Source organism: Carettochelys insculpta, chromosome 7, assembly GCF_033958435.1.
Source record: "Carettochelys insculpta isolate YL-2023 chromosome 7, ASM3395843v1, whole genome shotgun sequence".
Taxonomy (NCBI): domain Eukaryota; kingdom Metazoa; phylum Chordata; order Testudines; family Carettochelyidae; genus Carettochelys; species Carettochelys insculpta.
In genome coordinates, this window is record NC_134143.1 from 7,156,515 (window position 1) to 7,210,912 (window position 54,398).

The 54,398-nt window shown below is 48.8% G+C and overlaps 2 protein-coding genes across 5 annotated transcripts; both read right to left on the reverse strand.

Annotated features, from left to right (window-relative positions):
* Positions 1-6,223: 6,223 nt before the first annotated feature.
* LOC142015904 (cytochrome P450 2H1-like) lies at positions 6,224-33,173 on the reverse strand. 4 transcript variants are annotated; one of them, XM_074999848.1, is made up of 10 exons: positions 32,994-33,173; positions 31,595-31,757; positions 27,366-27,515; positions 23,778-23,912; positions 21,337-21,362; positions 15,881-16,057; positions 15,375-15,516; positions 13,241-13,428; positions 11,240-11,381; positions 6,224-7,325 (listed from the first exon to the last, which is right to left on the reverse strand). In XM_074999848.1, the coding sequence occupies exons 1-10, from the start codon at positions 33,171-33,173 to the stop codon at positions 7,135-7,137; spliced, it is 1,494 nt and encodes a 497-aa protein (XP_074855949.1). In that variant the 3' UTR covers positions 6,224-7,134. The 4 variants fall into 4 exon arrangements, with proteins under 4 accessions (XP_074855949.1, XP_074855948.1, XP_074855947.1 ...); XM_074999847.1 differs by lacking the exon at positions 21,337-21,362 and having other exon boundaries at positions 23,755-23,912; XM_074999846.1 differs by lacking the exon at positions 21,337-21,362 and having other exon boundaries at positions 23,743-23,912.
* A 2,372-nt stretch (positions 33,174-35,545) lies between these two features.
* On the reverse strand, positions 35,546-36,840 carry LOC142015760 (uncharacterized). Its single transcript, XM_074999560.1, has 2 exons — positions 36,375-36,840; positions 35,546-36,034 (listed from the first exon to the last, which is right to left on the reverse strand). The coding sequence occupies exons 1-2, from the start codon at positions 36,838-36,840 to the stop codon at positions 35,820-35,822; spliced, it is 681 nt and encodes a 226-aa protein (XP_074855661.1). The 3' UTR covers positions 35,546-35,819.
* Between the last annotated feature and the right edge of the window lie 17,558 nt (positions 36,841-54,398).

The window sequence follows — 54,398 nt, forward strand, 5'->3', positions numbered from 1 at the left end:
AATGTGTGTAAACCGAATAACACAGAATGAAGTTACCTTCCACCCAGTCTTAGCTCTGACTCCCTGGTGCTGGTGCTTGGGGCTGGGAAGCATCTGTACTCATGCCAGTTGCGCTTCCTGAGGTAGGACTAACTGTGGGGATTGCTGGGAGGATTAGTGTAAGTAGCTGGGCAGAGTGCTGATGTGAAAAGGGTGGGGGAGGATGCTGCGTAAGTCCCAGGGGGATGAGGTGGAAGCAAAGGAGTGCTTCATAGCAGCATTGCGCTGTGGTTGTGTCTACACTATGAAGTTACATTGGCATGCTGCTGTCCGAGTTCATATGCCGATTGGGTGTGCGTATGCTTGGCTGCCCTTGGCAGCACTGCACACGCTGGCTGCGGTGCTTGTGTAAATACACAAGGAGATGTACTAGGAGGAAGGTAGTGCACGAGGCAACTCATCACCTTCCAGCTCATGGTCATTCAAGTAGTTTTGGCGGTACATGGCAGTGCCGAAACAGGTCACGACTGGGAGCAAGGAGACAACACCCTATTCGTAACACCCTTTTCCTCATCCTGTCGCATCTCTATCTCCACCACTTTCATAACCTAAGCAACCAGTAGGGCTACTGGAGGATTGAGACGCTAAAGGAACACCTAGAGATGATAAGGCCATCTCGGAGAAACTAATTATGTTCTTTGCTTCGACCTTCACAGCTGACAATGTGAGGGAGATTCCCAAACCTGAGCTATTCTTTTTAGGTGACAAATCTCAGGAATTGTCCCAGATTGAGGTGTCAGTTGAGGAGTTTTTGGAAAAAATGATAAACTAAACAACAAGTCACTGAAACCAGATGTCATTCACCAAAGAATTCTGAAAGAACTTAGTTGTGAAATTGTGGAACTATTAACTGTAGTTTGTAACCTACCTTTCAAATAATCTTCTGTACTTAATGACTGGAGGGTAGCTAATGTGACTCATATTTAAAAAGGGCTCCAGAGGTGATCCTGGCAATTACAGACCAATAAGCCTAACATCAGTTTCAGGCAAATTAGTTGAAACTATAGTAAAGTGTAGAATTGTCAAACCCGAAATGAACATAATTTGTTGAAGACAAGCCAACATGGTTTCTGTAAAGGGTAATCATACCTTACTAATCTATAAGAGTTGGGTGTTTTTTTAGGTGGGGGGTGTTGTTGTTGACAAGCACGTGAACAAAGGGAATCCTTGGATATAGTGTACTTCGATTTCCAGAAAGCCTGTGATAGGGTCCCTCATGAAAGGCTCTTAGGTAAATTGAGTTTTAATGGGATAACAGGAGAGGTCCTCTCACGGATTGGTAACCAGTTAAAAGACAGGAACCAAGTGGTAGGAATAAATTATCAATTTTCAGAATGAAGAGTGGTGACTGGTGGTGTCCCTCACCAGACTATACTGGGACCAGTCCAAGTCAACCTATATATAAATGATCAGGAGAAAGGGGTAAACAGAGAAGTGGCAAATTTTGAAGATGATGCTAAACTGCCCCAGACAGTAACAGAGAAGTAGCTGTGTTAGTCCATATTCTAACAAAACAAACCAGCAGTCCTGTAGCACTTTAAAGACTAACAAAATGATTTATTAGGTGATGAGCTTTCGTGGGGCAGACCCACCTTCAGATCTGGAGATATAACATTTCCAGTACAGTACTGATGGTTTTATAATAGTACTTCACACCTCTCGTCCCCCCTTCAGTCCTAGGTATCTTATTTGTCAGTTTTTAATTTCAAAGTTTTTTGGATCTCTGTATTATAAAACTGTCAGTGCTGTACTGGAAATGTTATATTTCCAGATCTGAGGAAGTGGGTCTGCCCCACAAAAGCTCATGACCTAATAAATTATTTTGTTAGTCTTTGAAGTGCTAAATGACTGCTGATTTGTTTTACGCCATATAAATAAGACCAAAGAAGACTGTGAAGGCCTTCAAAGGATCTCACAAAACTAGGCAACTGGTCAACAAAGTGGCAAATGAATTTTAATTTTGATAAATGCAAAGTAATGTACATTGGAAAAAATAATCCCAGCTATACACACAAAATGATGGGGGTAATTCAGCTATCATAACCCAAAGGCAGAGAACTTGGAGCTATAATGGATAGTTCTCTGAAAACATCCACCTAATGTGCAGCAACAGTCAGAAAAGCAAACGGAATGTGAGGAATCATTTAAAAAGTGATAGCGAATAAGACAGAGAATATCTCATTGACACTATATAAATTCATGGGATGCCTGCGTCTTGACTCTGTATACAGACGTTGTCGCCTCGTCTCAAAAAGCTATCTTGGCTTTGGAAAAGGTTAAAAAATGGGCAAGAAAAATGATTAGAGGGGTTTGGAACAGGTGCCAGAGGAGTAGAGATTAAAAAGATTGGGACTTTTCAGCTTAGCAAGGAGGCGATGAAGGGGGAATCTGATAGAGGTTTATAAAATCATCATCACCTGACGAAGCGGGTCTTTGCCCACGAAAGCTTATGCTCCAAAATATCAGTCAGTCTATAAGGTGCCACAGGACTTCTTGTTGTCTTTGAAGATACAGACTAACAAGGCTCTCTCTCTGATACAAAATCATTGCAGGTTTGGAGAAAGTGAATAAGGAAAAGTTGCATATTTGTTCCCATAACATAAAAACTAGGGTCACTCAATTAAATGCATAGATAGCAGGTTTAAAACAAATAACGGGATGGATTTCTTCATGCAGCAACAGTCAATCTGTGGAACTCCTTGCCAGAGGAGGTTGTGAAGAATGGGACTTTAACAGGGTTCAGAAAAGAGCTACATAAATTCATGGAGGGCAGGTCCATCAATACTTATTAGCCAGGATGGGTAGGAATGGTGTCCCTGGCCTCTGTTTGTCAGAGGCTGGAAATGGATGACAGGAGAAGGATCACTTGATGATCGCCTGTTCTTTTCACTCCCTCTGGGACATCCGGCATTGGCCACTCTCAGAAGACAGGACGTTGGGGTACATGGACCTTTGTTCTGACCCAGTGTGGTGTTTCTTAAGTTCTTATGTGCCATTTCTCCGCTCCCCCTGTGGGACTGGTCATTGGCTGCTGTCACTGACAGAAGCAGGAAGCCTGCACATCTGGGTATGCTTCTCCTGAGTGCTGCCAGCACAGGACACGCCATTCTCCTGTGCGTGCAGAGCCGGATGAAGAACTGCAAGCAACAGGGCCATTTCCTGGCAGGCCCTTGTCAGGGAGACTGCGTGAGAAACAATTCAAGGGACTTGGTCGCATTTTCAGAGCAGCCACTTCTGGCCTGACTGCTGGGACGGTCTCAGAACACGGCTGCCGGGTGATGAGCAGTGGCTGTTGGAGTATGGGCGGTGCCAGGTCACATTTCTGGATCTGTGCGCCAACTCTTCCTGGCCAGTCAATACCGGGACCTCAAACTGCAAGCTATAGACAGTGGAGAAGTGAATGCTGAGCATGCTGTGGAAACTGGCAATGCTGAGCTGCTGCCAGTCAATGGCAGGCCATTTTGAAGTGTGAAAATCGATGGTGGGGAACAAGTTGTCATACAAGCGAGCAGGGCCATTATTTGTCTCTTGCTAGGCAGGATTGTGGCTCTCAGCAATGGGTGGGCCATAATGGATGGCTTATATAGATACCGTTACCGCCAACCCCCGCCCAGTTTGGCACACTTGCTATCTGGTCACCCTACTCCAGCCCGACATTTTGCTTTTCAGTCTGACCCTTTCTAGTCTTCTTTGTAACCAGTTCCTTGGCCACCTTTCCCATCTCCTATCAATCCCCATCTTCTCCAATAATTCCCAGGAGGCGACATACCAGATGTCTCACTGGAATCCAGGTTGATGAAAGCTACAACATTTCCTTTGTCTCTGAATCAATTGTCCTCTCACAAAAGGGGGTTGCATGGCACCCACCATCTTTGGTAAAACAATATTGCCATTTATCCCACTTACCTCCGTGTTCTGGAAAACTTTCCCTTTCAAAATGTGTTCCAAGATCTTGTGCAGAATTCAGAACAAAGTCATAGGCCTGTAGTTTCCCAAATCACAAGTTTTTCCCCTAGTTGTTTAACAATAGGTACCCTTGGTGTCTGATGCTTCTCTCACTATTTCCTTCCATCTTTCCCTGTCCAGTGTGGAGTGGCTTAGTTTCTGTAGGCTGGCTCCACACCAATCTGCTATATCACCTACTCATTCTCTGTGGGGTCTGCCTCTCTTATTCAAACCATTCATTATGCCGAATGCCAGGGTCTTGATTTTTCATTCATCGTTCATTCTGCAAATACGCCCGAACAGCTGTAAATTCCATTGTATAACCTGCAGTAGGTTCTCTTTCAGCTGTATTTTCCTATCTATTTCCTCGTTGGTGACCTTCTGCATCCATCCTGTTCTCAGGATCTTTCTATAACAACTCCTCTCGAATGCCCATATCCTTCTCTTCAAATCTTTTGTTGTCGCCCGTGTCTTACAACCGTATAACATGCTGTTGAATGCACGCATTTTCAAGGCGCTCAGCTTCGTTTTTAAGCTAATCACTTTGCTTTTCCAGATCTTATCCATCACCTTCAAACTCGCTCTTGCTTTTGCTATTCTAGTCACTATTTCCTTCTTATAGTGTAGGTCATACATGTTACTCCCCAGATACGTGAACTTCTCTACGTTCTCTAGTTCAATCCCATCTACACTGATCTTCCTTCCTATCTCCTGATCTCCAAATACCATTGTTTTTGTTTTATCGATGTTCATAATCGGTCCCTCCCACTTCCCTTCCTTGTTTAGCACCTGCACAGTTTTTGCTAGCTTCTCCTCATTTTCCTCAATGATAACTAGATCATCCACAAACTTCAAATTGTTAATTCTTATCCCATGCACAAATATCCCTTCTACCTCTTCCTTCATCTTGTCCATCTCTTATTGACCCAACCCCGATCACAACATATGAATGAAATCAGATGCCAGTACAAGTAAATGATAAGAGATGCTGGCTCAGACATCGCCCAGAAAAACAAGGTCCGCGACACCAATCTTCCTCCTTTATCCAGGTTTGGGACTGACATGGAGCCCCCAGAGGCTTCATGGCAGAGTTATGACCCCACCCCCTGAAGTTATTTCTGATGAGAGTTCCTTTAATATTCTTGGATTGAAATTATCTATGCCCACACTCTCCCAGTTAGTCCCATTAAGCTGTTTGACTCTGACACTCGCCTCAGGTGTGGTAATGTCTACTTCCTTAGCCTCCTGCCCTTTCACTCCCCTGCCACTGCTCACTTAGCTTTTCATTACCCTGATGAAAAATGGAGGCAAAGTAATTGTATAAGTGCTGGGCTCCACCCAGATTATCTTCATTCTCCATCTGCTCCTTTATACTGAGCAGTCCCACTAATTTTGCCTTGTTTGCGAAAGAGCCTTTTAAAAAGGCCTTTGTTAAGTTTTTAAAGTTAGCTCTTTTGAACTCAGGGCCCCCCAGTTGCAGATCTATTTTTGGTTTTTTGGTCCATTTAATTTAAACTGACTTAGCTCATGACCACTAGAATGAAGGTTGTCCCCTAAAACCAGTTGTTTCATGAGACCTTTGCTACCTCCCACCCCAGATACCAAAGCTAAAATAGCATCACATCTGGTTGCTTCAGTGAGTGTTCGGTGAAGAAACTTGCACCTTTTGGCTCAGTACCAGTCCTGGAATCTGTATGGTGAACTCTCCCAGGGCATCCAGCGTATAGGTCATCCACGGAAATGCTACAAGGATACCATCAAAGCCAATCTGCAGTACAGCAGTATCAAACCTAGGGACCTTGAGGGCGCCGCCAGTGACAGAACATGGTGGTGTGCAACAGTCAGAAATACCTGCATTGCCTTTGAGGAAGACTGCTGCCGCCATCTACAAGAGGCATGCGAACGACATCACAGAACATCAGCAATGCACAACCCACAGATTGCAAACTTCCCATGCACCATCTGCGGCAAAACGTGCACCTCTAGAATTGGCTTATACAGTCAACAGAGGGCACACCATGAGACCAATAACAGATGATCTGCACAGATTTGTCATCATCGGATCGATGGGCTACCATTAATAATGAATTAATTAATAGTCCTGGAATATGTATCACAAAAACTACATAAATATGTATACACACACACACACACACACACACACACAAGTGTTGGGGTGAGTTGGAAATTTAATGGGGACCAACTTTAAAGTAGATTATCAAGCCAAAAGCTTTGCAGTGTCACAATTTATTCTCATTGGCTGTTCAGAGCTCACAGGCGGGACACTGTTACCAACTCCTTGCCAATAAAGACCTTTCCAGCTGGTCCAACTGCAGTGGAATTTATAATTAATTGATCACAGTCAGTTACAGATTTATTTCTTCCTTCTCCACGCTTACTGCTTCACTTGACATACCTCACTTTCATTCACACCAAAGCCTGCCTGCGAACAGTATGCAATTACAGTCCATGGCTTTTCGATCCCAGTCTATGATTCGATTTTGATCGTGGGCATAATTTCGTTAAATTCAAGTTATGTGCAAAACTAGTAATTGATCTGTCTGAAGAGAATGAGTTCATTGCTCCCGCTGTGTTCATGAGTCCAGAATTAAAGACAATCAGGCCAGTACATGGGCTCATGGGTGTCAACTTCATGGGTATTCCATGGCTGGAGCACACTTGGGGAAAACAGTGGGTGGGTGCACCCCCATTGGTACCAAGCTCCCTCCCATTCTCCATATCTCCCATTGCTTCCCATGTGTTAGTGTTCCCTCTGACCTACTCCTCTCCTGCCCTTGCAGTGCTTCTTGAACACTGGAAACAGCTGATTCGTGGCATTCAGAAAGCTCTAGGTGGGAGGAGAGGAGTGGGTATGGGGCACAAGGTTGGGTGAGGATGGGAAGAGGCAGGGTGGGATGCTTCGGGGAAAGGGTTGAAGGGAGGCAGGGTGGAGCTGGAGTAGGAAGAAGTGGGGTGGAAGCGGAGTCTTGGAGAAAGAGGTGCAGTGGGTATGGGATGTGGTGGAGCAAGGGCAGGGCTAGAGGAAGGGATGGAGGGAGGGTCAAACAAAGGCAGAGCGTGGGGGTCAAGCACCCCCTGGCTATAGGGGAAGTTGGCACCTATGCACAGGCATAAGCTACTCAGGTGACTTCAGTCCCTTTCTCGAGGCAGAACACAGAGCTGGTATGATTTCGGTGCAATTGTTATAAAACTTGTCACTGGCATTAGATCAATGTCTTTGGGGTCCAGGACAGGTTTCAAGGTGAAGTTCTGCAGAAGCGCTGTCAGTAGCAAAAAGATCTCCATCCGAGCCAGACTCTCTCCCACACAAATCCGTTTCCCTGCAGTGGAAAAGGAATTTCGAATTCATGCTGGGTGTCTTTTTTTGGCAGCACATTTTAAACACAGTTATTACAGAAGCAAACTCTCAGGGTTAAAGTTTGGGGTTTAAACTCTCAGGGTTAAAGTTTGGGGTTGATCCTGCTTGAAGCAGGGGGCTGGAGTAGATGACCTCCTGAGGTCCCTTCCAGCCCTAGGATTCTATGATTAGATGCACGCAGTAACTGAGGGTAAGTGCATGGATGGCAATGGCTATCTCCTCAGAGTTCAGGATGGCATGAAAGCATATGGAGGCTTTAAGGAGCCACTGATCATTTAAAGATTTGAGTTCCTTAAATGCACATTTTAAAGGCAGTTTGGGGGAAGGATAGAAGTGGGTGGATGGTGGGAAGATGTAGGGTTTGAAGAGAAGGTTATCCAATTTCCAAACAAGCTGACCAGTTTTGGGGGGGGGGGGTTTACAAGGGGGTGACTGAATAGAAGGGGAAGAGTAACAAGTAGTGAGGGGTTGGTGTCCTGAGTAGCAGGCTGGAGGAAGAAAGCTAAAAGGCGGGAGTAACAAAGCGGCAGGGAAGCTCAATGGTGGGGAGAGAAGTAGAGACATTAAGTTCCCCTCACAGATGACATCAGGGAGGCTGAGGTAGTTGATGCCCCTCTTACTCCAGCCTTCCGGGAAAGCTGAATGGTGACCACGCAGCACAGTTACTGTTAACAGCAGGAAGGAACACACTTCCTTACAGGAGCAGAACAATATCATGGGGCACAACTGGAATGTGCTTTATGCAAAGTGCCTCATGTAAAGTATCACTGGAAAGCTTGTAATCTACTGAATATGACCATTCCTTCCTCTATTTGAAGTTAGAAATAGGGAATATAAACCTGTGTTGTTAATGTAGGCATGCTGAGTGAGGGCCGTTAATTGTACTTCTGGATCATGATGGTCCTTTGGGAAGAAAGCAACGAACTGTGAATGGACTTGTTTTTCCCATAAGCCTCAGAGGATGAGCTATGGTTGGTTCTACATGTTACCTGATGCTGGGACCCCGCATGGAGGCTGCACTTTTCCATGAAAGGGAGAAAAAGTTTGAATTGAACACAAAGGATTCCCACCTTGGGCAAAATCTATATGAAGGTGGGAAGCCAAACAAAAGTGGTGGCTGCCTGTGGTCAGGACACCCCAGCGTACAACCCAAGATGTCTACTGGAAACGAGTGAAACTGGATGGATGGAATGATCTGAGCCTGGACTGGAATGAATGTAATTTGTGAGGGTGATTAGTACAACAACTGCTAAGCCGAAACATTTTGGCTATGTCTACACTAGCCCTCACCTTTAGAAAGGGGGATGCTAATGAGACACTTCGACAGATGCTAACGAGGCACTGTCATGAATATGTAGCACATCATTAGCATAATATCAGCCATGGCAGTTTGAAAGTGACGCTTTTGAATCACGCGCCACCTGTGTAGACGGGGGTCCTTTGAAGAGACCCCCCAGTCTTTGAAAGTTTTAGGAATAAGGGGGGGTCCTTTCAAAAGGCCCCCATCTACATGGGCGGTGCGTGATTCAAAAGCGGCACTTTCAAATCGCCGTGGCTGGCATTATGCTAATGAGGCACTGCATATTCTTGGTAGCGCCTCATTAGCATCTGCCGAAGTGTCTCATTAGCACACCCCTTTTGAAAGGCGGGGGCTAGTGTAGACAGCCTTCATGTGACAAAGTTCTTAGTGTATCTGCTTTATTTTGCATAGTAACCTACATTGTTGTGTCTGATGTCTCCTATGACCACTCAGCTCCTACCTTTTACCTATTACATATAGACTTAGAAACTTTGTGTGTGTGTCTGTCCATCTGTCTGTGAGTCTGCTCAAGAACTCCTCCTAATTGGTAAGAACCAGGAGCTCCAGATTTGGTACACAGCTTTCTTTTATCATAGCTTATATTAAGGTCAGGGTTTAGTTGTTCTGGGACAATGGGATGTGCTTAGAATGTGATTGTTTCTCATAAAATGGAAAGGGAGGGATCTGGTAGGAAGGACAGTATACTGCAGAATGACCACAGGGGGCCAGAGTTGAGGACTAGGACAGCTATAACCCCATTGGGCCAGCAGGAGGCAGGATGGAGAAAGGGGCAGGTATCTGCTACATACTGAAGAGAATTTGTCTGTGTGCCCATCCGTCCCACAGCTGGGGCCAGAGGAGGGTATGTGTCTTACCTGGCCCCAAACTGCTATGGTGTGACAGGGCTAGGGTTGTCCTCTTTTGCTGGGACAGCCTGCCTACTGAACACCCTCCACCCCCAACCAATTATTTAAGTGAAGAAGAACAAAACTTATTTGAGTGAAGGACCCATGCAACGCTGGGAAAATCTCCTAATACTTAATAAAATCACCAGTGGTAAGTACTTGTTTCCTGGGGCAGTGAGGTGGAGAGAAGGAGCTTATAGGTTTACCTTATATAAAACTTTGTACAGAGTAAGACAAATTTATCTGGGGTTCAGGTCCCACTGAGGCTGTCCATTTGGGTGCTGAGGTGAGTCCCTTTGTCTGAGCCTTCCCAGAGCTGAGCTGATTTAATGCCTGTTTTATTCTGCAAAGTGCTGAATATAGGTGTGGTCAATACCGGAAGAAAGAAGCCTGAGGGCCTGGCTCAGCATGACAGAATTCAGGGGTGCCCAGGAAGGCAGGAAAGTAGCTCCAGTGATATTTCAGCACATCAAGTGACAGTCACAAGGTAGTATCTGTGACCAGACCCATCACAAACTGGTTACAGAATAGTAGCAGAGAGAGAGCCACGCTAGTCTGTATACTACCAAAACAAAAAAGCAGTAAAGGAGCACTTCAAAGACTAACAAAATAATTTATTTTGTTAGTCTTTAAAGTGCTACTAGACTGCTTTTTTGTTTTGGTTACAGAACATTTTGATAAGTTAGATGCATTCAAGTCTGCAGGGCCTGAGGAACTTAAATAATTAGGTCAAACAATCTCTGAACTGTTAGCAATTATCTTCAAGAGCTCATGAAGCATGGGTGAGGTCCCAGAAGACTGGTGATTGAAAAATATCCTTCCTATCTTCAACAAGGGGAACAAACAGGACCTTGGGAATGGTAAATCAGTTGGCCTGGAAGGCTACAGGAATAAATTATGAAACCAGACAATTTATAAGTACCTAGAAGAGAATAGCATTAGGAGGAATTTGTCAAGAGCAAATCATGCCAAACCAACCTTACTTTCCTCCTTAACAGGGCTACTGACCCAGGGAACAAAGGGGAAGCAGTAGATGTGATGTATCTTGGTTTTAATAAGGCTTTGGACACTGAAACACATGACATTCTCGTAAGTGAATTAGGAAAAATGTTATTTAGATAACATGAGAAACGTTATTTAGATAACATTACTGTAAGGCAGGTTTTGAAACTGGTTGAAAACACATACTCAAAGAGTAGCTATCAATGATCTTCTTTCAGATTGCAAGGGTGTATTTAACAGGGTTCTTCTTGTCTCTACTTCTATTCAGTAATTCCATAAATGACATGGATAGTAGAGGGGAGATCATGCTTTTAATATATGGACAATTACTATGTACACCTTTAAAATGGGGAATAACTGGCAAAACAGTAGCACTGGTAAAAGTGCTTAGGGAGGCTGTAGCAGATCAGAAATTGAATTCTGGGCTGTATTAACAGGAATGTTATATGAAGACATGGTAGATAATTATCCAACTCTGCTCAGCACTTGTTGGGTCTCAGCTAGATTACCCCGTTCTATTCTGGGATCTATGCTTTAGGCAAGATATACTCAAACAGTAGCTATAAGAGTAGCACAGCCCATTCCAGCCCACTTTTACCTCTGTGAGCCACCTGAAAACACAATGCACAAAACAGTCTGAGATCTGTAATAAAAACCAGCTTCTTTTACCTGTAGAAAAAGGCATGAAGAAGTCACTCTTCTTGAAGGCACCATTCTCATCCAAGAAATGACCTGGGTTAAATTGCTCTGGGTTTGGAAATTCTGTCCTGTCATATAGAACTGACTTCAGCCTAGGAAATATCGTGGTGCCCTATATTAGCAAATGCAGAAGGAAGTGTTGATGTGGATACTGTCCAACAGAGAGAAGTCTCCAAAATTCACCAAGGTGGACTCTGAGATGTATCATTGTTTCATCTCCCTGAACTTTACAGTTTCAACCAGAAGCACAGCTAGTCCCTCTGAGCTGCAGTTCACCCTTGAATCTACTTGCTAGCAGAGCTAGAATACATGGCGTGACTTTGGGCAAGTCACTGTTGCTCTCAGAGCCCTTCTTACCACATCTGTAAATTGGACGTAGTGGTACTACCTCCTCTTTGTAAAGTGCTATGAAATCCAAGAGTTAAGTATTATTCAGCATATCAGACCAAGAAAAACACCACTGCCAGAGAGAGAGAAGCTACATCAAAGAAATTATTCTGGGGAAGTTCAATGGCCTGTGATATAGAGGGGGTCAGAGCAGATAGTCATCATCCCTTCTGGCCTTGTATATCTGACCACTAGCACCTTTGGAGGATGTTAAGCAGAAGCTACTGAAGTTAGATATTTTGAAATCAGGAGGTCCAAATAATTTGGATCATCGTTTTAAAGAGCTTGTTGGACCATTATTGTTGATTCTCAATAAGCCTGGAAGCAGCAAGAAAGTTCCAGAAGACTGGAAGGAAAACTAACATGGCCAATTTTTAAAAAAGGTTATTGGGATGAGCTGATGGCTTCACAACCTGACTTCTTGGCCAGGCAAGATAATGGAGTAGATTTTATGGGACAAGGTTAATAGAGAACTAAATGAGGATAAAGTAACTAATGCAAATCAACATGGGGTTATGGAAAATAGGTTCTGTGACTCTAACTTGATGTCCTTTTTTGAGATTGCAAGGATATTTGAAGGGCTGCTAGTACTGACGTAATATATTTAGACCTTTGTAAGGCATAATTTGGTGCCACATGAGATATTGATTATAAACAGAAAAATATGTATTGAGTATGACACGTACAAAATGGACTAAAATTGGACTGATAGGGTTCAAAATTTAATTGTCAATAGGATACTGTCATTGACTAGGTCTGCTCTCAGCAGGGTCCCACAGGGGTTGGTTCTTCGACCTATTTAATCTTTTAATCAGTGACCTGAATAAAAACATAAAATCATCGTTGATGGAGTTTGCAAATGATACAAAATTAAGAGTGTGGTAAATAATGAATGGGACAGGTCACTGATTCAGAGCTATCTAGATTACTTGGTAAAAGGGACACAAGGAAACCATATGTGTACAATACAGCTAAATGTAAATGTGTGTTTGGGAAGAAAGGCTGTAGGACTTTCTTAAAGGATGGACCCCTAGCATAGGAAGTAGTGACCCTTAAAAACGATATGGGGGTTGTGGTGGGTAAACAGTTGGACATGAAGTCCTAGTGTAAAGCTATTAGGAAAAAACTATTTCACTAAGAAGCTGCTGAAGCTCTGGAGTAGGTTACTCAGGAAGTAAGAGGATCTCCTCCCCTAGAGGTTGTTAAGCCCTGGTTTGACAAAGCCCTGGCTGATATGACTTAGTTAGGGTTGGTCCTGCCTTGATCAGACGGTGGATTTGATGACCTCCTGAGGTCTCCTCCAACCCTATTGTTCTATGATCCTGGGCTGAAGACACAAGGGAACCTAAGGAAGGAGTAGCCAGGTTATTTTATCTCTGCATCTGGCACTGGTGAGAGTGCTGCCAGAAGAACTGCGTGTAGTTTTGTTGCCCACAATTCAAACAACAAGAGGATTGGAAAACATACCTCATGGTGAGAGGCCCAGATCTAGCGGAAGCATTTCTACTGTGAATAATTCAACATTAAAAAGAGAAAAAGGTGAATGAGCTCGACCTTTCACTCACACACACAATCGGAACAGACCTTGGGAATCACATACTGCTTGAGGTGAACATCGGTAGTCACAGCACGTGGGACGCCTAATGGGACAATGGCAATGAACCTCTGGATTTCATGGACCACAGCATTCGTATAGGGCATCTGGCTTCGATCTGCCATACAGGGGCTTCGGCTTTGGCCAATCACACGATTAATCTCTTCGTGAACTTTCTCTGTCATCAGATGAAGGAGATTTAACAATAATGGTAAAGAACAGGATTCCCACAGATTCGTCCACCCTTCTGTCCCATTGTCTGCAACATGGGATTATAACAAACCCAGTCAATTAGTCTCAGAGGAGTAGTCATGTTGCTCTGTAGCTTCACAAACAACAAGCTGTCCTGTACCACTTCAGAGATTAACACATTCATTAGGTCATGAGCTTTCGTGGGTAAGACCCACTTCTTCAAATGAAAATGGAGTAGAAAAATAGAACCCGGGGTTCATATAGCAGAGAGGGAGGGGGCCCAACAAAGAAAACAACAGAGCACCAGTTGTCACCACCTACAGGCCCCAGTTTAACTTCTTCAGTGCATCATTGACAACACACAACTAATACTGAACATGATCTCTTCCTCTCACAGGCCTTGCATGACAGGCCAGTCCACTCCTACAGGCAGCTGGCCAACCTCAAGACAATACTCACCACTATCCACAGAAACACTAACCCAGGAACCTATCCCAACAGCACCTTGTTGCCAGTTCTGCTCACGTCTATACAAGTGACACCAGCACAGAACCTAACCATATCCACCACATTATCAAGGGCTCATACACCCACATATCACGTGCCAGCAATGCCCCTCTGTCATGTACATTGGAAAAACTGGACAGTCTCTTTAACAAAGGACCAACAGACATCAATCTGACATCAGGAATTGGAATACATATAACCCTATACGGGAACACTTTAATCTCCCTGGATAATCAATAATGGATTTAAAAGTAGCCATTCTTCTACAAAAGAATTTTGCCACAAGATTACCAATGGAGACATCTGAATTGGAATTCATTTGAAAAATTTTACACGTTTAAAATAGGCCTGAACAAAGATCTCAACTATCTTATGCATTACAAGGGAAATTTCCCCACCTCTGATATTCACAGGAATGGGACAAATCCTACTTAATTTGATTCATCAACTGATCCTACTAATGACAAGTAACAGGGTTTTTCCTTCCCCTGGCCTCCTATCTAAAGCCTGGATTCTATTTGTCTACTCCATTTTCATCTGAAGAAGTGGGTCTTATCAACAAAAGGTCACAAGATAATAAAGGAGTTAATCTCTAAGGTGCTGTAGGACTGTTTGCTTGGTGGGTTAGTTGTTACAAAAGCTGCTTACCCTAGCAGCTGTGAGAAAATGTAATCCCAAGACAGTGATTTTACTCACATTTAGTTATGATACACATTAGATAGAAGGGGTGTTGCCACCAGTTCATATACCAAACTACTCATCATGAGATGGTAACTAAAGCTTTCCCCCCGATATCACTTGTGCCAGCAAAGGAAACCCATGAAGTGTGAATTTCCCTGCACCTGTCTGCTCTGTGCATAATCTCTAGCACTGTCAGAGCTCTTATTTAGAACCTTACACAATCTGGCCATGAACAAACTGATTAAATCTCAAGACGTAATGACTTTGCCACTTTATATGCCCGGAGTGGGAAGGTATCTGTTACTCTCAGGACAGCACAGCGAGGGCAGTAACAATGGAGGTTCCAAGGTGTCAAACCCCCTGCCTCTCCCTGGGACCCTCAACAATGATCTAGACTGAGAGGGGAAATCAATCACAAGGGCCCATTCAGCCTTTGGACCCTTTGCTCACACTGTTGACACAGGGACAAATAATGCCCATTGTAACGGGCTTTTGGGATGAGGGACCTCAGCCTGCAGGAAACTGGGGTAGGAAATCCCTCCAACATCTCTTCTACTCACTTCACATAAGCCAGTGAACTACCACCACATGGCAGCAACATGAGTCACTGCCCCACCAGGCCAGATTTGATCTAGTGACTGACGGGCATGTGCTCTGTAGCCATTTACTGGTCCATGCAGTCCTCACGGCTCTAGAGAACTACCATTTTATGAAAGAATGAGAGAGAGCACACAGGTCTCTTACCTTCTATTTCTGGGTATTTCAGAAGAATCAGGAGTCCAAAGACTAGGGTGGTGCTGGTTGTCCCTGTTCCAGCAAAAAAGAGCTCTACAGAGCTTTGTAACAAGCTTCCCATATGGAAGTTTGAGTGGCCATTCTTTTGCTCCTGCAAAATGATTGGGAGAAATTCCTTAGCCCTTGACAATACAACTGTAGGATATATTCAGATATTCACAGACATATTCTTCTATCCAACAGGTGATCCACCTCTCATCATCATTAAAATCCTGCACATGTGGCCCAGAGCACCTAAGATTTAAGCAATGTCGCTGTGATGCATTGCGTCTTTTCAATGAAATAAGGAAGAGAACAGAGCTTGACCACGATCATGCACATTCCTTGGGCACAGACCATGTCTCCCCTTTGTGTCTCTTGAAAGCCATGTCCTACGTTGTTCCTGAACAAAGTAATCCTGAGGAGATGTGTAGTCCCCGCCACAATAGTGGGGAAAAGCTGATGCCCTCACATACCTCGTTGATTTTGATAAGGAAAGCATCGATGAAATCTTGAGGGCTGTTGGGGTCCAGGGATTCTTTATGCATATTCACTCTCTCCAGAACAAATTGTCTGAACATCTGACTATTTCTATACAGCTCGTGGTGAGGCCCAGGAATGTAATCCATAAGTGTTGGTAAAAAATTGTACAGCTATAAAGGTTGAAAGAAAAACACAGATGGATTATCTGAGCACAACACAGAATCAAAGTGTTCCCACAAATGACTCTGCTCCAGCAGACCAATACAGTTCTTCTCTGTCACCTTCTTATCAAAATAGAGTGAACAGAACATTGCAAGCTATCACCTTATTTTCATCCAGATGTTTGCAGAGGAATTCCTTAATTATTTGCTCCATCACCTTTCCTGGCACAGAAGTTAAACTGACTGGTCTGTAGTTTTCTGGGTTGTTCTTTTCTCCCTTTTTTATAGATGCGCTCTATATTTGCACTTCCATCCTTACCGTGGTGGGCATGGGGAGGCTGGCTTCTGGCCATCCGGCTGCTGGCCGTCGACTCTGGGGTGGCAGTAAGCTTGGTGCTGCAGTCTCCCATGTGCTGCCAACCTCACAGCCCCTGCTTTCTGCTCCGTGGTTTCTCAGGTCCTTACCTGCTTCCAGCAGCAGTTAAAGCAGCACCATAGAGCCACCAGGAGCTTGCTAGATTGTCTGCCATCTCTGAGGGGGAAGCCACCATGGCAGACCGCTTCTTCTAGAAAAAGCAGTCTGTGAGCGTCCACACGTGCTTTCTTCCAGAAGAATCTTCCAGAAGAAGGAACTATTCCCCTTACGCAAGTGGCATTAGGGATCTGGAAGAAATGGTGTTTTCTTCCAGATTTCTTCTGGAAGAGCACCTTCCACATGTGGACTCTCCCCCGATCTTCCAGAAGAAGCCTGTGTTCTTCCAGAAGATCTTACATGTGTAGACACAGCCTCTGAGTTTACCAGAATTTGCTTTCCTGAAACCTTTGTCTCTATTTTGCTGCTGTCCCTTTCATTGTTTCTTAGATTCATGAACTCTGTGATTTCATGGTCCCTTTCTCTCATGCTACCTTCCACTTTCACATTCTCAGCAAGTTCTTCCCTATTTGTTAAAAATCAAATCTAGAACTGCTTCCCCCCCAGTAGCTTTTTCCACTTTCTGAAAGAAAAAATTGTCATCCATGCAGTGCAAGAACTTTCTGGATATTCTGTGCCTCGCTGTGTTAGTTTCCCAACATAAGTCTGGATAGCTGATGTCCCTCCTCTAATGACATCTTCATCTGGGACAGTTCCTCAGCCATGGTGGCACTTTTTGGTTCTCTGACTGTGTTTTAAAATTTGGGGTATACATTTTAATTGGGCCTCTAGTAGTGGAGTCTCCATCCCTGGAGGTGTTTAAGTCTTGGCTTGACAAAGCCCTGGTGGGGCTGATCTGATGGGTTTGGTCCTGCTTAGAGCAGGGGGCTGGACTTGATGGCTTTTTTGGGTCTTTTCCAGCTCTATTGTTCTATGATTCTAAGTTTCCATGCAGCTTGCAGGCATTTTACTTTTGGCGCTCTACCTTTTAATTTCTGTTTAACTAACCTCATTTTTGTGTGGTTTCCCTTTTTGAAATTAAATGCCACACAGTTGGCTGCTGAGGGCTACGTCTACACATGAAGCCTACATCGAAGTAGCTTATTTCGATGTAGCGACATCGAAATAGGCTATTTCGATGAATAACATCTACACGTCCTCCAGGGCTGGCAACGTCGACGTTCAACATCGACGTTGCGCAGCACCACATCGAAATAGGCGCTGTGAGGGAACGTCTACACGCCAAAGTAGCACACATCAAAATAAGGGTGCCAGGCACAGCTGCAGACAGGGTTACAGGGCGGACTCAACAGCAAGCCGCTCCCTTAAAGGGCCCCTCCCAGACACAGTTGCACTAAACCGCACAAGATCCACAGAGCCGACAACTGATTGCAGACCCTGTGCATGCAGCATGGATCCCCAGCTGCAGCAGCAGCAGCCAGAAGCCCTGGGCTAAGGGCTGCTGCACACGGTGACCATAGAGCCCCACAGGGGCTGGAGAGAGTGTCTCTCAACCCCTCAGCTGATGGCCGCCATGGCGGACCCTGCTATTTCGATGTTGCGGGACGCGGATCGGCTACATGTGCCCTACTTTGATGTTCAACTTCGAAGTAGGGCACTATTCCCATCCCCTCATGGGGTTAGCAGCTTCGACATCTCGCCGCCTAACGTCGATGTTAACATCGAAATAGCGCCCAACACGTGTAGCCGTGACGGGCGCTATTTCGAAGTTAGTGCCGCTACTTCGAAGTAGCGTGCACGTGTAGACATGACTTAGGTGTTTTCTCCACGGCAGGGATGTTATTTTATTACATTATGGTTACTACTGCTAAGCGGTCCAGTTATATTTACCTCTTTGACCAGATCCTGTGCTCTACTTAGGACTAAATCAAGAATTACCTCTATCCTTGTGGGTTCCAGAACCAGCTGCTTCAAGAAGCAGTCATTTAAGGTATCAATAAATTTTAGCTCCGCATACTGTCTGGAGCTGGCGTGTAACCTGTCAATACGGGGATGGTTGAAATCCTGCATTATTACTGAGTTTTTTATATCGATAGCCTCTCTAGTCTCCCTTAGCATGTCATAGTCACTTAGGGTGACCATCCATCCCATCATGTGTATGGCTATTAGAAGGTATGCTGAGCTGTATTGAATACACTGAAGTATTGAAAGGTATTAAGTATGGAATAATAGCTTAGCTTGAAAGCTAAGGGTTCATCTGCTGTAAATCCACTGACACCAGTGAAATTAGATGGAAAGTTGCAACAATATCAGATGGTTTATATGGTTCCAGAACCCGCCCCAGAGCTCCTCCCCACTTCCAGCCTCCTATCCTGACTCCTGCTCTCCTGCACACACACCCAGTCCTGATTTCCAGCAGCTCACTCACCTAACCCTACCCTGCCCTCCCCCCATACCCTCAGCCTCCCGCATCTCCATCTCATACTACCAGCCCACACTCTGAAGGACAGCAAGATTAGGCCAAGCCAGGCACTTTTATAGAGCAATAACCACTCAATTGTAGATCTACATTTTTAATTTTTACCCATTTTGTTATAATAACGCAGTATATGGGAACTCACTCAACTTAACGTTATTTTGAACGTTCATACTGCATCATTCTCATGAATTGCCACTGAACTTGCTTAACTCCAAGCAATTTAGCAGGTGTTCCCTATTTCACATAGGGAAATGTGGTCACCCTGTTGTCACTATCCCTATCCTGGTTAGGTGGTCGGTAATAAATCCCTCGTGCTATATTCTTATTATTAGAGCCTGGAATTACTATCCACAGAGATTCTGTCAAACCTTTGGGTTCATTTAAGATTATTGCTTCATTTGAGTCTATATTTTCTTTCGTGTATAGGGCCACACCCCCACCAGCATGACCTGTTCTGTCCTTCCAATGTATTTTGTAACCTAATATGACTGTACCCTATTTATTGTCCTCATTTCACCAAGAGTCTACGATGCCTATAATATCACTATTCTTCTTTAAGACGAGACACTCTAGTTCACCCATTTTATTATTTAGACTTCTAGCATTTGCGTACCAGCACTTTAAAATCTGTCACTATTTATCCGTCTGCCATTTCCTCTGATGCATTAGACTCTTTTTCATTTGATTGTTTCTCATCTGACCTTCCCCATAGTTTATCATCTTCGACCCTCTCCTCCTTACTAGGACACAGAGAATTTCTGTTAACAGGCCTTTCCCTAAGAGGTGTCTCCAACAGATCCATGTGCTCCTCTGCACCTACTGGGTTTCCCCCACCCCTTAGTTTAACTACTCTACAGGCTTTTTAGTGGTAACAGAGAGGTAGTGGTGTTAGTCTGTAGTCCAACAAAACAAACCAGCAGAAATGTAGCACTCTAACGACTACCAAAATTATTTATTTGCTGATGAGCTTTCGTGGGACAGACCCACCTCATCAGATCAAGCTCACTTCTAATACAGACTGATAAGTACAGAGAACCAAAAAAAAAATTGCAACAAAAACTGAGGGGAGGAGGCGGGGGGGATAAGGGGTGGGGGATGTTAATTGTCCCACCTGTGATAATTACAAGCATCAAAGGAAGGGAAGCAGTCCTGTAATGCATGAGGTCATTGATGTCTCTGTTCATACCATGTGTTAATGTGTCAAATTTGAATATGTATTCCAACTCACAAAGTTCTCGCTCTGATCTGTTTTTAAATGCTTTTTACTCCAGAACACAAATTCTCTTGATGTCTGCTTTGTGTCCCTTTATTCTTTGGCGAAGGTTTTGCCCAGTCTGTCCAATTTACATAGTGGCAGGGCATGGTTGGCACATAATGGCATATATAATATTGTTGGAAGTGCACAAGAATGTGCCTTTGATCTTGTAACTAACATGGTTAGGTCCACTGATGGTATCCCCAGAATAAATTTGTGGACACAGTTGGCAGTGGGGATACCATCACTGGACCTAACCATGGTGAATAGTCATCATCATCATCATCATCAATAACCATGGGCTCAGCACCCGTTGGTGTCTGATGTCTCTCTCACTGGCTACGTCTACACGTGAAGCCTACATCGAAGTAGCTTATTTCGATGTAGCAACATCGAAATAGGCTATTTCGATGAATAACGTCTACACGTCCTCCAGGGCTGGCAACGTCGATGTTCAACTTCGACGTTGTGCAGCACCACATCAAAATAGGCGCTGTGAGGGAACGTCTACACGCCAAAGTAGCACACATCGAAATAAGGGTGCCAGGCACAGCTGCAGACAGGGTCACAGGGCAGACTCAACAACAAACCGCTCCCTTAAAGGGCCCCTCCCAGACACAGTTGCACTAAACAACACAAGATCCACAGAGCCGACAACTGGTTGCTGACCCTGTGCCTGCAGCATGGATCCCCAGCTGCCGCAGCAGCAGCCAAAAGCCCTGGGCTAAGGGCTGCTGCCCACGGTGACCATAGCAGGGGCTGGAGAGAGAGCGTCTCTCAACCCCTCAGCTGATGGCCGCCATGGCGGACCCCGCTATTTCGATGTTGCGGGATGCGCAACGACTACACGGTCCCTACTTCGACGTTGAACGTCGAAGTAGGGCGCTATCCCCATCTCCTGATGAGGATAGCGACTTCGACATCTCGCCGCCTAACGTCGAAGTTAACTTCGAAATAGCACCTGACGCATGTAGCCGTGACGGGCGCTATTTCGAAGTTAGTGCCGCTACTTCGAAGTAGCGTGCACGTGTAGACACAGCTACTATTTCCTTCCATCTTTCCCTATCCAGTGCAGAGTGGCTTAGTTTCTGTACACTAGCTCCGCACCAATCTACTAAATCATCTATCCATTCTCTGTGAGGTCTGCCTGTCCTAGTCGAACCATCCATTATGCCGAATACTAGGGTCTTGATTTTTTGTGAATAGTAGCAGAGATAAAGCTGTCCTAGTCTATATACTATCAAAACAGAAAAGCAGTCCAGTAGCACTTTAAAGAGAAACAAAATAATTTATTAGGTGATGAGCTTTCATGGCACAGACCCACTTCTTCAGACCATAGCTATATCAGAACAGACTTAATATTTAAGGCATAGAGAACCAAAAATAGTAATCAAGGTTGACATATCAGAGATGAAGTAATTTAGAAAATTTATTCTCTTCTTTTTTTGTATGGCTATGGCCTGAAGAAGTGGGTCTGTCCCACAAAAGCTCACCTAATAAATTATTTGGCTAGTCTTTAAAGTGCTACTTTACTGCTTTTTTGTTCTGGACCTAACCACGTTAGTTACAAGATCAAAGGCACATTCTCGTGCTTCCCTTCCTTTGATGGTCGTAATTATCTCAGGCAGGACAATTAACATCCTCCTGCCCCTCATCCCCCTTGTTAGTTTTTATTGAAAAATTCTATTTCTTTGGTCCTCTGTACTTATCAATGTCAGTTTGTATTGATCTGATGAAGTGGGCCTGTCCCATGAAAGCTCATCACCAAATAAATCATTTTGTTAAAGAGCTACATTTCTGCTGTAACCTTTTTAATGGTAAGTGCCAGTAGGCTGTTCCCATTTTCGTTTAGGTGGACCCCATCCTTCCCTCTCTCCCAGAAGTTCCCACCATTCCTAATGAATCTAAACCTTTCCTCCCTACATCATCATCTCAGCTATGCATTGAGACTCTGAAGTTCTGCCTGCCTACCTGGCCCTGCATGCGAAACTGGAAGCATTTCAGAGAACACCACCATGGACGTCTTGAATTTCCATCTCTTTCCTAGCAACCTAAATTTGGCCTCCAGAACCTCTCTCCTATCCTTTCCTATGTCATTGGTACCTACGTGTACCATGACCAGCAGCTCCTCCCCAGTATTCACATAGATCTATCTTGATGTCTCAAGAGATCTTCAACCTTCGCACCAGGCAGTCAAGTCACCATCCAGTTCTCCTGCTCATCACAAATCCAGCTGTCTATGTTTCTACTGATCCAATTCCCCATTACTATTCCTTTTCCTAATGATTGGGATACCCTCCCCCAGGAGAGGTATCCTTAACATGAAAGGATACCACAATGTCATCGGGAAGGAGAGTCACAACTATGGAATCTTTTCCCTCTGTTCCAGTTAGATGTTCTCCTTCCCTGGTTTTTTTATCCTCCTCAACAACACAGGGGCTGTCTGAATGGAGGTGAGAGAGTTCTACAGTGCTTCAGCTATGTACCTCTCTGCCTCCCTTAACTCCTCCAATTCAGCCACCCTAACCTCCAAAGGCCATGCACAGTCTCTCAGGGCCAGGAGCTCCTTCCATCGAATGCACACATCAGACACCCATCCATAGGGGAGTTAATCATACATGTTACACTGGGTGCAATAAAGAGGATAACCCCCAGTCTGTTGCTGGGCTTCTGCCTCCATTTCCTCCTAGAGAGGATTGCAGTCTGAACTGGCTTATTATTTAAATCAGGTAGCTTTGGTTTTAGTTTAGCTTAAAAGAGGTTTTAAAGAATGCCAGGTGTATCTGGCCTGCTTCAAACTCCCCCTATAAACTCCCCCATGAAACCTTTTAGCTGCTCCTGTTTGCTAAGCTAAACCATTATAACCTTTCAAAGAAAAATGTTCTCTAGACTTCCTGAAGTGGCAAGTAAAGGGTTACAGTCTCCCTTCTGGTGTAACTCCATTTATTTTGATTAAGCTGTGCCAGGAGAGTGTATGACCCCTCCTTGTAGCATGGGTGAGATTCTCAGGAGTACCGCGTGGGGTGAGTTGGCTGGCTGTGAGGTGAGGAAGACATTTGCTTATTGCACTGCTCAAGTACAAGGGCATGCGAACTGAATTTATGGAGATACACATTTCATAGAGCTGGAAGGGACCTTAGGAGGTCACTAAGTCCCCTTTTAGCAGGACCAAGCACCATCCCTGGCCGATTTTATTTTTACTGTATTTGCCTTAGCCCCCTAAACAGCCCCCTCAAGGATTGAGCTCACAACACTGGGTTTAGCAGACCAATGCTCAAACCACTGAGCTAGCCCTCCCCCACCACTGTGATTGGTATCGGTATCAGTATTTTTATCGATGATTTTGATAATTTTCTCCAATTGTGTTGATAAACAATGCCCTCGAGCAAACTAAATTCTGAGCTAGTGAAATGTTTTATGAGAGTGTTTAAACCACCCTTAGAAGGAAGTTTAATAGTAGCTGCAGCTGAATGAGGAGAGTAAGACCATTATGGGAATCTGAAATAACACTTATTTAAGAAAAATGAAGAGTTTAAGAAAGAACTCTCCATCCTCTCCCCCAGTAGAATAAATAGGAGCCGAATAACCCCAGAACATACCGCTACCCAGGGAGAGCTCTGGATGTTATGTTTTTTTATGAGACTCATTAAAGTAACAAACTTCTTATCCTCATAGTCAAAACGATTGCCAAAGACAATGGAGCAGATGATGTTGGAGACTGCATGGGTGATGAAGAGGGTGGGGTCAAATGGCTGCCCTGGAGCAAAACAAAATGAAAGAGAGTCAGTGTTAATTCCCTGTGTTCACCTTCCATATCAAGGCCCCGGAAACATGGGGAAGTTGTGTCTCTCTCCCCACAGGACAAGAGTCAAGGTGAGACTGACAGCAATAGTCCCTAAGAAGATCAACAATAGATCACCACTTGTCATCATCTATAGCTCCCATCTCAAGCCCCTGCAATGCATCATTAAAAATCTACAGCCTATTCTGAATCAGGATGCTACACTTCAAAAGGCCCTACGTGACAGGCCTGTCCTTTCCTATAAGCAACCTCCTGACCTGGCATTTCACCAGCAATCACAGGCTACACCACAGTAATACAAATCCTGGAACTTTTCCTTGCAACAAACCCCACTGCCAAATTTGTCTGCATATTTATTCTGGGGATACCATCGCTGGACCTAACCATGTTAGTTATAAGATCAAAGGCACATTCTCGTGCACTTCCAGCAACATTATATATGCTATTATATGCCAACATGACACTATGTCCATTGGACAGACTGGGCAAAACCTTTGCCAAAGAACAAAGGGACACAAAGCAGACATCAAGACACTCAATACACATAAGCCGGTCAATAAACAGTGAAAGCCAGGGTGGTGCTGCCTCAACAGAAGCCACAGAAGGAAGGTGTCAAACTGCACCAAGCTGGAACAGTGAAAGCTGACGGCACTGCAGAGGACAGCAGGAAAGTAAAGGAGAGCGAGACCAGCGTGGAGAACAAGCATCAAGAATGGGGCCAGCGTCAAGAACAAGATCACTGCTGGGAATGAGAAGAGTGAGATTGGTGAGCTGAAAGAAACCGGTGCTTGGATTGGGACCAATGCATTCAGCAAGACTGACACCAAGACAGGGGTTTGTGCAATGCAGGAGATGGGTGCCGGAATCAGGACTGATGCAGAGAACGTGACTGGCACCAAGACCACAAGCGATGTGCTGAACAGGACCTGCACGTCAAAGCTGCGTCTACACGTGCACGCTACTTCGAAGTAGCGGCACCAACTTCGAAATAGCGCCCGTCGCGTCTACACGTGTCGGGCGCTATTTCGAAGTTAACTTCGACGTTAGGCGGCGAGACGTCGAAGTCGCTAACCTCATGAGGAGATAGGAATAGCGCCCTACTTCGACGTTCAATGTCGAAGTAGGGACCGTGTAGACGATCCGCGTCCCGCAACGTCGAAATTGCTGGGTCCTCCATGGCGGCCATCAGCTGGGGGGTTGAGAGATTCTCTCTCTCTAGCCCCTGCGGGGCTCTATGGTCACCGTGGGCAGCAGCCCTTAGCCCAGGGCTTCTGGCTGCTTCTGCGGCAGCTGGGGATCTATGCTGCAGGCACAGGGTCTGCAACCAGTTCTCAGCTCTGTGTATCTTGTGTTGTTTAGTGCAACTGTGTCTGGGAGGGGCCCTTTAAGGGAGCGGCTTGCTGTTGAGTCCGCCCTGTGACCCTGTCTGCAGCTGTGCCTGGCATCCCTATTTCGATGTGTGCTACTTTGACATGTAGACGTTCCCTCGCTGCGCCTATTTCGATGTTGGGCTGAGCAACGTCGAAGTTGAACATCGACGTTGCTGGCCCTGGAGGACGTGTAGACGTTATTCATCGAAATAGACTATTTCGATGTCGCAACATCGAAATAAGCTATTTCGATGTTGGCTGCACGTGTAGACGTAGCCCAAGTGAGCCCGGCCAGGGGACTGGCATGGCGAGTGGGACCTGTGGACCAAGTGGGAAGGGTGCTGAGGAGTGCCCACATGTTCCAAGGAACGGGGCCAAGACTGCTTACCACTGGGACCAGGACAATGGACGGAGCACTGCCAGGAAGGACAGTGCTGAGCTTTGGTGTGGAGGACAGTGTGTGTCACAATCCACAGCGGCCCTCAAATGGGACTGGCTATGAGTGGAGCAGGAGGGAGAGCAATGCTGCAAATGGCCAAGCCAGGACTCTGAGCCATGCTGAGCTTGTACTGTGATGGGTGGACCCATTAAGGCAGGCTTGCTCCAGGAGACATGACAAAGGACCTAGTCCTCAGTCTGCACTGCCTGGTATGTGTCGGGCATGAACGAAGGGCCAACCAGCACTGATTCTCCTCTGGGTGAGTTGAGGAGAATCCGGCTTGGTGTGTGGGATGCTGAGGCATCAGGGTCGTGGGCGCTGGAGCTTTCAGGTGCTGCCTGCATTGAGGGCATCAGCGCCAACAGAACTGGGTGCCAGAAACATGTAAGTCTTCAAGGCCTGTGCCAGAGAGTGAGAGTGGTGCCCTGCCGGAGGCTTTGGTGCCACAAACCATCTTTCTTTAGCTCTGAGCTTGAGGTCAAAGATGGCGCACCAGGCACCAAAGAACCTGCTGCAGACTTCTGCCACAGAGGTCGAAGGGCTGATTCCAGGAGGAGATGATGGAGCTGAAAGTCACATTCCTCCTGAGTCTGGGGCTGAAAAGCCTTGAAAATTTGTGACTTAGTCTGACGTGCTTCCCCCAGCTAACAAAAGCAGAAGTCATGGAAGCTACTCATCAGCTTAGACTTCAAGCAGGAGCTACAATGCTTGACACCCTGGGACTTTTTCATGCCTCAATCGCCAGAGGCGACACAGGGGTAGTCAGTCCACCTGCTGAGTGCCTATCACTACCTAGTTAAAGAACAGACTACGCTAGGAGAACTATTTACAATTATTTACACACAAAGATCTAGGGAGATGCAGCATATGCAACAGGTACTCAGCCACAGAACTAAAAGCCTACACAGGTGGGAAGAAGGAACTGAGGGACGGTTGGACTGACTTAAGTTACCTTAAATGTTTGTGGAGGGTAGGTTATCTACAACTATCCTCCATCTCAGTCTGTTTCAGGACAAAACATCTAGCTGACTCCAGGAGTTACCCCAGTTGTCGTCCTTCAGTCTCAGTAGACCTTCTCCACATTGTCCAAGGTCTTCCTCTTTGGCATTTCCTTGCAGGTTCCATTTGAGAGCTTGATGGACTGTGCTGCATGATGGTTTTCTGAGAATGTGGCCCAGCTACCTCTACTTTCTTTTGGCCTTTGAGTTGGCAGGGTCATATATAGGACTGCACACCAGCACCACTTAGGGGACCCCACAGCTGACCTGACAGCTGTGCAAACGGTGCATGGACACCTAACTTGAATAGATATGAGCAAACGCTCGAAGAAGAACCATTTGCTCCAACAGTGAGAGAAGGGCAAGATCAATTGGGACAGATACATGTTACTGGATGCTCAAAAATAATTCAGCGCGGTCCCTGACATGACCCTGAAGGCCCATGACCCGTGGCTCTTCCTTTTCCATTACATTAATACAGGTTGTTCTATGTGCAGCTAATGGCTTGAGTTAAGACATTTGAACCAATGAACATCATGAAAAACACTGAGGTAAGAGTGTTTGACTTCCCTTTTCCCAGCAGACATGACGCCATCCCTACCATGTGTGTTTCTGAGTCTTTCCATCAGAAAATGGGATTCCTCCTGGATCCGCTTCTCAATGCTTTTCTTCCCCATCCCAAAATTTCGCAGAGTAGCGAGGGCAAATCGCCGGAGCTGCTTCCACTGCTCCCCATTGCTGAAAATGATACCTGGAAATGGGAGGAGAACAGAGATGAAAGGTGAGAGGGCCAAATTCAGTCTGCCTATTTGAAAACACCCAAACGTTGCTGAGACAAAGGTTCCTCATCAACTTAACGGTCACAGTTTGTGTTCTCCCAGGCAGGAGACAACATTACAGCTAGAACAACAAGAAGTCCTGTGGCACCTTATAGACTACCAGATATTTTGGAACATAAGCTTTTGTGGGCAAAGACCCGCTTGGTCAGATGCATGAGTGGGTCTTTGCCCACAAAAGTTATGTTCCAAAATATCTGTTAGTTTATAAGGTGCCACAGGACTTCTTGTTGTTCTCGAAGATACAGACTAACACGGCTACCTCTCCACTACAGCTAGGTGGCAACTATTGTCTGCAATATACCTCTCATCATGCTGGACCCCAGATAATACAGAGACAAGATAGGGGTGTTTGCATCTTGTATTGGACCAACTTGGGCTGCCAGAAGGGACAAGATTTCAAGCTGTACCAAGCTCTTCCTCAGAGCTGCAGCTTGTCCAGGCTAACATCAAGGTGGGACAGATTGCAAAAGAGGTTCACACCTAAAGAAACACTCTTCTTTTATGGCTTGTTAGAAGACAACCTGCTGATTACCTGTCCACCTCCATTATCCAATTACCCCAAGGCTATTAATATCATTTTCATAATTATAGCCCACTGCATTTACAGCGCTTTTCCAAAATGCGCCCAAGGTATGATTCAAAAAACATCACATTTCATACAATACAGAATTCTTGGCGTTTACCAGCTAAAATGTCCAATGGTTCTATCCTCACTAGTGATGCACCAGCACCACCTCAGGGTCCCTAGTCCCCGTTAGGCACACATGAGGTGAACACCTACCATTACTCCCTTGCCTCAGATGTCTGCTCAGTTACACAGGCAGCCTTACTTGAAGAATTTCCTAACTTCTCACTGCTTGCTTTTACAACCCCAAAAATATTCCTTTCAAGTGTTTTTTTTTTTTCTGTGTAATTAAGGAACAATGCTGAAAACTGTCTCCCCCCCCCCACACGCTTGGATTCTCTTATAACTAGATTCCAACTTAATGCCTGAATCAGATCAAGATTTCCTGTAATGGATGTCTCGGGACTTCCATATTTTTTATGCTCACCATCATTTTTCATTACGACAGGATAAAAAAAAAATCGTTCTCCACTCCTTGGATATTCCTAGATAGGGGGCACAGAGGAGGAAGAGTTATAGAAATTCATGGTTTGGTCTGTGACAAGTATCAGAGGGGTGGCTGAGTTAGTCTGTATCTTCAAAAACAGCAAGAACTCCCGTAGCACCTTATAGCTCATGGTTTCCCAAACGGGGGGGCATGACCCCCTGGGGGGATGTGTAGAAATTCTAGGGGGGAGGTTAGCGAGCCTCTGTGGCCTTCCCCAGACTCAGAGGTGGAGGAGGCTGTTCAGAGGCCCTGGTGGGCAGGCCCTGAGCTGGAACACCGGTGCCCCGCCCTTCAGAGGGCGGGGCCTAAAGCCAGAAGGGCCGAGGCGGGTCTCGGGGCCCATTAACTGCTGGGCCGCCGTGCTGGGAGGAGGCTCCTGGGTGCCGGGGCAGGGAGTCTGCCACCGCCCGGCCCGTTGGCGAGAGCTACCCCCCAGCTGCCCAGACCAGCCTGGGCAGCTACAGATATGGATGCCCCAGGGAACCTACCCGGACTTCCCGGATCTACCAGGACCCTCACACAGGTGGAGGGACCCCTCCCTGGAGGGCCTGCCAGGCCCAAACAGATGGCCTGGGCCTAGCCACCCAGAGGCCCCGGAAGCAGCCGACTCCGGAGTTTGGCCGGACCCCTGCAGTGCTGAGGCCCCCAATTGCCCTGGACCCACCGTGCTGCCACTGCCAGACTACCCCAACGACGGGGAGATGTCGGACTGGCCGGAGCCCCCGAAGGCAAACAACTTCGAGGGGACCTACCCACCAACCAGGCTGACTGGGACCTGACCCAGATGGAGGTGGAGGTAGGAAGTGACCCGGGGAACGCTTCACCGGAACCCTTGGCAGTGTGTTGTGGCCTTGATCCCCACTGCCACGGTCTGGTGTAAGCGGTCCACAGGGCCCCGGGCCAGGTCGCAGTGGAGTGGAAGGGCCTGCGACCCCCTACCCGGCTCCTTGGCGGGGTAAACCCTCGCCGTGCTAAAGCCAACCCCGCGTAGGGGAGAGCCGCCTCTGTGTAACTGCTGCCCTACCCCAAACTGAGAGCTGGGCTTCCGCAAACTTTGTGTAGCTGCTGCCCCGCCCTGAACTCAGGGCTGGGCTTCCCCAAACTTTGTGTAACTGCTGCCCTGCCCTGAACTCAGGGCTGGGCTTCCGCAAACTTTGTGTAACTGCTGCCCCGCCCTGAACTCAGGGCTGGGCTTCCCCAAACTTTGTGTAACTGCTGCCCCGCCCTGAACTCAGGGCTGGGCTTCCCCAAACTTTGTGTAACTGCTGCCCCGCCCTGAACTCAGGGCTGGGCTTCCCCAAACTTTGTGTAACTGCTGCCCTGCCCTGAACTAAGGGCTGGGCTTCCCCAACTGCAGACTTACCTGTCGTCCTGCCCTGCCCCAAGGCCTGGGGCCATCCAAACTACTTGCGGGCTGACTGCTGCCTTCTCCTGAGGGTAGGGCAAGCCTCCAGTGCCGCCCCACCCGGGGCCAGGGTCAGCCTCCCCAGCTGGGGCCGACCGCCAGCCGGTTCCTTAACGGAGACTGAGCCTGGGTTCCGCTGGGACCGTGGGCAAGCTGTGGTAGCCCGTGCTGCCCAGCGGGGGGCACTGTTGTAGCACGGGCTTCGATGGGGGGCACAAGACGACCCAGCCCCCCCATCATTCCCCCCACCTGAAGAAAGATCCGGCCTTTGCTTCTGGCTCTCAGCCCCTGCTATTTTATGTGAGTGACCTGGTGCAGCCGCCATAAAAAGAAAGCAGCTGGCAAAGACCCATGTGGAGCTAGCTGCCTTCTGCAAAGAAGAAGGAGTGTGGGTTGTTGGGGGGAGGAGGAGAATGGGGTTAGATGGGGGGCTTGGGGGTGCCTGGCTCAGGTGAGGGGGATGGGAACAGGGGGCTGGTGGTGCCTGGCTTGGTGGGATGGGAGGGGCTCGGGTAGCTGGACGGCTTGTGCAAGGCTCGGGAGGCTTGGGCTGGCAAGCAGGTGGCTGGCCCCAGCAATGTGGGGCTTGAGTGGCTAGCCCCGGCAGTGTGTGTGGCTTGGGTGGGCAGCTCTGGCAGCTGGCCCATGGCCTACCAGCCGGCAGCTGGTTCCAGCAGCACAGGGCTCAGGCACCCAGCAGGCGGGCAGGCAGCTGGCCCCAGGGGTGCAGGGCTCAGGCAGGTGACTCCGGCAGCGCAGGTCTCAGGCAGGCTGGTGGCTGTCGCAGTCAGTTCTGGCGGCTGGCACGAGGCTGAGGCAGCTAGCCAGCTGGGGCTGCACCAGGCACCTTGAAGGGGCCCAGAAAAAGCTACTTATGCTTATTTTTAATTTTAAATAACATTTTTATATCAAGTTTTTGTGTTTTATTTTAAATTATGATTGAGTTTTTGTTAAAAGAGGGGTTAGATGATGGTAAAGAAGAGGCCGGGGATGTGAGGGTTTCTCACGAAGCAAAAAGGAGGCCTGATGCCGAAAAGTTTGGGAACCCCCGTTATAGACTAACAGATATTTTGGAGCATAAGCTTTTGTGGGCAAGGACCCACTTCATCAGATGCCCATGAAAGCTTATGCTCCAAAATATTCTGAGAGTCTGTAAGGTGCCAGAGGACTTCTTATGGTTTGTTCTAAACCTCTTTGCCTCTCCAACCCTGCCTCCTGGCTGTATTCCAGGCCTTGTAAAGTACATTAGTGCAGCTGTTACCTCTCAGAAACCTGTAATGAAATGCTAGGAGCGAGTCATGTCAGTGAAGCAGTGGTGCAAAGCAGAATGAGATCTTTCCTGCAACCAAGAGGATCTGTCCAGTTTTTTCTCCAGTATTACTGAAACTCCAGCTCGATCCCTCTTCCCTTCTCAGCCAGGTTCTCCCTGGGCAGAGAACACCAGCTTCACATGCTGAAGTTATCTGAAATGTACCTGGTTGCGTGGTGTTTTTTTTGAATATTGGCATACTTCCCCTTCCGCTGAACTCTTCCCCGAGATTGATCAGAGTTTCCTTCAGAATCTCATATCCACTCAGCACCACAACCGGTTCTGAGCCCAAGTATATCGTGAAAATCGGGCCGTACGTTCCACTGAGCTGTGAAAATTGAACACAAGGGCCAAAATGTTTCCAGTTAGATCCACTTTAATTAAGGATCAGAATAGGCTGAGTGGATGAAATTACAACTTGGTGATGGAAACGTTCTCCTGCCATGCAGCTAATCCTAGGCAATTTTTACCACTGATCTCAGCCCAGGCTTGGCCTTTTCAGCCCAGATCCTCCAATGTATTTAGGAGCTTTACTCCACTGATTTCACAGAGTCAGGCACCTACCTTGTAGGTCTGGGACTCCCTGACTTTCAGGGCAACACGTTGTTATAGGCAAGTATTTTTAACATTTTCCCCTAGAGATGTGTCTGTCCGTGTGGTTCCAGGGTAATCCTGTCTGTGTTATACAATACCTCATTATAAGAGCAGACTGCATTAATAGGGGGACTTTCAATGGTGATTTGGAGTTCTATGTTAAAATGACACTAATTCCACAGAAATACCACCTGCATTTATTCAGTCATGTCAGCTGATTTTACAAGGACGAGAGAGAATTTCCTTTCATTTATTCCTGCCAGCCCTCCAGTGCCAAAGAGAGAGAAAACTGAGCTTCAGTTTTCTCTTTTACACCACCAGCATACGTCCAATTTGCAACTGCTTGCACCTGTGCGAATCAATTGACAAACACATCCGTATCACAGGGCATGATGGGCAGAGAAGGAAGGGGACCAGCTGCAACAGGAGACAGCATTTGTCCTGCCCACCTGTCGTTATTTGTGATGATCATGAGAAGGAAAGAATCTAACCTCTCTCTCCAGTCCCAGTACTGTTTGCAGAGGTAGCTAAAGTGCCAGAGCATGATGTACTGCTACAGTATTTCTGCTGTGCAGAGCTGGAGGTTTTGCCTTACCATTGTTTTGTGATGGGGGCAAATGTCATAAGAGCTATTCTACAGCTGGTAAAGTAAGGGAAAGAGGTTATGTGACGTGCTCCAGAGCACAGCTGGAGGCTGTAGCAAAGGTAGGAACTGCACCCAAAGCTTGCTACTGCCAGTTCCTTAAGTAACCCACTAGACCACGTTCCCCAGCCTGCAACACCTTGTACCCTCCCTCACACACACACATGGATGAGCAGTGTATTATTCAGATTCCAAGATTTATAGCTTTGTGAAATAGTAAGCCAGAAATCTGAGCCAAAGCATCATTGCCACTAGGCGAGGTTTCAGCCGGGCTGTGCTAAATGATGGCTTACCCTCCCGCAATGAATACCAAGATAATGTCCTTACCTCCTCTATATGCTTGGGCAAGTTCTTCCTGCTCAGCTGCAGCATGTTCCCTATGAGGGGAAAAGCAAAAGGACCAGGTGGCAACTTCCCTTTTCCTGACCTCTTCCTCCAGGTGGAAAAGAAAAGAAGGAAAGAGACACACATCGCCAGCAGAATCGTGGCTGTTCCCAGAGGCTCCATTGCCCAGTGTAGCGATAGTCCTGGATTCTGGCAGGACCAAACAAATGGAAAGTGGATCCTGGCTTTTTATACTGTACACAGCAAAAGTGGGAGGAACAAATTAACCAACAGGAGCTCTTGGTTCCTCTGAACTACTAAGTTTAGCAAAATTAACATCAGCTGTGGCACTAGGAGTGAAGGCCCTGGAGTTTTATGACCCTCTGATCTGTTTGCCCTTAAGTACTCACTTAGTGAACTCAGCAATCCTAAACTTAACCCCGTAAAACAAAAAAGGGGTCATGTAGCACTTTAAAGACTAACAGAATAATTTATTAAGTGATGAGCTTTGGTGGGGCAGACCCACTTCTTCAGATCTGGAAACAGTGCTGAAGATGAACTGGCATAATGAATATGTAACACAGAAGCTACGTCTACACTGGGATGCTACATCGAAATAGCTTATGTAGCGAAATCGAAATAAGCTATTTCGACGAGTAGCGTCCACACATCCTCCAGGGCTGGTGCTGTCAACGTCGACGTAGGACAGCACTACATTGAAATAGGTGCCGCAGGGGAGCGTCTACACATAAAAGTGGCCCAAATCGAAATAAGTGTGCCAGGAAAAGCTGTGGACAGGGTCACAGGGCAGACTAGCACTTCCAGGGCAACAGCAAGCCCCTCCCAGACACACTCAGACTGCACAGCACACAGTCTGCAGAGCCACAAGCATGCACACCCCATGTAAGCAGCATGGACCCCCAGCAGCAGCAGCAGCAGCCAGGGGCCCACACACCCGCCCCTGGAGCAGTGGCCATCCTGCTCAGTGCCATGGAGGAGGCAGCTCAGCATCTTCAATTCGAGGAAGATGAGCTGTCCTCGGGGGATGAAGAAGCAGCCCCAGACCATGCTGCCCTCCCAGCCTCCCCCTGCCGGACACGCTGCCGGCTATGGAGGTACCCCACTAGCACAGACTAGTGGGAGCAGCTGGTGCTTGCTGAGTGGGACAACGACCACTGGCTCCGGAATTTCTGGATGAGCCAGCAGATGTTCCTCGGGCTCTGCCAGTGGCTCACCCCTGCCTTATGGCACTAGGACACCCCCATGCGACGTGCCCTCACTGTTGAGAAACGGGTTGGCATCACCGTCTGGAAGCTGGCCACTCCAGACAGCTACTGATCCGTAGAACAGCAGTTTGGTGTGGCAGGGCCACCATCGGGGTTGTCGTCATGGAGGTAAGGGGACCTCAGGGGAAGGGAGGAGCCTGGGGGAGGGGGAGCTCGGGGGGGAGTGGGATCCTGGGGATAGGGCCAGACACACCCTGCACTCCCATCAGGGATGCTCTCATGTCCTTCCCCTGCAGGTGGTCCACGCAATCAACGCTCTGCTCTTCCACAGGCTCGGGCGGCTTGGGGACCCGGATGCGGCCATCACGGGGTTTGCCAGCCTGGGCTTCCCTAATTGCTTCGGGGCTCTGGATGGGACCCATATCCCCATCCGTGCCCCAGAGCACAGCGGAGGATGCTTCCTGAATAGGAAGGGATACCATTCCACGGTCCTCCAGGCCTTGGTGGACAGCCAGGGCCGCTTCTTGGACATTTATGTTGGCTGGCCTGGCAGCATCCATGACGCCCAGGTGTTTAGGAACTCGGGCCTGTGCCACTGGCTGGAGGCGGGGACCTACATCCCCCAGCAGGAGATCCCTCTGGGGGACACCACCGTGCCCCTCTGCCTCGTCGCAGATGCGGCGTACCCCCTCCGGCCCTGGCTGATGCGCCCCTACACAGGCCACGTCAGTGCCACCCAGCAGCGGTTCAACACGCGCTTGAACCATGTGCGCCAGGTGGTCGAGCGCACTTTCGGCTGCCTCAAAGGGCGCTGGAGGTGTCTCCTCACCTTCCTGGATGCAGGGCTCCCCAGCATCCCCCAGGCTGTGGGTGCGTGCTGCGCACTCCACAACCTGGTGGAGAGCAAAGGGGAGGCATTTGTCCAGGGCTGGGCTGTGGAGGCTGGCAGGGCCAACGCCCAGCCACCCGCTGCCCCCAGTTGCCAGGTCGACCCTGAGGGATCCGGGTCCGGGAGGCCCTGCAGGCCCATTTTGAGCAGGCTGCGGGGTGAATGCTGCCAGGGCCAGCTGCTGGTGAGCCACCCACTGCCCCCCCACACCCTCCACAATACCACCTGCCCTCACGCCCACACCACTGAGCACCAGAGAGCACACACCCACACGTTTCTTTTTTGTAAATAAACCAAAACCTTGTTGAAATCAAAAAATGAACTCTTGCATTAATGGGGGAACTATGTACATGGGGGGGGACAGCTACTAAAGGGGGGTTGGACAAATCAACTATTTACAATTAATGGGGGGGAATATGTACAAAGGGCGGGCCTGGGGGCTCAGTCCTTGGCCTCCTTTGCCCTTACTGTCCAGCACCTGGTGTGGGGGTGGGGGGGGGGCTGGCGCAACCCACGTCTGGGCCTGAGGCCCACGGTCCCCCCTCTGCAGCAAGCTCCAGCACAGCTGGTGGAGGGCAGCTCAGAGGGACGGCAGGCAGAGCAGCGGGGGGGGCGCCACCTGCTCTGTGATCCTGTCAAAGGTCCTCGTGAAGGCCCCCCAAACCTCTTGGAGCCAGGCCAGGACTCACTCCTGCAGGTGGAGCCGCCACTCCTTCACGCGCAGGCGGCGCTTCGAGACCTGCACCTGATGCCGGAGGGTGGCGAGGAGCTGGGGGTCAGCGGATGCCCGGGGATGTCTCCAGCGCTGTCGGGCTCGTCCTGGGGCCGGTCCTTGCTCCGCTGCTGGGCTGGCCTGCTGCGATGGCCCCGGTGGGCTGTTCGGCATGACGGATGCAGCGCCTTGCTCTCGGGGCCCTCAGATGGTGCGGCTGCAGAACAGAGGGGGGAAGAGCGGAGACAGCCGTTAGTCTGGGCCCTGACCTGTGGCCCATGTCCCCCCACCCCTCTGCTGCTGGTTCCCCATCCCCTGTCCCCCAGAGATGCTGATGATGGGTGTGGTATCCCCCCGGGGGGACCCTCTGGTTCTGCTCCCCCACCCATCCCCAGGGATGGGACATGGTGCTGTCCTGGGGGGCAGGGGCTGATGGACTCTTCTGAGGGACACGCCACTGCTGTCCTCAGGGCCGTGGTCAGCTGGGTGTGTGGAGGGCCCTGGTCATGTCCCTTGTCCCTGCCCCTTAACCCGGGGGTGTGCACTGGGGTACATACCTGATGGTCCGCTCCCACAGTCGGGGGACACCCATCGGGCGGACGCCCTGCTGGAGCTGCGGGAGGGGAGGTCGATGAGCAGCCCCCCATCGCTGGAGGACTCCCCCTCCTCCTCCTCCGCTGTCCCAGGGGTGGGCTCCTCTGGGGGCCCCTGGGGTGCAGGGCTGGCCTCTGGGCCGGACTCCGGCTCTGGGGCCTGCTGGGGCTCATCGGCTGAGGTGTCAAGGGTGGCCAAGGGGGAGGTGGTGTACCAGGGGCCCAGGATCTCCCTGAGCTCCTTGTAAAAGGGGCAAGCGGCGGAGGCAGCCCCAGATCGGCTGGCCGTGTCCTGGGCCTGGGCGTAACCCTGCCGCAGCTCCTTTACCTTACTCCTGACATGGTCAGGAGTGCGGACACGGTAACCCCAGGCAGCCAGGCCCTCGGACAGCCGGGCAAACACGTCTGCGTTCCACTGCTTGCTCCCCATTACCTGTAACACCTCCTCCTCACCCCAGAGCCCCAGGATCTTGGCGTTGGACCAGGAGGGGCCCCGCTGCCTCTTCCCTCACTGGCTGGATGGCTGGGAGCCCTGGGTCCCCTTGGGGGGGTGCCCTGTGGGTGCTTGGGGGACTGGCTGGCTGCCATGGATGCTGGGTGGTGGGTTGGGGCTTTCTGGAGGGCGTCCAGGCTGTGCACGTGTCTGTGCTGCTGCCTGCATGCTCTCAGCTTCCTGCCACAGGAAATAAGGGGGCAGGGAGCTTTAAGGGGCTGCTGCACATGGCGACGATAGAGCTCAGGGGCTGGACAGAGCGTCTCTCAACCCCTCAGTTGATGGCTGCCATGGAGGACCCCGCTATTTCGATGTTGCGGGACGCGGATCGTCTACACGTGCCCTACTTCAACGTTCAATGTCAAAGTCGGGCTGTATTCCCATCTCCCGAGGAGGATAGTGATTTCGACGTCTCACTGCCTTCCGTCGATTTCAACTTCGAAATAGCGCAAGGCACGTATAGATGTGGAGGGTGCTATTTCGAAGTTGGCCCGGCTATTTTGAAATAGCTGGCTAGTGTAGACGCGGCTAGAGAGACAGAAAACAAAACAAAACAAAAAAAACATAAAAAGAGATGAAAACTGACATCAGCTGGGGTGGGCATGGAATAGAAATCCATCTACTATATGAAAAAACTCATATAGATCCAGACAGATGGCTCTCTCTCCGAGTGCTGCCCAACTTGTCAGTTTTTATTTGTTTTTTTTCCTTTCTCTCTCCCTGTTCTACGTCCGTTCTGCCAGTTCATTTTCAGCACTACTTCCAGAGCCAAAGAAGTGGGTCTCCCCACGAAAGCTCATCACCTAATAAATTATTTTGTTAGTCTTTCAAGTGCCACATGACCGCTTTTTTTCGGTTTGTGAAGATACAAACACCTCTCTGTGATTAATCTCTGTAAAACTGCCCAAACTGTCATGTTACCGTCTTCTCTTCCTACCCATATTGCTCAAGATTCCTCTGGAACATTACACACATATCCAATGAGGGTTTTTTAAATGTTGTTATTCAGGATTTAGCATTTGGAGAAATGACCAGCAGGCACTTGAGAAAATGCGTCATGTTAATGGTTGATAAACATTCAAAGCAAACTCTGAACCTTTTTGGAGATTTCACAAACTTTGGTTAACCTTTAAAACATGCGTTGATGTGCTTCTCTTGATAATCAGCATATACTATTCTTGATTTCAACAGATTTATACATGCTCTGGAATGGGGTAAACAGAGAAATGTCAACATTTCAGACAGTACAAGATTAAACATACCGCACTGAAGTCAAGAATTTCTGGGAGTACTCAGGCTATTACTTTACCCAGCTTTCTGAACTGGGTACAGCAGTTGCTTGAGCATTCTCAGCAAATGAAGCTGGCTTGTTGCGCCGCAAAACTGTATAAAGAACCGACAACTTCTCAAATAGCCTTTTTAAGACAAAGGCTTTCTAATAATTATCGGAATTTAATGTGTCACAGGGGCATGACACTCAGCACACTACAGCATCCCCTTCTGGTCTCTGTGGAGATGACCGCTAAGGCCTACGCTCTCCTCAGCGGTCTGCACACGGTCTCTGTCACTCACCTCCTCAGGAACCACAGCATCCTCTGCATGGCTCAGCCCTCTGGCTATGTCACTTTGTGTCTCTCCGTTGGGGGATGTGGCTTCACAGTCCACCAATCTTACATATCTCAACTACTTGCACCCAGGGGTTAGCGTAAGGAATCCTGGGCACACCCACTAGTCCAGGCTCTGGCCAGGAACCCTACATATGGCTGCCTCCTCCTGCATGTCTCTACTTAGGCCTATGTCTTCCGTATGTTCCTGATGTGCTTCAGATGATGAAGTGGGTCTTTGGCCACGAAAGCTTATGCTCCAAAATATCTATTACTCTATCAGGTGCCACAGGACTTCCTGTTGCTCTCGAAGATACAGACTAACATGGCTATCTCTCTGACAGCAATCTCAGTGCGTACCAGTGCCCCAGCCTACTCAGACGTCTCAGTCTAGATCTTTCCCACAAGCTGGCAAGAAGCTGAGTTTCTGCCTCCTGCTGCCTCAGGCTTCTCAGAACTTTTTTGAAGGAGGTGACGTTCGGAGGGGTTGGGCCTCAGAAAGTCAAACCAAGTGGCATTTATTGTTTAGTTTTTGCTTTTTCAGCTTAGCAGTTTTGAGAAGAAAAAAAAATGCAGTCCAGTGAAGTAACTAAATAAAATGTAATTAAAAATGTGCCACTAGCTGGCCAAGAGACAGAAAGCACTCAACTGTGAAGATTCTCTGCTCTGAGGGCTCTTGAACAGGAATAGAGAGTGGTGTGACCACTGCTGTAAGTCCATATCCAGTTCCAGTATTCACAATTTAAGAGGGATGCTAATATATTGGAGGAGGTTCAGAGAAAAGCCAAGTGACTGATTAAAGGGTTGGAAAATCTACCTTTTTCTGATAGTCTCAAGGAGCTTGTTAATTTAGCTTAAGAAAGAGAAGGTGAAGTGGTGACAATTGCGGTCTATAAATATTGACGGGGGAGTAGCTTTAGTAACGGGCTCTTCAGTCTAAGAGAGAGCGGTCTTCTATGATGGAATGGGTGGAAGTTTGGAACTAAGCAAACTCAGACTAGAAATAAGGAATATATTTTTAACAGGTAACAGTCATTAATAAGTGGAGCAACTTACCAGGCGTTGTGGTGGATTCCTCTTACTAGCCATTTTAAAATCTAGACTGGATGTTTTCCTAGAAACTCTGCTCTGGGAATTATTCCAGCGAGAGATGTGTGTCCTGTGCTATACAGGAGGCCAGTCTAGAATCACACAGGTCTCTTCTGGACATAGGATCAATGACATGCATCAAGGAGGCCAAAAACAGGTGAATTATTCAGGAACAACAGACTTAATGGAAATAAAGGCTCTACTGGTCCCCAAGCAATTTAAGGCAATCAGGCACACCAAAGAGCACAGGAATAATTTGAAAGGAGGCACTGCAAAGACAGCGGCATAATCAAGATGCAGAAGATAAGGATTATAGCATGAGTTAAAGCATTATGCTAAATGTTGTTAAGATTATGACATGATAAAGTTAAACAGGGACTGGGGCTGTGCAGCACCTAGGAAAATTCACATGAAAACAGTGTGTTTTATGGTTAGAAAACCACATACAAAGAGATCCACTTACTGAAGTGCACCTCGTTGTGATGTGGTTTGGAAAGTAGCTCCCACTTTTGGTGCCCCTTTCTGTCAGTTGCTTGAACTACGCCCCTCCGCCCCATTTCCTCTCATTCACAGCGTGCCTCTTCATGACTGAGCCCTCCAGAGAGATAGAATCTTAGAACCTGGGGGCTGGAAGGGACCTCAGGAAGTCAGCGAGTCCAGCCTCATGCCTGAAGCAGGATCAACCCCCACCTTAATCATCCCAGCCAGGACTATGTCATGCTAGGACTTAAAAACCTCTAGCGATGGAGATTCCACCACCTCTTTAGGTAATGCATTCCAGTGCTTCACCACCCTCCTGGGGAAAGCTGGCTAGATGGTCAGGCCCAACGGGTAGCAATCAATGGCTCTTGATCTCGGTTAGTTTCAAGTGAAGTGCCCCAAGAATTGGTTCTAGGGCTAGTACTGTTCAACATCTTTATTAATGACTTGGATGAGGGGATGGATTGCACCCTCGGCAAATTTGCGAATGACACTAAGCTAGGGGAACAGGTAGATACATTGGAGAGTAGGGATAGGGTCCAGAGCGACCTAGACAAATTGGAGGATTGGGCCAGAAGAAATCTGATGAGGTTCAACAAGGAGAAGTGCAGAGTCCTGCACTTGGGGTGAAAGCATGGTTACAGGCTGGGGAACAGCTAGGGAAATAGTTTTTCCTAATATCCAACCTACACCTCTCCCTCTCTAACTTCAGACCATTGCTCCTCGTTCTGCCATCTGACACCACCGAGAAAAGCCTCTGTCCATCCGCTTTAGCGGCCCCCTCTTCAGGTAGTTGAAGGCTACTATCAAATCACCCCACAGTCTTCTCTTCTGCACACTAAATAACCCCAAATCCCTCAGCCTCTCCTCATAGGTCATGTGCTTCAGCCCTTTAACCATTTTTGTTGTACTCTGCTGAGCCTGTTCCAATGCATCCACATCCTTTCTATACTGGGGACCCCAGAACTGGACCCAAATACACCAGATGTGGCCTCACCAGTGCTGAGTAGAGGGGAATAATAACTTATCTAGATCTGCTGGAAATGCTTCTAATGTACCCCAATATTCTATTAGCCTTCTTGGCTATAAGGGCACCCTGTTGACTCATATCCAGTCTCTCATCCACTGTAATCCCCAGGTCCTTTTTCGCTGCACTGCTACTTAGCGGGTTGGTCCCCAGCCTGTAACAGTGCTTGGGATTCTTCCCTCCCAAGTGCAGAACTCTGCACTTCTCCTTGTTGAACTTCATTAAATTTCTTTTGGCCCAATCCTCCAATTTATCTAGGTCACTCTGGACCCTATCCCAACCCTCCAACGTATCCACCTCTCCCTCTAGCTGAGTGTCATTTGCAAATTTGCTGAAGGCGCAATCTGTCCCCTTATCCATGTCATTAATAAAGACGTTGAACAGTACTAGCCCTAGAACCAATTCTTGGGGCTCTCCACTTGAAACTGACAGCCAACCAGACATAGAGCCATCGATTACCAACACTTTGGGCCCAACCGTCTAGCCAGCTTTCTACCCATCTGACAGTCCATGTATCCAATCCATACTTCCTTAAGTAATGGGCAAAATATTGAGGGAGACTTTATCAAAAGAGTTGCTGAAGTCAAGGTCCACCACATTCATTGACTTCCCCATCTCCACAGAGCCAGTTACCTCATCGTAGAAGCTAATCAGATTGGTCAGGCACGACTTGCCCATGTTGACTATTCCTGATCACTTTCCCCTCTTCCAAGTGCTTCAAAATGGATTTCTTGAGGAACACTTCCATGATGTTTCTGGGGACTGAGGTCAGGCTGACTGGTCTGTTGTTCTCTGGATTGTCTCTCTTTCCCTTTTTAAAGATGGGCACTCCATTGGCCTTTCTCCAAACATCTCTCCTGATCTCCACAGGTTTTCAAAGATAATGGCCTAAGGGTCTTCAATGACATCTGCCAATTGCCTCAGCACCCTTGGCTGCATTAAATCTGGACCCACGGATTTGTGTGCGTCTAGCTTTTCTAAATCGCTCTTAACCTGTTCTTTCCCCACTGAGGGATGCCCACCTCCTTCCCAGACTGCATTGCCTAATGCCATAGTCTGGGAGCTCACCTTGTCCATGAAGAGTGAGGCAAAAAAAGCATTGAGTATTTCAGCCTTTCCTACATCATCTGTCACCAGGATACCTTCCTGTCAGCCGATGGCTGGGTACAGGTGCCCCAAGAGTCTGCTCCATGGAGGCAGCACAACTCAGCACCCAGCTTTTACTGAACCTTACCACTGACCAGGCTGAATACGGCCAAACCGGCTAAGGTTCTTTGTTTGTGTTTGGCCGAGTTACAGCAACTAGAAGGAGTCAGGCTGAAGCTTAAACATGGTTGCTATTTATTACAAAGCAGAAATGAAAATCTTAATGGTTACAGAATTGTATAAAATCTCAATGGTTACAGCTGCAGGAAAAGTTAGATAAAATCTTAATGGTTACACTGTTATTGCTCTATTTGCTTAGCTACTATAGTAGGATGATACAAATGACATGTCAATTAGAGAAAAGTTACCCATTTGAGGACCAGACCCCTCAGACTAAAGAGCTCTTACTATTAAATGTGCACAAAAAAAAAACCAAAACCCATTGCAGGTATAATTCTCACCCCGCATCCTTTGACTCCGGCGTAGCCAAGGTTGTTCACTGAATCCCTCAGGAAGAACTGTACGAGGAAGGGGGTCCCCTTGATCCTCAGGAGGCAATAACCTTACCCGACCGGCAGGCACAGGAAATTGGAGCTCAGTTAGAGTAGCATGCCAGGCCCCTCTTTATACCCCTTGGGGCACGTAGGTTCTTCCTTATCTCAAGGTACCAATTGTACTGGTTCGTCTTTGTGATGCCAGTGCTTAAAGGGCACTTGTAAGGACAGAGATAACTAAATTTATAGAAACGGGGCAAATTTTCACACGGGCGGTAAAGTTCCCTTCCTGGGGCCAAGTGTGGGGGATCAACTATCGATGCCAGCCCAGGGCAGCTTGAAGCCCCGAGGCCGACGGCTGGCCTGTTAGCCCTCTTATCTGTATTCTTCAGTCCAGGGTCATGCTGACACAGCACATCTGTGTTTGTGAGGCACCGGACACTGTGCTCTCAAACCATTCCAAGATTGTGCTGTCTCTTTGTGCTGTGTGCTCTGAGGCACCGAAGAGGGGCAGGCAAGATGGAGTAGAGCAGGGGGATTCTGTCTGGCTACACTCACTCATCCATTAACGGCCCCACACCCTCCCTGATAACTGTCTTATTGTTAACATGCCTGTAGAAACCCTTCTTGTTGCCCTTCACATTCCTTGCCAGCTGCAGTCCCTTGTAAGCTAAGCTGGTTGACTACCATATTTGATTTTCTTGCTGTGCGTCAGGATGGTTTGTTACTGTGACTTCCATAAGACATCTTTAAAATACTGCCAGTTCTCCTGAACTCCTTTCCCCTTCATGTTAGATTCTCAGGGGACCCTGCCCATCAGTTCTCTCAAGGAGTTGAAGTCCGCTCTTGTGAAATTAAGGGTCTGTATTTTATGGCTCACTTTTCTTCCTTTTGTCAGAATCTTGTTATCTACCATCTCATGACTGCTGCAGCCCAGGTTGCCATCCACTTCTATTTCACCCACTAATTATTTCCTCTTTGCAAGCAGCAGGTCAAGCTGCACACGGACCCTGGTCAGTTCCTTTAGCACTAGTATCCCCAGTATGCTCCAAAAACTTCCTGGATTGTCTGTGTGCTGCTGTATTGGTCTTCCAACAAATGTCTGGGTGATTAAAATCTCCCATGAGAACCAGGACCTGTGATCTGGAAGCTTCTCCTAGTTGTCTGAAGAAATCCTCGTCTACTTCATCTACATGATCTGGGGGTCTATAGCAGACACCAATCACAACATCACCTCTGTTGCTTATGCCTCTTACCTTAACTCAAAGACACTCAACTGGCTTTTCTCCCTCTGTATACTGGAGCTGAGAGCAGTCATACTGCTCTCTGACATAAATCGCAACTCCCCTCAGCCTGTACTTCTTGAAGAGTTTGTACTCTTCGATGACAGTGCTTCAGTTAGGCAAGTCGTCCGACCAAGTCCCTGTTCTTCCAATCACGTCATACTTCTTTGACTGTGCCAGGGCCGCTCATTCTTCCAGTTTGTTTCCCAGGCTTCTTGCCTTTGTGTACAAACAACTTAGATAGTTAGCTGATCAGCCCTTCTTCTTTTGAACTTGAGGTCCTCCTTTGTTGTACCTTCTTCCTTCCCCACTTCCCTCAGGGTCTGTCTCACCATCCCCTGACAAAATTAGTTTAAAAACCTCCTCACTAGGTTTGCAAACCTGCTGGCAAAGATGCTCTTTCCTCTCTTTGTTAGGCGGACCCCGTGTGTTCCTAGCAATCTTTGTTCCCAAAACAGAATCCCTTTCTCAGACACCTCCTGCACAACTACACATTTACTTCCACAATTTGACAGTCTTTACCTGGTCCTCTTCCTTCAAGAGGCAGGATAGATGAGAATAACACTTGTGCTCCGTATTCCTTGATCTTCTTTCCCAGAGTTACATAACGTGCAGTGATCCGCTCGAGGCTGTTCTTTGCTGTGTCATTAGTTCCTGCATGGAAAAGTAGGAAGGGGTATAATCTGCAGGTCTGTTGATTTTCTGAAGTCTTTCTGTTGCATCCTGGATTCTAGCTCCTGGTAAGCAGCAAACTTCCGAAGATTCCATGTCTGGATGGCAGATGGAGTCCCCGACCACCACTACCCATCTTCTTCTCTTAAGGGTGGTGGCCATAGAACTCCCATCCCTAGGACTACTTGTCCCATGCCTTCCAGTCAGTGAAGTGGTCTGATCCCTTCCCTGAGAGCTCTCTGCCATGACATTCTCCACCCTATCACCCGTGCAGAGCCTGGAAGCAGTTACTTCCCTCCATCCGAACTGGAGATATCTGAATAGACTTTCTTCTCCTGGAGGTTACATGCTGCCATTCTTCTTCCTTGTTCTGTACTGCCCTCACTGGTTGCTCTCCCTGCTGTGCCTGCAGGACTAAATGCTGCTTTCTGTCAAAGAAGTCTTCGCCTTCTCTGATGGACCAGAGGGTTGATGATTCCGCCTCGGTTCCTCTAATCTCTTCTTCCAAGATCGTGACCAGCTTGCACTTGGTACGTAAGAAATCCATTCTGTCTCCTGTGAGGAAGGTAAACATAGCATGCAGTGCAGGTTACAACAGCTGCCTTGTCAGTAGGCTTGTCATTATCCATTTTTCCCTTCTTCAGAGAATTCCCTCAGACGATACTAATGCCGCCTTGAAGGGCAGAAGAGAAACAAAACTTAAAAGATCGAATAATATGGGGCTGCCCCACCAAGGTGAACTCCCAGGCAAATGCCCCTGTTAGCAGCCCTGTCAGCAGCTCACAGCTAGTCATGCTTCTACAGGTCACTAGTCATTGGCTTGTGAAGCCTTCTTTCCTTTGGTCTCTCCGACACCTGGTGAGTAACAGCAGGAGAGGCTCAATCACACACACACACACACACACTAGCCGTGTCTACACGTGCATGCTACTTCGAAGTAGCGGCACTAACTTCGAAATAGCGCCCGTCACGGCTACACGCGTCGGGCGCTATTTCGAAGTTAACTTCAATGTTAGGCAGCGAGACGTCGAAGTTGCTAACCCCATGAGGGGATAGGAATAGCGCCCTACTTCGACATTCAACGTCGAAGTAGGGACTGTGTAGTCGTTGCGCGTCCCGCAACGTCGAAATTGCGGGGTCCTCCATGGCGGCCATCAGCTGAGGGGTTGAGAGACGCTCTCTCCAGCCCCTCAGCTCAATGGTGGCCACATGGAGCAGCCCCTTAAAGGTCCCCTCCCTCTCCCTTCCTGTGCAGGAAGCTGAGGGAACGTGCAGGTGGCAGCCCAGACACGCAGCCAGCCTGCACGTCCCTCAGCCATCCAAACCAGCCACCCCACCTGCGATGGCTGCCCAGAAGCCCCCCCAGCGCCCCCAGGGGACCCCCCCCCCAAGGGGAGCCAGGGCAGCCAGCCCAGCCAGGCGGGCAGCCAAGCTGGCAAGCGGCAGCAGGTCCCCTCCTGGATGGAGGCCGAGCTGCGGGACCTGCTGGGGCTCTGGAGCGAGGAGGAGGTGCTCCAGGTAATGGGGAGCAAGAGGCGGAACGCGGATGCGTTCGCTCGGCTGGCCGATGGCCTGGCTGCCCGGGGTCACCCTGCCCGCACTCCTGACCACGTCAGGAGTAAGGTGAAGGAGCTGCGGCAGGGTTACTCCCGGGCCTGGGATGCGGCCAGCTGATCTGGGGCCGCCCCCGTCACTTGCCCCTTTTACAGGGAGCTCAGGGACATCCTGGGCCCCCGGCACACCTCCTTCCCTCCGGCCACCCTTGATACTTCGGCCGACGAGCCCCAGCAGGCCCTGCAGATGGAGTCCGCCCCAGAGGCAAGCCCCGCACCCCGGGGGGCCCCCCCCCCGGAGCCCACCGCCGGGACATCGCAGCAGGAGGAGGAGGAGGAGGAGGGGGGCTCCTCCTCTGCAGAATCCGGGCTGCAGATCCTCCTCCTGCCATCCCGGAGCAGCAGCCGGGCCTCCGCCCCCCGGGGATCTCCAGACCGTGGGAGTGGACCGACAGGTAGGTACCCCCCTCTGGTGTACACCCCTGGGCTTGAGGGGCGGGGGGTAATAGATATGTGTCCAGGGCCCCCCACATGCTCACATGGCCATGGCCCCAAGGACAGCAGGGCCATGTCCCTCACAGCAGTGCATCAGCCCCTGCCCCCCCCACACCCTGCACGACAGTGCCATGCCCCATCCCCGGGGCAGGGGGGAGCAGAACCTCGAGGGGCCCCCGGGAGGAGGGGGGTGGGACACCCCGCAGCAGCAGCAGCAGCAGCAGCATATAACGGAGTGGGGGGAGTGCAAAAGGGAGACTCAGGCTAGATATGAGCCACAAGAGCTGAATAGCTCCCAGGGGGAAAGGATGATCCTGGGGCTACAGCTGGCAGGCGACACCTCTGCCCTGAACAAAGAGGAGGGAGGAGCCGAGCTGGCTTGGAATTGGGGGGGGGGGGAGGGCGGGGGCCACAGGTAGAGGCTAGGGGAAGGGAGAGCTGGAAGGCAGCCAGCCTGAGGAGGGGGAAAGCTGCATCCCCGAGGGGCACCCCTTGGGGTCTTCTCCCCAGGATGGGTTGGAAGGACTGTCTCTTCCGACAGCTGGTGCTGTCACTCCTGGGAGAAACTGGGCATCTATGGCCTAAGAAACCTCTCCTGTCAGACCCTACGGAGTGAAGTGAGAGTTGCTCCCACCAGGGGACAGGGTGCAGTGCAGGGGGACCCCTGAACCCCATCCATCACAGCAGCATCTCCTGGGGATGGGGAACCTGCAGCACAGGGCTGGGGGGCAAAGGCCACGGCTTGGGGCCCACACTAATGCCTGTCTCCATTCTTCTTCCCCCCTTCCTCTCCTGTGTCCTGCACCTGCACCATCAGAAGGACCGGAAGAGAGCGCTGGCGAGGCATCAGTGGTCCCGGAGAGCCCTCCGGGGCCATCGCTCCAGGCAAGCCCCTCAGCCGAGGACCGACCGGCCCCATGGCGGGCTAGATGGCGGACCCCGCGCCACCACCAGCCGACAGCGATGGACCCCCAGCTGCTGGCCATCCACCGTCGGCAGCTGGAGGTCGCGGAGCAGCACCTGCAGCTGCAGGAGCGGGCGCTGGCCTGGCGCCAAGAGGCATGGGGGGCCTACATGGAGACTTTCAACCGCCTGGTGGACTACTTGGCCCCCCATGCCGCGCCGGCCACCGCAGCGCCCGACGTGCCTGCTCCACCCGTCACCATCCCATCTGCCGTCGCCCCGCCACCCACCGCCGAGGGCCGGAGCACCGAGGGACCCCTGGAGCCAGCTGAGACTCGCCAGGCATATCTTCCGGTCCGGCCCGCCCCCACCCAGCCCCGGACAGGGCTGCGGCCGTGTCGGGGCTCCCGGCCGCCCACGCCCAGTGCCGGACTTTAGGGGCGAGGGGCCCGGGACGTGGCCCCCCCCTTGTATATAGTTGGAACTTATTATTTTGTGCCCCCGTTTGCCCCGTCCCCCCCATGTAAATAGTTCTCCCCTTTATCCTCCCTGGTTTTCTTTTTATTACTGAGCACACTTTTTTCTTACTATTGTTTTATTTGTACATATTACTTTGGTTCCACACGTTGTATATAGTTTGTTCTTGTTTTATATATTTATAGTTAAAAAAAAAAGTTCTCAAAGAAAAAGCAGTTTAAGTTCAGCCACAAGTGCGTGCTGTCATTTGTCCAGGAAAAGTGGGAGAGGGGGTGCGGTTGAGTGCTCCATGGTGTGGGCGTTGGGGCAGGAGTGTGGTGGAGGAAGGGGCAGGCAGTGAGGGGCCTGGCAGAGTTCACCCCGCGGCCTCATCATTGAAGTGGGCCCGCAGGGCCTCCCGGACCTGGGTCCCTTCGGGGTCCACCTGCCGACTGGGGGCAGTGGGTGGCTGCACGTCGGCCCTGCCGGCCTCCACAGCCCAGCCCTGGAAAAAGGCCTCCCCTTTGCTCTCCACCAAATTGTGCAGGGCGCAGCAGGCACCCACAATCAGGGGGATGTTGTTGGGGCCCGCATCCAGGCGGGTCAGGAGACATCTCCAGCGTCCTTTCAGGCGGCCAAATGAGCGCTCCACCACCTGGCGCGCGTGGTTCAGGCGCTCGTTGAAGCGCTCCTGGCTAGCGGAGAGATGGCCCGTGTACGGGTGCATGAACCAGGGCCGGAGCGGGTACGCCGCATCTGCGATGACGCAGAAGGGCATGGTGGTGTCCCCCAGAGGGATCTCCCGCTGGGGGATGTAGGTCCCTGTCTCCAGCCGGCGGCACAGGCCCGAGTTCCGGAAAACCCGGGCGTCGTGGGTGGTGCCAGGCCAGCCCACCTAAATGTCCTGGAAACGTCCCCGGCTGTCCACCAAGGCCTGGAGGACCACAGAATGGTAGCCCTTGCGATTCAGGTATCGTCCTCCACTGTGATGCGGGGCGTGGATGGGGATGAGAGTCCCATCCAGAGCCCCGAAGCAGTTGGGGAAGCCCAGGGTGGCAAAGGCCGCGATGGTGGCATGTGGGTCCCCCAGCCTCACGAGCCTGTGCAGGAGCATGGCGTTGATGGCACGCACAACCATCAGGGAAAGCACATGGGCCAGCACCAATGAGGGGTGAGCAGGGTGTGCGTGGCCCTACCCTGCCCTGCCCTCCCCTCCCCTCCCCTCCTCTGCCCTGCCCTGGCCTCCCCTCCCCTCCCCTGCCCTCCTCTGTCCGGGCCCCCCTCCCCTGCCCTGCCCTCCACCCATGGGTTCTCTTACCTCCATGAGGACAGCCCCGACGGTGGCCTTGCCGACACCAAACTGCTGGCCCACGGATCGGTAGCTGTCTGGAGTGGCCAGCTTCCAGACAGCGATGCCGACCCGTTTCTGCACTGTGAGGGCACGCCGCATGGCGGTGTCCTGGTGCCTGACTGTGGGGGTGAGCCACTGGCACAGCTCCATAAATGTCTGCCGGCTCATCCTGAAGTTCCTGAGCCAGCGGTCGTCGTCCCACTCCCCAAGCACCAGCCGCTCCCACCAGTTGGTGCTGGTGGGGTAGCTCCACAGCCGCTGGCGTGTGAGGCGGGGGTGGGGGCGGGGTGCTGCAGGGTTGGGGGTTGAGCTCTGCTGCCCTGGGGGCAGCTCCTCCTCCGGTGTAGCAAGGAGGTGCTCAGCTGCCTCCCGCATGGCATGGAGCAGGGGAAGCCCTGCTCCTGCCGGGAGGGCTGGGTGGACCTCTGGCTGCTGTTGCTGCTGCTGCTGCTGCTGGGGGTCCATGACTGCGGCGCCCGGGGTCTGTGTGCCTATGGCTCCTCAGACCGCGTGCTGTGCAGGCTGTGTGTGTCTGGGAGGGGCCCTTTAAGGGAGCGGCTAGCTGTTGCCCCGGAAGCGCTAGTCCGCCCAGTGACCCTGTCTGCAGCTGTGCCTGGCATCCCTATTTCGATGTGTGCTACTTTGGCATGTAGACATTCCCTCGCTGTGCCTATTTTGATGTTGGGCTGCGCAACGTCAAAGTTGAACATCGACGTTGCCAGCCCTGGAGGACGTGTAGACGTTATTCATCGAAATAGCCTATTTCGATGTCACTTCATCGAAATAAGCTATTTCGATATAGGCTTCATGTGTAGACGTAGCCACTAACTACCACAGTAACTGAGCTTGGTCAATATCAGAGAGGTGGCTGTGTTAGTCTGTATCTTTGAGAACAACAAGAAGTCCTGTGGCACCTTATAGACTTACAAATAATTTTGGAGCATTAGCTTTCTTGGGCGAAAACCTGCTTCATCAGATAAGACCATAAGTACATAAGAATGGCCATACAGGGTCAGAGCAAAGGTCCATCCAGCCCAGGAGCCTGTCTGCTGACAGTGGCCAGTGCCAGGTGCCCCAGAGAGGGTGAACCAAAGATAATGATCAAGCGATTTGTCTCCTGCCATCCATCTTCAGCCTCTGACAATCAGAGGGCAGGGACACCATTCCTACCCTTGGCTAACAGCCTTTTGTGGACCTAACCTCCATGAGTTTATCTAGCTCTTTCTTAAATTCTGTTATAGTCCTAGCCTTCACAGTCTCCTCTGGCAAGGAGTTCCACAGGTTAACTATGTGCTGAGTGAAGAACTTTCTTTTATTAGTTTTAAACCTGCTACCCATTAATTTCATTTGGTGTCCTCTAGTTCTTGTATTATGGGCACAAATAAATAACTTCTCCTTATTCACCCTCTCGACACCTGTCATAATTTTATATGCCTCTATAATGTCCGCCCTCAGCCTCCTCTTCTCTAAACTGAAAATTCCCGATCTTCTTAGCCTCTCCTTATATGGGACATGTTCCAAGCCCCTAATCATTCTAGTTGCCCTTTTCTGAACCTTTTCCAGTGCCAGGATGTCTTTTTATAGGTGAGGAGATCACATCTGTACACAGTATTCAAGATAAGGCCGTACCATAGATTTATGTAGGGGAAGTAAGATACTCCTTGTCTTATTTTCTGTCCCTTTTTAAATAATACCTAGCATCGTATTTGCCTTTTTGACTGCCTCTGCACACTGCGTGGATGTTTTCTGGGAACTATCCACTGGGTTTTAGCAGGCTTCCTGCTTCTAATTTATTTAAAAAACATTTTGTTATTACTTTTTGAGCTTTTGGCTAGCTATTCCTCAAAATCTTTTTTGGCTTTCCTTATTACAGTTTTACGCTGAATTTGGTAGTGTTTATGTTCCTTTCTATTTACCTCACTAGGATTTGCCTTCCACTTCTTGAAAGATGCCTTTTTATCCCTCACTACTTGTTTTACATGAGTGTTAACCCATGGTGGCTCTTTTTTCAGTCTCTTAGTATGTTTTTTAATTTAGGGTATACATTTAAGTTGGGTCTCTATTATAGTGTCTTTGAGAAGCTTCCATGCACTTTGCAGGGGTTTAGTTCTAGTCATTCTGGCTTTTAATTTCTGTTTAACTAACCTCCTCATTTTTGCATAATTCCCCTGTTTGAAATTAAACGCTGGAGTGTTGGACTGCTGAGGTGTTCTTCCCAACACAGGAATATTAAATGTTATTACATTATGATCAGTATTCCCAAGCAGTCCTGTAATAGTGACCTCATGAATCAGATCCTGAGCTCCACTCAGTACTAAATCGAGAATTGCCCCTCCCCTTGTGGATTCCTGTACCAGCTGCTCCAAAAAGTTGTCATTAACGGTATCGAGAAATCTTATTTCTGCATCTTGTCCTGATGTGACATGAACCCAGTTAATATGGGGATAATTGAAATCCCCCGTTACTATTGAGTGTGTTATATTGGTAGCCTCTCTAATCTCCCTTAGTATTTCAACATTGCTATCACTGTCCTGATCAGGCAGTCGATAATATATCTGTACTGCTATATTCTTAGTAGAGCTTGGAATTCCTATCCATAGTGATTCTAGGGAACATTTTGATTCATTTAAACTTCTTACTTCATTTGATTCTACATTATCTTTCACATACAGTGCCACTCCACCACCCACATGGCCCATTCTATCCTTCCGATATATTTTATATCCTGTTATGACTGTGTCCCATACATTATCTTCATTCCACCAGGTTTCCATGATGCCTATTATGTCAATTTTCTCCTTTAATACAAGGTACTCTAGTTCACCCATCTTTTTAGTCAGACTTATAGCATTTGTGTAGAAGCATTTTAAAGATTTGCCTCTGCTCATTTGTCTTCCCATCCCAGATGTATTAGATTCTTTTATACGTGATTGTTTGTCTGATCTAGCCCATTGTTTGATATCTCCCTTCCTCTCCTTTTTCACTAAAGCCTGGAGTCTCTGTGTAGATGGATTCTCCTCCAAGAGGAGTTTCTGTCTGATCCACGTGCTCCTCTGCACCAATCGGCTTTCCCGCATCTGTTAGTTTAAAAACTGCTCTACAACCTTTTTAACGTTAGTGCCAGCAGTCTGGATCCCCCTTGGTTTAGGTGGAGCCCATCCTTCCTGTATAGGTTCCCCTCTCCCAAAAGGGTCCCCATTTCCTAATAAATCTAAACCCCTCCTCCCTACACCATCGTCTCATCCACGCATTGAGACTCTGAAGTTCTGCCTGCCTACCTGGCCCTGCATGTGGAACAGGAAGCATTTCTGAGAACGCCACCTTAGAGGTCCTGGATTTCAGTCTTTTTCCTGGTAACATATAGTTGGCCTCCAGGATGTCTTTCCTACGTCATTGGTACTAACATGTACCACGACCACCGGCTCCTCCCCAGCACTACACATTAGTCTATCTAGAGGCCTCGAGAGATCTGCAACCTTCGCACCAGGCAGGCAAGTCACCATACGGTTCTCTCGGTCATCGCAAACCCAGATATCTATATTTCTAACGATCGAATCACCCGCTAACACCACCTGCCTCTTCCTGACAACTGGTGTTCCCTCCCCCCGGAGGGGTATCCTCAGGATACCATAACTTCCTTTGGAACAAGGGTCCCAACTATGGGATGGTTTCCCTGAGCTTCCAATGGCTGCTCTCTTCCCCTGAGCCTTTCATACTCCACTGGGGCTCTCAGACTGGAGGTGGGACAGTACTACAGTGTCCTGGAAAGCCTCATCCACATACCTCTCTGCCTCCCTGTGCTCCTCCAGTTCAGCCACCCTGGTGTCCAAAGTCTGAACTCAATCTCTGAGGGTCAGGCGCTCCTTGCAATGAGCACACACATACGCCACCCACCCACAGGGCAGGTAGTCGTACATGTTACACTCTATGCAATAAACAGGATAGCCCCCACTCTGCTGCTGGGCTTCTGCCTGCATTTTCTCTATTGGATAATCTGAATATAAATGGGGTTTTTATTTAAAGGCTTGGGATATATGTTATATGTCAGAAGGAAATGACACCCTCTAAACTCTCCTCCCAAAACTCCCTCCTGTTTACAATCGCCTGTTTGCAAGCTCCCTGGTTGCTATCTAGCAGGGTTTATAAAGCTCTGGCCTTCCTGATAGCCCCGCCCTCTGGCTACAGCTTGACCAATAAGCAGAGAGTTTTAGATTTCAATCCCAACTATCAGAGAGGTAGCCGTGTTAGTCTGTAGCTTCGAGAATAACAAGAAGTCTTGTGGTACCTTATAGACTTGCATATATTTTGGAGCATAAGCTTTCACAGGCAAAGACCTGCTTCATCAGATGCATCTGATGAAGCGGGTCTTTGCCCATGAAAGCTTATGCTCCAAAATATCTGTTAGTCTATAAGGTGGCACAAGACTTCTTGTTAATCCCAACTATGACTCACAGCTTCCAACTGCCACTCTGAGCACATGGCCTTTCAAACAAACAATCACACAGCTCAGCACTCAAAAACCTCCAAACAAACAGCCAAACACAAGCCCAGAACCCCCAAGCACAACACACACACACACACACTCTTGACAGCCGCTTACCTCAAGGTGCCAGAAATCGCTCCTCCTTCTCCAGAGAGCCTCTCTCAAAACTTCCTCCTGTTTGCAAGCTCCCTGGTCGCTATCTGATGCATCTGATGAAGCGGGTCTTTGCCCATGAAAGCTTATGCTCCAAAATATCTGTAAGTCTATAAGGTGCCACAGGACTTCTTGTTGTTCTCTGAGCTCAATCAGTAACTGAAATTCAGATTCAAACTCAGAAATTCAAATTCACTTGGCTAATCAGCTTAGCAAACTGAAATTCAAGTTCAGACAGACAATCAGCCTAGCAATGAAACTCACCCTCAAGTAACTGAGATCAAGCAGTAACTGATTACCATAAAG

Coding starts and splice junctions, on each gene's coding strand:
- LOC142015904 (XM_074999846.1), bottom strand. CDS start 33,173: ATGGAGCCTCTGGGAACAGCCACGATTCTGCTGGCGATGTGTGTCTCT. Junction 15,517..15,880: donor TCCTTATCAAAATCAACGAG/GTATGTGAGGGC, acceptor ATCATTTTGCAG/GAGCAAAAGAATGGCCACTC. Junction 13,429..15,374: donor GAAATACCCAGAAATAGAAG/GTAAGAGACCTG, acceptor ATCTGATGACAG/AGAAAGTTCACGAAGAGATT.
- LOC142015760 (XM_074999560.1), bottom strand. CDS start 36,840: ATGGGGAGCAAGCAGTGGAACGCAGACGTGTTTGCCCGGCTGTCCGAG. Junction 36,035..36,374: donor CTGTGGGAGCGGACCATCAG/GTATGTACCCCA, acceptor TCTGTTCTGCAG/CCGCACCATCTGAGGGCCCC.